The 60,948-nt window shown below is 39.3% G+C and overlaps 1 protein-coding gene across 1 annotated transcript; it reads left to right on the top strand.

Moving 5' to 3' along the window:
• The first annotated feature begins 4,332 nt into the window (after window positions 1–4,332).
• On the top strand, window positions 4,333–34,556 carry plod1a (procollagen-lysine, 2-oxoglutarate 5-dioxygenase 1a). Its single transcript, XM_062998513.1, has 19 exons — window positions 4,333–4,609; window positions 11,703–11,794; window positions 11,922–12,055; window positions 13,285–13,448; window positions 16,960–17,072; window positions 18,040–18,103; window positions 20,337–20,434; window positions 20,527–20,628; window positions 20,862–20,993; window positions 23,872–23,993; window positions 24,729–24,833; window positions 26,359–26,484; window positions 26,649–26,790; window positions 28,404–28,517; window positions 28,619–28,684; window positions 28,797–28,901; window positions 30,078–30,224; window positions 32,845–32,970; window positions 33,983–34,556. The coding sequence occupies exons 1-19, from the start codon at window positions 4,516–4,518 to the stop codon at window positions 34,136–34,138; spliced, it is 2,202 nt and encodes a 733-aa protein (XP_062854583.1). The 5' UTR covers window positions 4,333–4,515; the 3' UTR covers window positions 34,139–34,556.
• The last annotated feature ends 26,392 nt before the right edge of the window (window positions 34,557–60,948 follow it).

Genomic DNA, 60,948 nt, shown 5'->3' with positions numbered 1-60,948 from the left:
TTGTCAAAATACCCACTGGAATTCAAAAAACTGCTGACTTGATTGTAAACAACTTTCTCAATGATCTTAGCTATGAAAGGAAGATTTGAGACCGGCCTGTAGTTGTTTAACACAGACGCATCCAGAGTTCTCTTTTTTAGGAGTGGCTTAATGGCAGCTGTTTTCAGTGACTTTGGGAAAAAGCCTGATGCTAGTGAGACATTAACTATTTGTTGCAAATCAGTTTTTACAGAGTTAAAAATAGTTTTAAAAAATACAGATGGCAGCATGTCGAGACAACATGTCGATGATTTAAGATGCTGAACTGTTTTCTCCAGAGTTTTTTGGTCTATTGTATTAAATTGTGACATAATAGTCATGTTATTTTTAGGTGTCTGTAGGGGCGGCATGGTTTCATCGTTTGACTGAGTGGCGTTGATGGTCAGTCTAATAGTTTTGATTTTTTCACAGAAGAAATGAGCAAATTCATTACATTTCTCTGTGGACAGAAGTTCTGGTGTGATCTGTTTTGGAGGATTTGTAAGCTTGTCGACCACGTTGAATAGAGTGCGGGTGTTGTTGATGTTCCTGTTAATGATCTTAGAGAGGTGCAGCTGTCTAGCCCTGCATAACTCCGAGTTAAAACTACAAAGGCTTTGCTTATAGAGATCATAGTGGATTTGAAGTTTAGTTTTCCTCCACTTACGTTCAGCTCTCCTGCATTCTTTTTTCAGAGCTATTACCATCATTGTGTTATGCCATGGTGCTTTCTGTTTGCTCAACGTTTTCATGACTTTTACCGGGGCAACCATATCCATGACAGTCAATATTTTCACATTAAAGTTATCCAGGAGTTCATCAACTGACTCTGCAATTAAAGTTGGTGATATAGCTATGGCCTCCATAAACTGAGAACTAGTACTTTCATTTATGCACCTTTTCTTAACAGAAACAGAGCTAGTTTGAGCATCTGGAGTGATCAGCATTTCAAAGAAGACACAAAAATGATCAGAGAGGGCCAAGTCCTTGACCATAACAGAAGAAATGTTAAGACCTTTAGAAATAACTAGATCCAGAGTGTGCCCTCGAGTATGTGTAGGCCCTTTCACATGTTGCAATAGACCAAACGTGTCAAAAAGACCAAAAAGTTCTTTGGTGTTATAGTCCTTGTTATTATCTAAGTGGATGTTAAAATCCCCAGTTATGATGAAAAAGCTGTACTCAGTGGAGATAACTGACAGTAGTTCAGCAAATTCATCTATAAAATGTGCAGAGTATCTTGGAGGTTTATAAATGGTTAAAAATACAATTTTGGTAGTACCCTTCAAAATAAAACAGAGGTATTCAAAAGACATAAAATTGCCAAGCACAGTCTCTTTGCACTGGAATACATCTTTAAATAAGGCAGCTACTCCTCCACCTTTCCTACCACTTCGACACACATTCATAGAACTGAAGTTTGCTGGTGCTGTTTCATTAAGAACAGTAGCACTGCTGCCTTCTGCTAACCATGTTTCAGTTAGAAACAGAAAATCTAAACTGTAGGATAGAATTGTCATTCACTAAAAATGATTTGTTGGCTAGAGATCTAATATTAAGCAGAGCTAGCTTTAAAGGAACCACAGGAGCCCCTGGGGCAGCCCAAGGTTGTCGTGGTACAGGTAAGAGGTTAGACTGGTTGACTTGATATGCTGAATGCGTTCTATTCTTTCTATTTCTAATCAACACAGGAATAGAAAACATTTCAGGCATACTGGGTCCAAGCTTACTCTCCAAACTGTTGTCAGTATCATATCTGCTATAGCAAGGACCCTGAACACATCACAACGTGTTATCATTGTTTTGTATTCTGCAGCCGCTATCAGTAGCACTCGCTGAACATTCTGAACTCTGTACAGCCAGAAGAGATGAAGTACAAGGCTGCTGCTGACGGTGCTGAAGTGGCCTCAGAGCCCGGGGGGGGAAGGGGAAGGGGTGCCCTGGGCTTTTTGGGTGAAACCTGTGGACTGGCTGAGATGGAGTGTGAGAATTTAGTCCCAACACACACCAGTTTCTCTGTGAAATCCATATGTGGAGGTGATGTTGTTGAGAGAGAGAAATTGGAGGATGACTGTGATGTCTCTGCTGTTGACTGCTGTGTCACTGCCTGATGATGAAGGTCGTAATAGCTTTCATCAAGAGTCAGAAACTCAGCCTGAGATGTGTTCTCCAGTGATGGGGATTGTATGTTTGATGGTCCTTCATGGTTGAAGGCAGGTGAGGGAGGTTGAGGATGCACGTATTGTGTCGAGTCAGTCCAAGAAGCAGATGGGTGGCGAAGAGCAAAATGGAGGTTGTCCTTTAGTGCCTTCACTCCAGTCTTGCTTAGGTGGGTGCCATCTGGGTAAAAAAATTCTCTGCGCCCCCAGAATAGATTAAAATTGTCAATATAATCCAAACCTTTCAAACTGCAGGTTCTGCTTAGCCACGTGTTGAGGTTGAGTAGCCGTGAGAACATATTAGATCCTCGGGCTGGGAGAGGTCCGCTGATGAACTTCTGAGCAGTCAGCTTCTCAAGTGTATTAAACAGTTCAGTGAAGTTGTTCTTTAAGATTTCTGACTCCTCTCTGTGAATGTCACTTCTGCCCACGTGCAGAATAATTCGGTCGATCGCTCCATGCTGGGAGAGAATGTTGGGAAGTTCCTCATTTAATTCCGAGACAGTCACATTCGGGAGACAGCATGTTAGCATTGATCTGCTGCCTATATTCTTGATGGCAGAGTCACCGACGATCAGAGTTTTCAGCGCGTTCTCTGCGTCAGGCGAGGGCCTCTGCTTAATCAGTCTCGTGTTTTTGCTAGCCCGCTTTGAGACCCCTTTTATAGTCAGCTTCGCTGGTTTTGATTCGTTACCATTACCGCTGGGGGTAACCTCGATCAGATTTCTGAGCGGTTCAAAACGATTCAGCAAGGGGATCGGTTTTTGTTGCGACCCTGCTATTTTCCCACGGGGTGCAATTGTGCTAGCTTTTGGAATAGTTTTAGCTTTCCGAGCCCATGATGAACACTGTGGCGTGGAAGACATTAAGACAGCCACCTGCTGCTTTTGTGCTTTTGGTTTTGCTCCAAGTTTGTGCCACCGACTTATTCTCTCACATGGCTCGTTTCTGTTCCCCTGTTTTGATTGACTTCTGTCAAGCTTCGGGAAGTCTGTTAAGCTGTCTAGCCTTAGTTTAGCTGGTTGTTCTGTGTTAGATTTTGACTCACCCTCGAGTGATCTGGAACCATTTCTCCTCTCCGTTCCAGGTAGGATTGTGTCTAGTTTAATGTATTTCTGTAATGTATTTCTGTAATTCTGTGCCTTTCCAGCCGATCTATTGTCGGTGTCTGCTGATTGAGCTCTATATTTTAGAAATAAAAGATAAAAAATAACTAAAATAACTAAAAACTAAAAGCAAGCGGAGAGCAGACAGAAAGCGTGCAGCCAGAGCGAGCGTCAAGGACAAATCTTATAAAACTAATGAAATGGATAAGGAGCGGCACATTGTCGTGATGGGCACCACTGTCGCCTCACAGTAAGAATGTCCTGGGTTTGATTTCCAGGTGGAGAGGTCTGTTTTTTTCTGTGTGGAGTTTGCATGTTCTCCCTAGGTGTGCGTGGGTTTCCTCCGAGTACTTCGGTTTCCTTCCACAGTCCAAAGACATGCAGTCAGGTTAATTAGAGATACTCCACTCAAGTCCCTCTCAGTATGAGTGTGTGCATCTGTGTTGCCTTGTGATGATCTGGCGACCTGTCTGGGGTGTTTACTACCTTTTGCCCAGTAAGTCGGACCCACCGTGACCCTGAATAGGGTAAAGCAGTGGTAAAACAGACCACGAATGAATTTAAAACTAATTAAATGCATGAGAAGAATCACATAATGTACCATCGTGAAAATCTCTGCGGTTGTTTTCCAAATACCATGCTATTTCTTAAATAGTGTGCTAAATTCGGTTTCGACCAATGGCAAAGCTACTCGTTCGTGCACACTGCGTAGGGTTTTATGTGTGGATTAGGATACAGCCGTCCAGCTAGCCTGATAAGCAGTGTTCTTTTCGCTTTGCCGTGCTGCCTAACACGATAAGTTTTATAAATTAACAAAATAAAAACAAATATATTCTTTATGATCTGTATTTAATAAAATATATTATTTGAATAAATTTAAAAGCTCGTACTGCGTTACTACACAGTAACAAACGATGAATACACTATGGATACATGACCATGAATACACAATAGAAACACAATGAATACATGACGATAAAAAAACCATGGGTACACAATGACTACATGATAACCACATAAATAGTTTATTGAATGAATTTAAAAGCCGGGTTTGGAATCACAGGCCTGGAATCACAGCGGTTTCTCTCAGTAGTGCGTTGCAGCCCAGTGGGCAGTCTTATCTATAGGGTGGGCTTTAGCTCTGTTTATAACTTGTGCTAAGTTTTCTGAAAATCGCATTTGCGTTCGCTTTACTTAGTTAAAATTCAGGCTGGATTTTTTTCTTTCAAAACATGAAGTTAGAAACCGGTTCATTTTGGTTCTTTTTACTGCATTTGTGTGTGTTTACTGCGGTACCCTGTGAGTCAGCTGCACAGATTCCTGAAGGTAAGCAACCAAGCGAGAATCTTCACTAATCATAGCACAGAAAATCACACATCACCCAACATTTACCTAACACGCATTAAAACAACTAGTTTATATGTTTTATTAAATGTTAAGACCTTCGGGAGACTCTAAGCATTACATAGTTTGAAAATAAAAGAGAAAACTGGAGAAACTGGACAAAACTTCTGTGTTGATTGTGTGTGTCTGTCGCTGACGTGGAGCCTGCATGCATGCCTGCACGGTTCAGTTCAGTTCGAACATGCAGCAGCCCAGCTCACGGTGTTCCGTACGGTATTTTAAAACTGATTTAAAACACTTTTCACTAATGCCTGAACGTATAATGACGCAGTAGCTCGATTAACAGTTACAATCACAAGTCAATGCGCTTGTATTTGTTACGAGGCATCATTTTGTTTAGTAAATTAAAGCCACGATTAATCGCATGCCTCGCTGCATGAAAGACTACAGGATGTAACGACGATCCGTACAGCACTGGAGCACTGGTTAGTTTTACTATACTGTGCATCAGCAATGCATCAGCAATGCATCATTAAAGCTGTTTTTTACTAAATACCAGTAAATTATCCCATATCCTAATTTGAATTACAGTTTGGATTTGGTATTTGGTTGTGTTTTGAACCCCGTATGATGTTTAATTCTATTAAAACGCCAATTATATATATTAAAAAACTACAGTGAAACAGTACATTTCTGATATTATGTAAAAACCTGTTGGTTCATTCATTTTAAAGCCAACTGTGATTAGATTTTTAACAGATCTAATACAAATATTTCCACATTTTGGTTTGATAGATTTTAACTCGTTTTAACGTAAATCTAACGTTTAAATGAAACCAATCAACCTAAAGTTGCAGGCTTCAGATTAAGACTTGCATTGACTTTATTCCTCTGTATTTACATCAAAATCAATAAAACGTACGCTTTATTACATTAACGTATATATATATATATATACAGTATATATATATGAGTCATTCTATAATTTGGGGTACATTCCATGTCCTATGATAATAATTATATTTATTCTAACTATTTTCTTTAAAAATGTCATATTTTACCTATTAATGGAAAACATGTTGTAATATCACAAAAACATTATGTGCATCCTATGCTTCATTTAACTTGAAATTTGTCATGATGTTCCTAAATGAACAGTTTTTGCTGTGTCCGTTTTTTAAGTTGAGGGTGCCTTGGTTTCAAAATAATGAATAAAATTATAATTATAAAATTATGGGCAACAACATTTATTTTTTTAATTATTTCAATAGTTTAAATACTAAAGAAAAATTATATTTTTAAAATTGAGTTTCTCTTTTAAATAATTTAAATATATTTATTTATTATTGTCCGCAAAAGTTCTGTCAACTATGTTACTAACAGAACTCCACTCAGCAACTCAAACATGGTTTGTTCTAAAACTATGTGACCAGCATTACATGATATCATTTTTCTCTGTAGAGGGCATATTGAACAAACTGTGGTGAATGTCCTCTTATTTTTAAAAATATTTTATCTATAATAGAACATTGTCAATGAGTATATTAATTGACCGTCAACTATGTTACATACATTGTTATGGTTACAATTTTTTTAAATAATTTTAATTCAAATGTATGTTCAAATTAGACATTATTCTGTTCAAGAAATGACATGTGGTCAGCCAGGCAAGGTCTACCACTGAAGTTATGGGTCAAAATAGGGAAATTGTCAACTATGTTACCTGTCAACTAAGTTACCTAGTAGTCTACATCTACTTGCCCTTTTAAATAAAATAAATAATAATTATGTTTAAATTAAGCTTTGCAACTAGTTGATATGTTACACTAAAGGAATATATTAACTTGAACCACTGATTGTTCTGTTGAGAAAGAACATTGTTTTTGTACTTTTTTGGTGATGTGAAATGTACCCCAAATTATAGAATGACCCATATATATATACCATTTCTGATATACCATCAGTCGTTTAGCAGCACTCAGCTTATTCCATAGTAAGATCAGCGTTTCCTTTGAGAACTGAAAAAGTACGTGTAAGCATATCCTGTAGTCAAATTACGCCATGGTTTGCTTAATCTGGATGATTTTACACTGAATAATCTACTGTTTTATCCATGTAAAAAGGGCGTCCAGTATATTTGCTTAGTTGGTGAAAAAAAGGTGGAAACTCTCCCCATGATTCACTGCCTTTTAGGCACATAGGCTGCAGGTCTCCCCTTATTATACAGGTCTTACTGGAGTCCCAACACACCCACACACCAAGTAGAAATTATAAAAATATTACAGCTGTATTATTGTACTTTTAATGCAGAAATGATTTTGTATTTCTTTTTTTTTTGCTTTTATAAGTTTTTTGCTTTTATAGCGAACAGAAAATGGGGAACTGTTATCTATGTAACTACCTACCTACCTAACTACCTATCTTGACCTTTAATTGGTTCAAAAGGTTTCCCATAACAATGTAAATACAATTAATCCGTGCCAGACCTCCCAAACCACCACTTACCTAACCCTTATAATGTCTTAAATGGTCTTTTTTTGTTATAAATACAAGTATATTTTCCCTTAAATCTTAAATTATAATATACACATTACTGTAACAAACAATAATAATAAACAACAATACACAGTAGTACTAGTAAGTAAGTAAGTAATTTATTTATAAAGCACATTTACAACCAAAGTGCTGTACATGTTGAAACATAAAACACATAAAAAAGCAACACAAAGTATAAAACAGTAGAACAACAGAAACGCAGACCATGACACTCATCCAGGAAATGCTAGTTGGTAGAAGTGCGTTTTTAGTCTAGATTTAAAAACAGAAATGGAGGAAGCGGCCCTGATGTCCAAAGGTAGACTGTTCCACAACCTCGGAGCAGCAACTGCAAAGGCTCGATCAGGCTGTACATAAAACAACACACATCACATTTCAGTACGTGTGCTGTACCTTACACGTAATAAATTCCTTTCTTTTTTATAAAATGTATCTACCAGAAACAACAATAACTCATATTTCTCTATTATTTCCTTATTTATTTTAATAGTGTTGTATTTTGTAGGTGTAATTGCATGAAAGACAGAATACTTGACTGAGCCGAATTCCTTCTTCTCTCTCACTCACTGTCCCCTCTGTCTGATACACAATGACACCTACTGGCAGGAGTAATTATACTACAAATACAAACAAAAAGTGATTTTTTTCATCTTTTCACCAGTACGCATCCTCTGCACCTTCTTTGGGGACATTTTAATATTGAATTTTACAAAATATAAAGAAAACACTGGAAAAACACTGTCCGCTGTCCGAATGTTCGCTCACTGTATATATATATATATATATATATATATATATATATATACAGTGTATCACAAAAGTGAGTACACCCCTCACATTTCTGCAGATATTTAAGTATATCTTTTCATGGGACAACACTGACAAAATGACACTTTGACACAATGAAAAGTAGTCTGTGTGCAGCTTATATAACAGTGTAAATTTATTCTTCCCTCAAAATAACTCAATATACAGCCATTAATGTCTAAACCACCGGCAACAAAAGTGAGTACACCCCTAAGAGACTACACCCCTCAATGTCCAAATTGAGCACTGCTTGTCATTTTCCCTCCAAAATGTCATGTGATTTGTTAGTGTTACTAGGTCTCAGGTGTGCATAGGGAGCAGGTGTGTAGTACAGCTCTCACACTCTCTCATACTGGTCACTGAAAGTTCCAACATGACACCTCATGGCAAAGAACTCTCTGAGGATCTTAAAAGACGAATTGTTGCGCTACATGAAGATGGCCAAGGCTACAAGAAGATTGCCAACACCCTGAAACTGAGCTGCAGCACAGTGGCCAAGATCATCCAGCGTTTTAAAAGAGCAGGGTCCACTCAGAACAGACCTCGCGTTGGTCGTCCAAAGAAGCTGAGTGCACGTGCTCAGCGTCACATCCAACTGCTGTCTTTGAAAGATAGGCGCAGGAGTGCTGTCAGCATTGCTGCAGAGATTGAAAAGGTGGGGGGTCAGCCTGTCAGTGCTCAGACCATACGCCGCACACTACATCAAATTGGTCTGCATGGCTGTCACCCCAGAAGGAAGCCTCTTCTGAGGTCTCTACACAAGAAAGCCCGCAAACAGTTTGCTGAAGACATGTCAACAAAGGACATGGATTACTGGAACCATGTCCTATGGTCTGATGAGACCAAGATTAATTTGTTTGGTTCAGATGGTCTCAAGCATGTGTGGCGGCAATCAGGTGAGGAGTACAAAGATAAGTGTGTCATGCCTACAGTCAAGCATGGAGGTGGGAATGCCATGGTCTGGGGCTGCATGAGTGCAGCAGGTGTTGGGGAGTTACATTTCATTGAGGGACACATGAACTCCAATATGTACTGTGAAATACTGAAGCAGAGCATGATCCCCTCCCTCCGGAAACTAGGTCGCAGGGCAGTGTTCCAGCATGATAATGACCCCAAACACACCTCTAAGACGACCACTGCTTTATTGAAGAGGCTGAGGGTAAAGGTGATGGACTGGCCAAGCATGTCTCCAGACCTAAACCCAATAGAACATATTTGGGGCATCCTCAAGCGGAAGGTGGAGGAGCACAAAGTCTCGAATATCCGCCAGCTCCGTGATGTCGTCATGGAGGAGTGGAAAAGCATTCCAGTGGCAACCTGTGAAGCTCTGGTAAACTCCATGCCCAGGAGAGTTAAGGCAGTTCTGGGAAATAATGGTGGCCACACAAAATATTGACACTTTAGGAACTTTCACTAAGGGGTGTACTCACTTTTGTTGCCGGTGGTTTAGACATTAATGGCTGTATATTGAGTTATTTTGAGGGAAGAATAAATTTACACTGTTATATAAGCTGCACACAGACTACTTTTCATTGTGTCAAAGTGTCATTTTGTCAGTGTTGTCCCATGAAAAGATATACTTAAATATCTGCAGAAATGTGAGGGGTGTACTCACTTTTGTGATACACTGTATATAGGGAGAGAGAGAGAGAGAGAGAGAGAGAGACGGTTGGAGTCAACTTGTTCATGACGTCACATGTTTCGCGAATTTCTGTTCGTAATTCGAAATTTGTTTGTACGTTAAGTTGAAAAAGATTGTTCATAACCCGAAATGTTTGTATGTAACTCAAGGGTCTATCTATCTATCTATCTATCTATCTATCTATCTATCTATCTATCTATCTATCTATCTATCTATCTATCTATCTATCTATCTATCTATCTATCAGATAGTATCTGACGGTTTCACGGTATATCACGGTTTTATTTTGTATGACTGGGACTTTTTATATGTCTGTGGCTGATTTTACTGTCACTGTCAAGTACATAGAATATAAAAGGTTTTATCATGTACAGTGGGGGAAATAAGTATTTGATCCCCTGCTGATTTTGTAAGTTTACCCCCTTACAAAGACTTGAACAGTCTATAATTTTATGGAAGGTGTATTTTAACAGAGAGACAGAATATCAACAAAAAATCCAGAAAAAAAACATTAAATAAAAGTTATACATTAATTTGTATGTAATTAAGGGAAATAAGTATTTGATCCCCTACCAACCAGCAAGAATTCTGACCCCCACAGACCGGTTATGTGCCCATGAGGCACACAAATTAGTCCTGTCCCTGTATAAAAGACTCCTGTCACAGAATCAGTTTCTTCTGTTCAAATCTCTCGACCACCATGGGCAAGATCAAAGAGCTATCAAAGGACGTCAGGGACAAGATTGTAGACCTGCACAAGGCTGGAATGGGCTACAAGACCATCAGCAAGAAGCTTGGTGAGAAAGAGACCACTGTTGGTGCGATCATTCGAAAATGGAAGAAATACAAGATCACAGTCAATCACCCTCACTCTGGAGCTCCATGCAAGATCTCACCTGGTGGGGTAAGAATGATTCTGAGAAAGGTGAGGTCAGTCCAGAATTACATGGGAGGAGCTTGTCAATGATCTCAAGGGAGCTTGGGAGCTTTATTATTCGCAAGGGAGCTTTATTATTAATAGTTACCACTGATTGTATACTGTTATACTGAGGTACGACTCCACTGATATACAACTTGATCACAGGTCTGTTGTAGAAAGTGGACGACTTTACATACCTACGCTTCCAGTCTGCTTTAGTGTTGTTGGTATAACATCAGTATAGCAATTAAACTGTAGTTTAATTTTGCCCCGGTAGTAACATTGCTTAACCGTTTGCTTTTTTTTTTTTTTGCAACTACTGTACCCTGACAAACCATACAGTATATAGTGTTTTAATCTGTGTCAGAACAACAACAAAAAAACTTCTAAACTGCTGACACAGCTCATTTCTTTGCTGTTTTTGTTTAAGACTTGATTAATATCATTAGGGAGAAATGGGTGGTAAAGAACAGAAAGGAAAGAAAAGACAATTAAGAAAAAAACCTTTAAAATGTAAAGAAAAACCCCATAAAATACTTAATGGTCATTGGTTACAGAGTCTGTATTGGTTATAGAGTCGGTAGCACTCATTCTTACACAGAGCTCAGAGGGTTAGAACCCCTACAGACTTGTGCATATATACTTTACACATTCACTTACAGAGCACCTTAATAGGTAATCCTATTTGATAATTACATTCACTGGTTATTTTATAATGTATGCTATAATGTACACTGACTGGAGCTCTAGCGGTTGCAATTTGTCACCCCCTTTACCTGATTTACTAACCAAAAGGGACCTCCACTAATCAGATGATGTTTGGGTGGTGGACTATTCTCAGCCCTGCAATGACACTAATGATACTATAGTAATAACATAGTATCAGGTACAACAGTGTAGTTAGGATTTTAAATACTGGTTTAACTTGCCTTTTATTAGGGCGTTTAATACACACTACCATGTTGATGTCATTGAAGGACTGAGAATAGTCCACCAACCAAATGAAATCTGGTCCTTATAAAGAACTGTAATCAGTATTCAAGAACAGTAATCAACATTCAGTAGCTGCATTTGAATTAGTGTAAAATATCTCTTTCTCTTCTTCTAATTTAGCTCCCTGGTTACTGATTCATTGCTTTTTTGTCCCACAGAAAATCTTCTTGTCGTAACCGTCGCCACAAAAGAAAGCGATGGATTTAAGCGGTTCATGAGATCTGCACGGCACTTTAATTACACTGTGAAGGTACAGAAAATGTCAAAGATGCAGCATGGCTCTTGAAAGCTAAACTAAAGCATCATTCTATTCATTTCATTCTACAACATTACATTCTGCACTTTATCATTGAATTTCTTTATGTTTTCTTTGATAGGTACTTGGTAGGGGCGAGAAATGGACCGGTGGGGACTACATGTCTGCACCAGGAGGAGGGCAGAAAGTTCGTCTTCTGAAATCCGCCCTGGAGAGCATAAAGGAGGAAGATAAAATTATTCTTTTTATAGACAGGTATGTACTCCCATGGAAAATGATGAATAAGCTAAAACTAGTGACATGCTGGAATGAAAATCATTCAGGGGAGAAATGTTCTATAATTTTAGCCATTTGATGAAATGAAATTAATTTAAGAACCAATAAAACAGGTCGGTTATAAATGAGAAACTGCTTTAACGTTTTTACTCGCAAAAAAACATCCCACTGCTCGATAGGTGCCATCGTAACAAGACAATCTATGTTATTCACTTTATCTATCAGTGGTCTATAGGTTGTGGCTTTTCAGTGTATATTACATTTATGACTAGGGATGCCTATATCTTTTAACCGATAACCGACAAGCTTATAGGTTGCCATTAACATATATTTATTCAATAATAAAAACAGAATAACATAATAAACATTGCAGTAATGTAGAATATAAATACCTTGAGCAGAACCAGTTCAGTATTCAAAATGTAGGTTTTGAACTGTAGCTTTTGGCAAACAGTTCATTACAAGCTCTTAATTAAGATGCAGTTGGTATATTAAAGCTTACCTGACAGCATTAGTTGGAGGGATTGGGGCACGGAAAAAATATAAGGGCATAAAATGTTCTGCGCGAATTGAGAATGGCAGAGCACTATCTGTGGAAAAAAAAGCTGTTGGTGAGCATCAGCGACCTGATCATGTGTGTAGAGCAAAGTAGCTTTGCTTTTAAAATGTATCTTTTTTTAATTTATGCATTTTCTCCCATTTTTCTCCTGATTTAGTGTAGTCAATTTGTCTTCCGCTGCTGGGGGATCCCAGATTGCATTTGAGGACCCGAGTTTCAAACCGAGGAGTTCAGAATCTTGCCTCTGGTGTGCTAGCGGAATATCCCATTTTTAACAGTCGTTATTTTAACCATGGCATCTTTGTCGGTTATCGGGTAGTTGAATAATAACTGATATTCCTAACCATGACCCCAAAGCAAGTTTTATCCTGGTCCAGTTCCACTGGGTAACATACTGGGAGTGAGGCAAGAATACTCTGGACAGGTCGCCAATCCATTGCAGGGCTTTGTGTGTAGATGTCCATCTAACCGATAGCACTGCTAAGATAGCACTGCTAAACACAGGTCTTAGCAATAGTGGGCTTGCATAATAGACCTCTGCACCACCCGAGCACCTTGATACATATTAAACACTGTAATATTTAAATGTAATTGTAAATAATCCTCAACAGTCTAGATGGTAACTTCTGTCTTCTTGGGATTTCTGCAGCTATGACGTGATCTTCTCGTCGGGCCCAAAAGAGCTGCTGAAGAAGTTCCAGCAGACCAAGCATAAGGTGGTCTTCTCTGCCGAGACCCTCATTTGGCCGGACCGTCATCTGGAAGACAAGCATCCACACGTCAGAGAAGGAAAGAGGTTCCTTGGAGCCGGAGGTGGGTACAGTACTATGACAGTATACACAGCAACACCTCAGGAAGCACTGGCTGGAACAGTTGTGTTCATACTTTATAGCTAAAAGTATGTGGACACCTGACCATGTGGCTGTTGTACATTTTATTCCAAAACCACAGGCTTTCCACTGGATTTCCACAAAATCTTGGAGTGTCTTTGTGAAAATTTGGATCCATTCAGTAGAAAGAGCATCCACGAGGTCAGGCTCAAGTGTTAAATGTGAAGGTCTAGCTTGCAATTCAAAGTTCCAATTCATCCCTTAGAGGTGTACAATCTGGTTGAGATCAGGATTCCTTCAGACCATTAAAATTTATCCACAGCAACCTTGTCAACCAAAGCTTGAACATGAAACGGCCTTCCCCAAACTTTTGCCACAATGTTAAAAGCATATACTTTTAAACTCACTATATAGACAAAAGTATTGGGACACCCCTGCTAATTTTAGAATTAATGTATTTCAGCGGGCGGCCCGTTGGCTCGGTGGGTAGCACTCACAGCAAGACGATCCTGGGTTCCATCCCCAGGTGGGGCGGTCCAGGTCCTTTCTGTGCAGAGTCTGAATGTTCTCCCTGTGTCTGCGTGGGTTTCCTCCGGGTGCCCGTCCAGGGTGTTACTGTGTGCCTTGCGCCCATTGAAAAGCTGGGATCGGCTGCAGCACCCCCCGCGACCCTAATTGGATAAGCGGTTAAGAACGTCAGTGACACTAACAGGTGTATTATATGCTTCCAACTTTGCAGCAACAGTTTAGGGAAGGCCCTTTGCTGTAAAGAAAAGGGGATTTAAAGGGGACTTTAGCCCTGGACTGAACAGCTCTGGAATGAACTGGAACATCAATTGAGGCTTTCTTGACCAACATCAGTGCCCAGCCATACTAATTCTCTTTTGACTGAATGAGCACAAATTTCCACAGACATAGTTCAAAGACTTGTGACAAGCTTTCTCAAACGAGTGGTTGTTCTAGCTGAAAAAGATCACATTGAGGTCAGTTGAGGCTTTCCTGACCGACATCAGTGCCCAGCCATACACATGCTCTTTTGGCTGCATGAGCACAAATTCCCACAGACATAGTTAGTTCAAAGTCTTTTTAGAATCATTCTCAGAAGAGTGGTTGTTGTTAGGGATGTCCCGATCCGATCTCAAAGATCGGAATCGGGGCCGATCAAGGCATTTTTTAACTGATCGTATCGGCTTTACTAATGTCGATCATAAGCCGATCTTTTGTTTTATTTCAGCATTAAATTGGAAAGTAAAGTCCAACAGTGAAGTGGAATGTCTGCAATGCGAGCGTTTCACGAGGCGGTCAGAGCAGAGCTGCGTTCATTACTGAAGAATTTGACTGTTTATATGGTGTGTGAGTCAAGGATCACACCGGTTTACAAAACAATTACTTTTAATCCGAGTATGAAAACTTCAGGACCATAACATACAGCTTTTACGAGTTTACGTGTTACACGACATCTCAGTATCAAGCACTCTGACTGGCTTAGTTATGTAACCGAGCGTCGTAGCGATGCACTTGCTTAATAAAGAAATAAATACACGGTATATTCACCAATTGTCGGGAGCAGAACACTTTATTAACTTCTTCTGTTCCGAATAGCGGACAGCTAGAGCCAGGCACGCAATTCCATGCACTATGGAAGCCCCAAAGGGTCAAAACACACTCACTTCGCGTAGAAATGTCCATTAAACCATTGTCACAATACAAGCACTTTAAAAACTGGCATTCCTTCATAACATGCTCTTTATTTTATTTTGGTATTCAGGTTTTACTGTAATGCTTTTAAGTAACTTATTTGTTTTTTTTATATTCAAGTTAAGCTGCTACACCACTTGTGAGTGGAGATTTCTGTTCATATTTAGTGTATCACTGCATTAAACAGAATTATGTTCTTTGAATGTAAAGTTCAAAGTGAAACTGTAATTATCTCACTCATTTTGAGTGTTCTAGTTTTACTACTACAATGCTGCACTAAGTTTGATTAGTTTTATTTTGTAAAAATAAAAGAACATTAAGCAATAGCTTGCATGCAGGCAATTTTTTTCCTACAGCACTGCAGAGCTATTCAGTTGTTAAACATATACATTGGATTAATTTGAATAACTGTAATGTACTTAAAGTGTGCACTGTGTGAACAGTATTATCTAGTTCTTATCTAGACAATATCTAGAAAATACAAGTACCGGTTTGAGAATCGGTATCGGATCGGGATCAAAATTAATGATCGGGATCGGGAACAAAAAAACGTGATCGGGACATCCCTAGTTGTTCTAGCTGAAAAAGATCGCGTAGAGATCAGTTGAGGCTTTCCTGACCGACATCAGTGCCCAGCCATACACATGCTCTTTTGACTGAATGAGCACAAATTTCCACAGACATAGTTCAAAGACTTGTGACAAGCCTTCTCAAATGAGTGGCTGTTGTTCTAGCTGAAAAAGATCACATATAGGTCAGTTGAGGCTTTCATGACCGACATTAGTACCCAGACATATGAATGCTCTTTTGACTGAATGAGCACAAATTCCCACAGACATACTTCAAAGTCCTGTTTTCAGAAGGGTGGCTGTTGTTATAGCTGAAAAGCTTACATAGAGGACATTCTATTTTAATACCATTTGTCTTTTAAATGGGATGTCCAACAAGCTCATGGTCAGGTGTCCAGATACTTTTGGCCATATAGTGTAATTGATGTTCTACACCTGTTAGCTGTGGGTCTGACTGAAACACCTAAACTTGATAACAGAAAGGGCCAATTAGTAACTTAAAGCTTGATTATAATAAATTTGGGGTCGCATTCATTCAGCCTAATACAGTATATGGATTATATATCATATACTAATGCATTTATTTATTCGAGTCATATTTAATAAAAACTACAAAACATTTAAAGCTGCTTCTTTTCCACAGCATTCCTAAGCATGTTCATTTCCTGTACTGCATAGTTTCGACCTGAAGTAAGACACTAACAGCTGTAAAACCGTCTACCCACGATCGCTCCTCTTTACATTTCCGCATGTCCGCATAGACGTTATTTTCCACTATGTTTCACGCTAATGATTAAATCAGATGTTGGGATACGAGCAAAGCAGAGGCAGGAAACTGTCGGATTAGCTCATATTCGGCTAACAGAACAGCTTTTGTTTGTGCCTTGTGCAGGCTTCATTGGCTATGCAAGTAACCTTAAACAGCTGCTCACTCTACTCTAATACCATCTGTTTTTAAGGTGGGATGTCCAACAATCTTATGGTCAGGTGTTCATATACTTTTGGCCTAATAGTGTACTTAGAACAGGATCAGGATGAAAGACCATGTCACCTTGAGAGGGACAGAGGGAAAAAAATGAATAGATGGTCAGCAAAAAAAACAGGTCTGTCAGTTAATAGCTGCTGATACTCATCTGACACTGTCCGTCAACCTTTAAGGTGCTGATTTTGCAGCAGGGGCTTGCTTTTGTGCCTTGATTTTTAAATTGCTCTTCTTTTTGTTCGCAGGCTTCATCGGCTATGCGAGTAACCTTAAACAGCTGGTCTCCGAATGGTCAGGAAAAGATGACGACAGCGATCAGCTCTTTTATACAAAAATCTACATCAATCCAGAGAAGCGGGTGAGTTTCTTTCTTTTCAAATGACCAACAGAAAAAACCCGACCTGTTTCACCAAACCTGTAATGCACTATGGGTAATGCATATCCGAAGGCGGGTGTTTAGACTGTACGCTAAACATGTACAGTGATTTTTTTTTTAAAGCAACCCACATCTTGTCCATCCTTTTATACGTGACCCAGGAAACACAAACAATGCATCTTACTCTCTCTGATGTAACATATAAGCTGCTGTAGCCTAGTGGTTAAGGTACTGGATCAGTAATCAGAAGTTTGCCGGTTCAAGCCCCGCCACTGCCAGTTTGCCCTGTCACTGCGGTCTCTTACCACCTAGTGGTCGCCACCCAGTGAGTCACGTAAGGGTCACCACCAGGGTTTGAAAAACCCTGCCATAGGGTTTGGACGCTGTGGTCTGTTACCACCTAAGGGTCGCCACTCAGAGTTTAAAAAACCCTAGCATAGAGTCATGTACGGGTCACCACCCAGGGTTTGAAAAACCCTCGCATAGGGTTTGGACGCTGCTGTCTGTTCCCACCTAAGGGTCACCACTCAGGGTTTAAAAAACCCTAACATAGGGTTTGGATGCCGCAGTCTGTTACACTAGCCTACCACCATTGAGATTGGTGGCTGACTGGGCGTCTAGCTAGACATGATTACTTTAATCTGGTTGGAGTTGGCTGAAGCCTTGCAGAACCTCCTGTCAAGGGTATTCCTGTTTTTCCCCCCATTCATTCCTTGTGGAACCCGGTGGACCACAAAAGCCAGATCATGATACAATGTTTCTTTTTTGCTTGCTGTCAGTTAACCAAACGTCTACAGGCGATAATGACGCTTCTGGCGTAAACACAGGGCGATAAGCGATCAGCGATTCGGGCGACAGTTGATAAAATATTAATTTACTCTATGCCACCACTGTATAGTAAGGAAACGTATTGGTGCTGATGTTCTTCTCCCTATCATTTCCTCTATAGAAATCTATAAACATAACTCTGGATGGTAGATGCAGATTATTCCAGAACCTGCACGGCGCTCTTGGTAAGTGTATCATTTTGTTAACTGGTGTGTTGTATATTTAGTAAATTGAGATATAAAGGTTGGGTGGAGAACACGGTGTACTGACCGAGTCTTTATAGGGAACCAAAGTTGCTGAGAAGCCTTTTTAAATCCATTATCCATGGCTGGTGCACCAGCCTTGCTGTTTTTGGTCGCCTATAAAATCCCTCCTGCCGTGATCACTACCAGGAGCCACTGGAAAATAAAACTCCCATGTTCCTGTAAACTTCCTGAATAATGAGCCCCTAGTGCTGGCATGCTTTGATGGAAAAGCAGAAACCCGAACTCATTATTACCCTCGTATGGGCCTGGTCTCTTTTCACCGACGTGGAAGTCGGTTTCCTGCAGCCGTGGCGATTTTCCAGCCACCGTGAGCCCTTGTTTACCGTTCCCCTGGGGGGGGTGGAATTTGAGAGTCAACTGTTAGATGTGCCTGTGCACACGTACGCCAGCGGAGGAAGAAGCGACCTTTTATTTGGGGTTCTGATCAGCGCTGCCGTAGCTGGGTGTTAAGAAAAAACAGACTGCTGAGCCAGATGTGCCTGCCCTGAATACACGAAAGTGGCCGTGCTTTAAAATCAGTGTAAACATCTGGATCTTTGCATAACACACACCAGCTGTTTGTTTGCTAAGAAGGGGCTTGAGGGTCGTAGCATAGTTTACGTACCCTTGTGAGGAACTGATTAATTGATTAATACAGCTGGTGACTTCTCTGTGCTCATATAATTAGGGGTAGTTTGGTCGCACCTTTTAAAACCTAACTGAATGGACAAAAGTTTTGGGACACCTCTTCTAACTATTGAATTCATGTGTTTCAGCCACAACAATTGCTAACAGGTGTAATAAATCAACGATTTAAAGGTTTCCAACTTTGCAGAAACAGTTTAGGGAAGGCTCTTACCTGTTCCAGCATGACATTGCCCTGTGCACAAAGAAATACAAGAACCCTGACCTCAGCCCCACTAAACAGCTTTGGAATGAACTGGAACATCAATTGAGGCTTTCTTGACCAACACCAGTGCCCAGTTATACAAATGCTGTTTTGACTGAATGGGCACAAATTCCCACAGACATACTTCAAAGTCTTGTGAGAAGCCTTTACATAAGACTGGCTGTTCTAGCTAAAAAGATCACATAGACGTCACTCTAATTTAATACTGCAGTGGTACCTTGAAACTCGTCCTCAGTCGTTTCCGGGAGTTGAGCTCAAAAGACGTTGAGTTTCAAGGTATTTTACCGATAAGGATGCATGGGAAACATGTTAATGTGTTCCATGGTCCTGTGGAACTGCATATATTTTAGGCTAATGTGAAAGCCCACTCCGACACATGTCCACTAGTCGACCGCTTTCTTTTTTAACCTGCACGAGGCGGGTTCATATGGGGATCCATATCGCAAACAGAAGTAACATAGCCAGCAGAGGTCATAATTGCAGCAGTTATGAGGAATTCTGTCTGACATCCAACCCTCGGACGAGCCAATCATTATCCATATAGGCCCCTGGCCTATCTGTAGCAGAGCTGAGATTTGAGTTTGCGGGTTCGAGATGTCAGCTCTGGTGTGCTAGCGTGTTTTACCGCTGTGCTAAAGATAAATGAGCAGAAAAAAATGTTTGCCATTTGTCCTTTACAAATGTTTGTAGACATTTTACTTCTTCATCTCTGTATTTTTTATGCATTTTTCCTGACCAAGAAGGACCGTGATTATCACGCGTCCCTTCCGACACGTGTCCACTAGTTGACAGCTCCGTATTTTTTTATGCATTTTTCACAGTCCCAATTTAGTCACATCCAATTACCAGATCGCATTTTGCTTCCTGTACTGCTGCTGACATGAACCGTGAATATCGCACGTCCCCTCCGACGCGTGTCCACTAGACTAGGTCGCTAGGAGAATCACACCGCCAGCAGAGGTCGTAATTGCAGCAGTTATGAGGAATTCTCTCTGCCATCCAACCCTCAGATGAGCCAATCATTCTCTGTATAGGTGCCCGGTTTGTCGATAGCAGAGCTGAGATTCAAACTCGCAATTTCAAGATTGATCAGCTTGGTCAGCTCTGGTGTGCTAGCGTGTTTTACTGCTATGCTAGACAAGAAGTTTTGTTTTCAGATAAATTAGCATAAAATACCACAGTACGAAGAATATATTGTATGTAATATACAATTGAATATGAAGTACTTTTAAAGATAATACTGATGAGACGTTTTCTGAACAGATGAAGTGGTCCTGAAGTTTGAAGATTCCAGGGTACGAGCCAGAAACCTGATCTACAACACCCTGCCAGTCATAGTCCATGGCAACGGACCTACTAAGGTAACCAGACTTTTGCGTCTGCATTTATTATGAAGTGACAATTTGCAATAGGGGCTGTTAATAAATAGCATTTTAATAATTCTGTTTCCTAGCTTCAGATAAATTACCTCGGGAACTACATCCCAAAAGTTTGGACCTTCGAAACCGGATGCGCCTTTTGCAATGACGACTTGCGACCACTTTCTGGACTAAAGGTGGATAATGGATTTATTTTATTAGCATAACCGTTCATTTCTAGCTTTAGTTTTTGTTTTGTCAAGTCAATTCCAGCTTCTGTTGACCATAAATAATATTTTTTTTAGAATTGTCTCATGTTTGGGTTTCCCAATGTCTGTTTCATTGTATATGTACCTGTGTAGCAAATTTTGGGATCCATGTCTTCACATATTATTGTTCTTGTTTCCACTTCGCTTCTGTTTCTCTGCAGGAGAGCGAGTACCCAGGGGTGACCATTGGCATCTTCATTCAGCAGCCCACTCCGTTCCTAACGGCGTTTTTTGAGCGCCTGCTCAGTCTCAAGTACCCAAAAACCCGCCTTAGTCTCTTCATTTCGAACCAGGTGGGACATAACGACACTACACTACACTACACTACACTAGCACACCACTATGAAGAGTTCGAACTCGAGTTCAGGAATCCAGGCAAACACAATTAGCCGTGTTTGAGGGAGGGAGGGTTGAAAGGGGGCTCTTCCTGTTGCGATATACAGTACAATCTCTGGGACTGGTTTGGGCGCCTATGCAAGTAGGGGGTCGCATAGAGCTTAGTGTGGCTCAGTGTGGGAACCCAACACTGCCAGTTGGAGCCTAACGGTTAAGGTCCACCACCACTGTTGGACTGTTGGACTCTTGACCCTGAATTGCTTGCACAGTATACAGTCACAGTTCTCACAGAATTAAGTAGGGCCCAACTATAAGTGGGCAAATTTATCTGGACACCCACTTCCTACTATTTTTTTATATTTTTGTTTATGAATTTTCTCCCAACTTAAGCGTGTCCAATTGCCTGATTGCGTCATGCTTCCTCTCCACTAATGCCGACCCCGGCTCTGATTGAGGAGAACGAAGCTTACCCACGCCCCCTCTGACACGTGGTCAGCAGCCGTATGCATTTTGTCACCTACACTTGATCAGCACTGTGTACGGAGAAACACACCCTGATCAACGCACTCTTTCCCCGTCTCTGTGCAGGCGCCATCAATCAGCCATTAGAGGTCATAGCTGCATCAGCCATGAGTCCATATCCAGCTTAATATCCCACCCCTATATGAGCAACAGGCCAATCGTTGTTCACGTGGCAGCTCAGCCCAGCCGGCAAGCAGAGCTGAGACTCGATACGATGTATTCGAGATCCCAGCTCTGGTGTTCTAGCATGTGTTTTTACCGCTGTGCCACCTGAGCGGCTCCACTTCTTATTATTGACTTCAGGTTCTGTTGCTAGAGGTGTTTAATATCAGTAGTATAAATTATATGCCTCCAACTGGTGCTTGGGTGGTGCACCAGCCTATTATGCTTGCAAACCACTACTGAGCTCCTGGCTAACTGCCAGGCAGGCGTCTACACAGACATGAGTGGCTATGTCTGAGGATGGGAAGATAGCCAAAGCCCTGCAATGAATTGGCGCCCTGTCTAGGGTATTCCTGCCTTCCGCCCAGGGACCAGACCATCCGTGACCAAGATGGCACAGTTGATGAAAATAATATGTAAAATAACCACTTACAGTGCCTTGCAAAAGTATTCAGCCCCCTTGAACTTTTCAACCTTTTGCCACATTTCAGGCTTCAAACATAACGATATGAAATTGTAATTTTTTGTGAAGAATCAACAACAAGTGGGACACAATCGTGAAGTAGAACGAAATTTATTGGATATTTTAAACTTTTTTTAGAAATAAAAAACTAAAAAGTGGGGCGTGCAATATTATTCAGCCCCTTTACTTTCAGTGCAGCAAACTCACTCCAGAAGTTCAGTGAGGATCTCTGAATGATCCAATGTTGACCTAAATGACTGATGGTGATAAATAGAATCCACCTGTGTGTAATCAAGTCTCCGTATAAATGCACCTGCTCTGTGATAGTCTCAGAGTTCTGTTTAAAGCGCAGAGAGCATCATGAAGACCAAGGAACACACCAGGCAGGTCCGAGATACTGTTGGGGAGAAGTTTAAAGCCGGATTTGGATACAAAAAGATTTCCCAAGCTTTAAACATCTCAAGGAGCACTGTGCAAGCGATCATATTGAAATGGAAGGAGTATCAGACCACTGCAAATCTACCAAGACCCGGCCGTCCCTCTAAACTTTCAGCTCAAACAAGGAGAAGACTGATCAGAGATGCAGCCAAGAGGCCCATGATCACTCTGAATGAACTGCAGAGATCTACAGCTGAGGTGGGAGACTCTGTCCATAGGACACAATCAGTCGTACACTGCACAAATCTGGCCTTTATGGAAGAGTGGCAAGAAGAAAGCCATTTCTCAAAGATATCTATAAAAAGTCACCTGGGAGACACACCAAACATGTGGAAGAAGGTGCTCTGGTCAGATGAAACCAAAATCGAACTTTTTGGCCACAATGCAAAACGTTATGTTTGGCGTAAAAGCAACACAGCTCATCACCCTGAACACACCATCCCCACTGTCAAACATGGTGGTGGCAGCATCATGGTTTGGGCCTGCTTTTCTTCAGCAGGGACAGGGAAGATGGTTAAAATTGATGGGAAGATGGATGGAGCCAAATACAGGACCATTCTGGAAGAAAACCTGTTGCAGTCTGCAAAAGACCTGAGACTGGGACGGTGATTTATCTTCCAACAAGACAATGATCCAAAACATAAAGCAAAATCTACAATGGAATGGTTCACAAATAAACGTATCCAGGTGTTAGAATGGCCAAGTCAAAGTCCAGACCTGAATCCCATCGAGAATCTGTGGAAAGAGCTGAAAACTGCTGTTCACAAACGCTCTCCATCCAACCTCACTGAGCTCGAGCTGTTTTGCAAGGAAGAATGGGCAAAAATTTCTGTCTCTCGATGTGCAAAACTGATAGAGACATACCCCAAGCGACTTGCAGCTGTAATCGCAGCAAAAGGTGGCGCTACAAAGTATTAACGCAAGGGGGCTGAATAATATTGCACGCCCCACTTTTCAGTTTTTTATTTCTAAAAAAAGTTTAAAATATCCAATAAATTTCGTTCCACTTCACGATTGTGTCCCACTTGTTGTTGATTCTTCACAAAAAATTACAATTTCATATCGTTATGTTTAAAGCCTGAAATGTGGCAAAAGGTTGAAAAGTTCAAGGGGGCTGAATACTTTTGCAAGGCACTGTATATTATGTTGTATGAAGGATATTTTACTGCCAGTAAACAATAAAATAAGTTTATTTTAACACAAAAGCTAATTCTAATTCGGAATTGTCTTGTTTTCCTCATGTTTTCCAGGAGCCCCATCATGAACGGCACATCCACGCTTTTCTAGAGAAGCACGAGACGGAATACCAGGCTGTGAAACTGATCGGGCCGGATGAAGGAATCGATCACGTGACCTCACGCAATTTAGGCTTGTATGTATTTTTAGTGCTGTTAATACTATCATGCACAGTCGTAGCTCAGAGGTTAAAGTACTGTTAGGTCCTTGGTTCAAGTCCTACTAAAGCTGGATATGATTTGTACTTTTGCGAATCTGATACAGATTCCGATTCTGCTAATCGATTCCAAATTGGTAAAAAGAAGATAAGGCCACGTTTAGATACCAAAACTGTAAATGTAAATGTATTTTCTCCCCTTCTTCTCCCTTTTAGCGCCTTTTAGAGCCCAATTGCGTCATGCTTCCTCTCCACCATTGCCGATCCCCGCTCTGATTGAGGAGAACCAAGCTAACCCACGCCACCTCCGACACGTGGGCATCATGCCGTATGCATTTCGTCACCTACACTTTGACGAGTGCAGTGCAGCTCATCACTGTGTACGGAGAGACACACCCTGACAGCACTTTTTTCTCACCTCAGTGCAGGTGCCATCAATCAGCCAGCAGAGGTCATAATTGCATTAGTTATGAGAGAGTCCCTATTCGGCTTAATCCCACCCCTAGGCGGAGCTGAGACTCAGTACGATGTATTCAAGATCCCAGCTCTGGTTCCAGCATGTGTTTTTACCGCTGCGGCTCAAGTGTTTATTGAGCATCACCCAAGGCGACTCCTGACAATTATGAATGCAATTTAAGCCCATTTAGGGGCCCAACAGTGGCAACTATGTGTATCTATCAGTGGCAACTAATATATATTTTCCTTTATTTGCAGTGATATGTGTCGAGATGATCTTGACTGTGAGTACTTCTTCAGTCTGGATGCCGACGTGGTTCTGAAAAATGAAGAAACATTAAAGATACTAATTGAAGTGAACAAGTAAGTTGAACCTTTTTGCTATGAATGTCAAGTACTAATGTTTGCTGATATAAGCTGGGTGGTGGTTTAATGTTCAAAACACAACAAAGGCTAGATCAAAAATTTTGCTTAAAACTATTTTTGAGCTTGTGGTAGTGGTTGTTGTTGGTCACTGACCATCATTTGGTATGTTTTTAGTCTGGTTCTACTAGTTGTTGGTTACTGACCAGCATTTGTTGTGTTTTTAAGCTGATTATACTGATTGTTTGTAACTGACCAGCATTTGGTATGTTTTTAGTCTGGTTCTACTAGTTGTTGGTTACTGACCAGCATTTGTTATGATTTTATGCTTATTATACTAGTTGTTGGTTACTGACCAGCATTTGTTATGATTTTATGCTTATTATACTAGTTGTTGGTTACTGACCAGCATTTGTTATGATTTTATGCTTATTATACTAGTTGTTGGTTACTGACCAGCATTTGTTATGATTTTATGCTTATTATACTAGTTATTGGTTACTGACTCACATTTGTTGTGTTTTTAAGCTGGTTCTACTAGCTGTTGGATACTGGTCAGCATTTGTTGTGTTTTTTTCAGCTTATTATACTAGTTATTGGTTACTGACCAGCATTTGTTGTGTTTTTAATCTGGTTCTACTAGTTGTTGGTTACTGACCAGCATTTGTTGTGTTTTTAAGCTTATTATACTAGTTATTGGTTACTGACTTACATTTGTTATGTTTTAAGCTAGTTATACTGGTTGTTGGTCACTGACCAGCATTTGTTGTGTTTTTAAGCTTATTATACTAGTTATTGGTTACTGACTCACATTTGTTGTGCTTTTAAGCTGGTTATACTGGTTGTTGGTTACTGACCAGCAGTTGTTGTGTTTTTAATCTGGTTATATTGGTTGTTTATAACTGGCCAGCATTTGTTAAACACTGACCAGGATTTGTTGTGTTTTTAAGCTTATTTTACTAGTTGTTGGTTACTAACCAGCACTTGTTGTGTTTTAAGCTGGTTCTGCTGGTTGTTGTGTTTTTAATCTGGTTATACTTGTTGTTCATAATTGACCAGCATTGTTGTGTTTTAAGCTGGTTCTACTGGTTGATGTTGGTCATTGACCAACATGTGTTATGTTTTTAAGCTGGCCATACTGGTTGTTGGTCACTGACCAGCATTTGTTGTGTTTTTAAGCTGCTTATACTGGTTGTTTATAACTGGCCAGCATTTGTTGTGTTTTAAGCTGGTTATACTGGTTGTTGTGTTTTTAATCTGGTTATACTTGTTGTTTATAACTGACCAGCATTGTTGTGTTTTAAGCTTAATATACAAGTTATTGGCTACTGACTAGCATTTTTTATGTTTTTTTAATCTGGTTATACTGGTTGATTTTGGACTCTGTCAACGCAATAGGTCCCAAATTGTCAAACTTTTTCTTCCCAAAAATCGAGATTCTGTGCATTATGATGGTCTGCATTGCATAGTGAAACATGATATATTTTATTTCCTGATGCAATAACACTCGCTTCTCTCCTTACAGATCATTCATTACACCGATGATGACCAAACCTGGCCGGCTCTGGACTAACTTCTGGGGCGCCCTTAGTGCTGATGGCTACTACGCCAGGTCGGAGGATTATGTAGAAATTGTTCAAGGACGCAGAGTGTAAGTCATTTTTGGTGTAGTGTAGTGTAGTGTAAACACGGTGCAGTAGTGGTAAAGCACATCAACACAAAATGCTTAAATATTTACTATAATTTCTAAATGTGGTACTGTATGTGATACTGCTACAGTTTAAGGTAATTGATTTTTTCTGTAATACTCCACAGGGGGATTTGGAACATACCATACATATCACAGGTGTATCTGGTCAGAGCGGACGTTCTGAGGAACGAGCTGAAAGCCCCCGACCTCTTCCAGTCTGCAACTCTTGACCCAGATATGGCCTTCTGCTCCAGGGTGCGGGAACAGGTCAGTGCAACGGGTTTTTAGTTTCCTATTATTTAAGAGTATAAAGAAACTGTCAGTGGTGGTACTCAGGGTGTTTACTGAATCTGCTACATGTGCTAGTAAGGTTCCTTTCAAAGATGTGTTGCTTTCACATGATAAGCGTTTTGTGCCTTGTTCATCATGGGATGGGTGCATATCAGAACATATATACTATATGGACATAAGTATTGGGACACCCCTTTTAACTATTGAAATTATGTGTTTGAGCCACAGCAATTGCAAACAGGTGTAATAAATCTATTATATATACAGTATATAGCCACTGTTGGGTCCTGGAGCAAGGCCCTTAACCCTCTCGGGTCCAGGGGTGCCTTACGATGGATGACCATGCTCTCTGACCCCAGCTTCCAAACTTGGATATGCGGGAAAAAAATTGGTGTAGTGTACACGTGTATATGACAAATATAGGCATTCTTCTTCTAAACACATGAAGAAACTTCAGCTCCACTGAACAGCTTAGGAATGAACTGGAACATCAATTGAAGCTTTCTTCAGTTGGCACAAATTCCTTGTGAGAAGCCTTCTCAAAACATTGGCTGTTGTTAAAACTGAAAAGAACACATTGAGGTGGGATGTCCAGCAATCTCATGGTCAGGTGTCCAAATACTTTTAGCCATAGAATATGTATAAGGCCCTACCTAATTCGTGTAGCGTTCAAGTACCTTACGTTTACTGGTTAATTTGCACTAAGAGGTGGTCCTAGAAATCCTACGGCAATTCAGTTAGCAATCGGTTAGTCAAAACGTCCAAGATGTCGAAGTTTAAAGCAGCTAAAAACACGACTCAGTAACTGATTTTGAAACTCCCAACCAATTCTGTGGACGCAGTGGGGGTGTCAAAACACGGATGAGTATTTTTGTATTTGGGACGGAGCCTTGCACCATCACTGACTGTTCTAGGTTTACTGTTAACTATTAGGGTAGGCTGTGCTGTGTATTGTAGCTTCCATTTAGTGTTATTGGAGTGTTATTTAATGACTGTACAGTAGTAAATTTTAAGGATGTAACGATACACTACCCACGATGTGATGCGATTCACGATACTGTGTTCCCGATACGATTTTTTCCCGATTTTTTTTAAACAAAATTAAATTAAAGACAAATGACAAAGTTACCTAAATAAATGTTAAATAAAATAAAATTAAATACTGTATTTGTGCTTATCTTTTATTTATCTAAATAATGAATGCCCTTTTATTTTTCAGGTAGGTACAAACTATGCAAAACAATGCTGCACATTTCCCTTTTTGTGTAAAAAAAAACTGAAATGAAATAAATCCCACATTAAATAAATAAATATATAATAATAATAATAATAATAAAGAAAGTATCCTCACATAAATAAATTTGGCTGGAAAATTCAGAACCTGGCAACCCTGTAGTGATGCCAACCAGGCGAGGTGAATAGCGCCAGTGCCTTCTGCTGTTTAAAGTGAATATCGATTCATTATACGATTTGAATCGCTACACATGTGAATCGATTTTTAACTGTCTTGTGGTGCATCGTTACATCCCTAGTAAATTCCCGTGAATTTAGCAGTAATGCAATGTAATTCTTTGTCATTTATTTTTAAGGGAATCTTCATGTTTGTAACAAACCTGCACACATATGGCCGAATCCTCAATACAGACACCTATCAGACCGAACACCTGCACAACGACCTCTGGGAGATCTTTCAAAACCCTGTGGTATGAAGAACATCAAAAAACAATTTCAAATCAAACATTGAAATGGTGCGTCTCTGTTTTTGGTGTTGATTTGTTTGTTTTGTTGTTTGCTTTTCCAACAGGACTGGGAGGAGCGATACGTTCATCCAAATTACTCCAAAGTTCTCAATAACGATATGGTAGAAACTGTAGGTATCAAAACAAGACTGGTGTTGTATTTTTAATGAAAATGACTAAAGAATGATTTTAATAAACTGACTGCAACTTTGTTTTTAAAAACCAAATTTTTTTTCCCTATAGCCTTGTCCTGATGTATTCTGGTTTCCTATTTTTACTGACATGGCCTGCAAAGAGATCATTGAAGAAATGGAAAATTTTGGCCAGTGGTCGGGAGGTGGTAACACGGTATGTATTGCCGAAAGCTGGATGCTTGTCAACATTGTTTAGGACCGCTTAAAATTCCTTACTGCTTATAATAGTGCCAGTTCTTTTTTCTCCTCTACTAGTTCAGACCCCTTACCTAAAATAGGAGGGTTGTACCTAACACACACACCCTCAGACATATGTGCATTAGCCAACCGGGGCAGCACGGTGGCTAAGTGGGTAGCACTGTCGCCTCACAGCAAGAAGGTCCTGGGTTCGATCCCCAGGTGGGGCGGTCCGGGTCCTTTCTGTGTGGAGTTTGCATGTTCTCCCCATGTCTGCGTGGGTTTCCTCCGGGAGCTCCGGTTTCCTCCCACAGTCCAAAGACATGCAAGTGAGGTGAATTGGAGATACTAAATTGTCCATGACTGTGTTCGATATAACCTTGTGAACTGATGAACCTTGTGTGAATATAAACTACCGTTTCCTGTCATGAATGTAACTAAAGTGTAAAACATGATGTTAAAATCCTAGTAAACAAACAAACAAACATTAGCCAACCGCTTCTTTTTACCTGCTAGAGGCAGGTTCATAAAATACTCTTTGCTTTAGAGAAGTGGCGATATACGATAAGACACGATATGATGAAAACCTTAACAATGTATAATGTTAAAGCATCAATATTTATTTGTAACACCAACATAACATCCAACAGATTAGGCATAACATTATGACCACCTTTCTAATATTGTGTTGGTCTCTCTTTTGCTGCCCCATACGCATCAGAACCAGCATTAACTTCTTCAGCAATTTGAGCTACAGTAGATCGTCTGTTGGATCGGACCACACGGGCCAGCCTTTGCTCTTAACATGCATCAATGAGCCTTGGCCGCCCATGACCCTGTCGCCGGTTTACCACTGTTTTTTCCTTGGACCACTTTTCATAGATACTGACCACTGCAGACCGGGAACACCCCACAAGCGCTGCAGTTTGGGAGATGCTCTGAGACAGTCGTCTAGCCATCACAATTTGTCCCTTGTCAAACTCGCTCAAATCCTTACACTTGCCCATTACTGCTTCTAACACAAAGTTTGAGGATAAAGTGGTCATAATGTTATGCCAAATCAATAAATGAAATATGGATTAAGGTACATTGCTATGATTATGTGCTTTAAACCTTGTTTTTTTTTCTTATTGTTTTCTGTTTTGTGCTGTAGGATACTCGGATCCAGGGTGGCTACGAAAACGTTCCCACAATTGATATTCACATGATTCAGATCAACTATGAAAGAGAGTGGCAGAAGTTCCTCTTGGATTATGTTGCACCAATTACAGAGAAAATGTTTCCCGGGTACTACACAAGGGTAGAGTTTTACTTTTATTCTCTCTTAAAAAACAATACCTGACCTCATTGACCTTATTTATGGTGGTTTCCTCCATCTGGTATCCGAACAGGATTTCAACCACGTGCAGTCACGTCAGTCTTGTAGTAGAATGCGATTCTGATGAGCCAGGTTTAAATCCAATTGCTGTTTGAGTACAATCAGATGTTTTTGGTTCCAGTTCCATCTAAAAGATGATTTTTCAACGTGGTTTTATTTTCCTGGAACTCGGATGAAGGCAGATTGAGTTTAGACAATAAAAACATTAACAAAACAGTAACAAGACCATGGCTTAGTCAAAGTCCTGATTTGAACCCTGTTAAGCTGATATGGCAGGAAAGTCAATGGATAGTTCATGTGGCTTAAATAAAGCAATTCTGCAAAATATGAAACTCCAAAAATTCTCCATGGTGATGTGAGAGATATGTTAGGTGACACGTAGTGGACAAATGAAATGTCTCTCCATCCATCCATCCATCCATCCATCCGACACAACCCTCCCTATTTATCCGGGCTTGGGACCGGCACTACAATGCACTGGTTGATACCTATAGGACAATTCAGTGTCTCCAATTAGCCTGACTGCATGTGGGAAACCCACGCAGACACGGGAAGAACATGCAAACTCCACACAGAAAGGACCTGGACCGCCCTACCTGGGGATTGAACTCAGGACCTTTTTGCTGTGAGGCGACAGTGCTACCCACTAAACAAATGAAATACACGCAACAAATAAATACTAAACCTTATCTACATCGCCACCTAGTGGTCAGAAAAAGTACATGTACATTTAAGAATTTATTTTTAATTAATCAGCAAATGTATTAAATAAAATGACACCGTAGTATATAATAATTAACTAAAAATTGCTTAAGGTAATAAAAGTAATAACAAAATATATATTAATAAATAAGGCGGAATTTATAAAAAATAAAATTTAATATTTTTTTTCTTACAAACATTAAATGAGGCCGCTCAGGTGGCGCATCGGTAAAACACACGCTGTTCACCAGTGCTGAGATCTCGAATACATCGTATCGAATCTCGGCTCTGCCTTGCCGGCTTAGGCTGAGTGGCTACATGAACAATGATTGGCCTGTTGTTCAGATAAGGGGCTGGATTAAGCTAGATAGTGACTCTCTCTCAGACTAGTGCGATTAAGTCCTCTGCTGGCTGGTTGGTGGCACCTGCATGGAGATGGGGAAGGAGTGCGGTAGAGGGTGTGGCCCTCTGTGCGCAGCGCTGTACCGCCCTGCACTCATCAAGTGTAGGTGATAAGATGTTCGATTGCTGTGCACATGTCTGAGGGGGTGTGGAGCAGCCTCGTCCTCCCCAATCAGGAGCAGGGACCAGCATTAGTGAGAGGATGATTGACGGGTAGAAATTGGATGCGCTAAAGTGGGAGAAAAAGGAGAAAATGTAAAAAAAACAAACAAACAAAAAAAACAAACAAGCATTAAATGAGAATTATTAAGGTTCTTTTTGCCTTTACATTTTAATGATTAAATGTTTTAATATAAGGTATAAACCATGAAAATGTTAAAATGTATTTATTAAAATGTATGCAAAATATATTTATTTAATTCAATTACAATTTCAATAACAAATTTAACTATATATATATATATAGTAAGATTTGTTATTGAAATTGTAATTGAATTGAATGAATATATTTTGTATACATTTTAATTTTACGATATATATAGCAAGATTTGTTATTGACATTGTAATTGAATTGAATTGAATGAATATATTTTGTATACATTTTAATTTTACGATATATATAGTAAAAATTTGTTATTGTTATTGAAATTGTAATTGAATAAATATAGTTTGTATACATTTTAATAAATACATATATATACATATATATGTATATATAATATATATATAATATTATTTTATACATTTATTTAAAAAAATTATTCAAGAATTTACAACAATGTATGTGATTGTTTAATAATACTAAGAGAAGCTTAACAATATAAATCCCTGGATTTAATCTATATTTAAAATATCACTTAAAAAAATCACAAAGAGAATAATTTATGTCTTTATTTGAAGACTAAAAGACTAAACAAAATGTGCAATTCCAAGATAAATAATTTTTTTTATTTTTTAATACTTGTGATTACCTTACCTTATTTGTGATTTAAAAAATCCTTTATCATGCTGCAGTATTCTTTTAGAATAACTGACATCAAGTTTAGATATTATATTTCTTCTGAATAATGTTCTTAATACAAAGTTTAGTTGCCGTATAACTGAGGAATTCACATTCATTTCCTACAAAGAGCTGATTAGGGGTTATTGTAGGAATAGTGCAGTTTTTTCCTGTTGGATATGTTGATAGCAAAGCGATAGCTCCAACCGATAAGGCATCAAAGACAAAAGCATACTCTCTGGGAGTAAAGGAAATGTTAAATTCTGACAGAAGTATTTATTTAATAGTTTAATGTACATTAAAGAAACACATTAACGGCATCTTTGTATCTGCATGCTTTGTTATTATTTTATCCATATCCATAATTACATGATGCTCAAAATGCTTGTAAACTTTTGGTTTGTGAACAAAATCTGTGTTTGTTGCTACTCATTGCAGGCTCAGTTCGACTTGGCGTTTGTAGTGAGATACAAACCTGACGAACAGCCCTCGTTAAGGCCTCATCATGACGCCTCCACTTTTACGATAAATATCGCTCTTAATCAAGTGGGAATTGACTTTCAGGTATGTGAGAGTCTGTGTTTGCATGCATAGTTTCTGAACTTTACTAGCTGCTTTATGAATGAACACATAATTCATATTTAATTGCAGTTACATTTTATATTTATGCCAAGTTCACACTACACGACTTTCCAAGTCGTCAGGTCGCTGTATATTTCACACTACACAACTGATCGGCGATATTTCACACCACACCATCTATCACCAACTGGAATCGCAGGCGAGCTTCTCTGGTCTCCCAAACTACGTTTTGTCACGAAAACAAACGCAAGAAGTGACGAGGGGTTTCATGATACCACGTCCGAAAATGCACGTCAACAAGTAGCGAGCGATCAAAGTTTGTGCGCTGATGTGCAGCGTAAAATCAAGGAGAAAAAATAAATGAATCTGAGTTGATTTGGCTACATGAACAGCATGGATTGTTCTATAGTGAGTTGGTGGTTAATAAGTATTTTTGCAATGCAATGTTGGTGTCATGTTTTGTAGAAAACGATTCCCCTGTCCCACCTTTTTACACTCCTCCCCTGCGTTTCCCCTCACGCTGTATTTTGCGTTTTCATTGGCTGTTCGACATAGCACTCATTGCCAGTCGGGCAACTCACATTCAGATATCTGACAAGCTACAAATCTTGCTTCGCTCGGGTCGAGTTGTTGGGTAGTTCACACATAGCGATTGAGAGCCGAGTTTTGATCGCCGAGCAAACGCCGAGTTGCTCCCGAGCCGGCAAATCTAGCGGCGACCAGTCGCCGAGCGAAAATCAGGGCAAAAATCGTGTAGTGTGAACCAGGCATTAATCATTGGGCTTTGCTTAGAGGCTAAACAGTACTAACTTGGTAATGGTACAGCTTCAACCAGGGACCTATTAATAACTTCTTATCACTGCCCTCTCTGTTAAAACGTAAGCTATAGCAAATACATCACTTTTTTTAACCAGATACCTGATCGTTTTAAGTTCACACTTTTTGCAAACAAGCTCTCTGATTGGCTCTTGCCTCTTCATGTTTGCTGTTACAGGGCGGAGGCTGCCGCTTCATCAGGTACGACTGCTCCGTACAATCTCCTCGACGAGGCTGGGCCCTCATGCACCCCGGCCGCTTAACTCACTACCACGAAGGCCTCCCAACAACGGCGGGTGTCAGATACATAGTTGTGTCATTTGTGGACCCTTGAGATCAACGTCCAGAGAAAATGTTCAGTTTCTTTTTTTAAGTCCAAGGATTTTAGACTTGCATTAGAAATCAGTGAGACGGTATATCTTGTACTAACATAGCTGTAATGACAAATCTTAAAATGAAAGAAGTTGTGTGGCTTTTATTTATTGAACAGTTTTTTACAGCAATCACAACACGGTTTTTACTATTTCAACGTTTTTTTATTAATGTTTTTAAAAAATCAGGTCATAAAAACCTTTGTTAAAACTTCATTATGTTCTTAGGCAAATGGTGCTACTGTAGACTGATATTGTATATATTTTATTCCCTACTATCATCCTCTTCACTTTCTGCTTTGATTTCTTGTTTTTTATTCTCAGTATTTGTATTCATCAGTTATACTTGGGACAGAACAATTCAAAATAAACACAGACACTGGCTACAAGTTAAAGAGTTCTGTTCAGTATTGAATCATGTTTGCATTTATAGAACATTAAAAAAGTATATCGTTTTTACATCAGATGCTGTGATGCAATAGACCACAAAAGCTCAGATCAAGGCAGTTGAGTGTCAAAGTGCTTAGAAATTATATGATTTGGCCGCTCATACGCTGGAACACCAGAGCTGGGATCTCCAATACATGCTGTCACAAGCCTCCACGATGCGGTGCTGAAGGTGGTGTTTGTTGCGGATTTCTCAGCATACACACTTTGTTTGAGATGACCCCAGAGATAAAGGTCGGGTGGTCGGGTCGGGTGATCTTGGCGACCATTCCACAGGACTATGACGGCCAATCCAGTGACCAGGGAATTAAATATCCAGCCACTGACGAACACCTGCTCCGTAGTGTGGTGGAGCCCCATCCTGTTGGAAATAACAGGGGAAACTGCCATCTTCGGTCAGAATGGATGGGAACACTGTTTCCTGTAGCATTGTCAGGTAGCGCTGAGCATTTAGGGTCTGGTCGATAAAATGAGTCAGATTACACGGGTGCCCCATATTCCACACCACACGAAACTTTCACATCACCTACGACTTTATTACATAATAAAAAAAGATTTTTATTTAATAACTTCAACAGCTTTTAAAGTATTCGTCATATTGCTCCAGAACAAGTTGTATTTTATCAAGTGTAACCCACATTACATACTACAACTCTTATACTGACACTGTCACACTTACATTATTACATAATAAAAACAGATTTTTATTAATAACTTCAATAGCTTTTAAAGTATTCAGCATATTGCTCTAAAACAAGTTGTATTTTATCAAGTGTAAGCCACATTACATACTACAACTTGTGACCGATTTCCATTCGGCACATCACAAATCATGTTGAATTTGAATGTTATACCTGCTGTGGTCACCAGGGAATGGTAATGAGCTAGAGAGTGTAGAGGGTTAAAAGAACAAGAACACTGAGAAAGCCAACATGCAGACAATCAAAATGTAAGTAGTACTGACTTAATATATATATTGATAAGAATAAAAGTTGCAAAATGTGTAAATATGTTAATATTGGGCAATGTATGAAGGTTTGTAAGAATGAGTTTACAGATGTTTATACTGTGTGAATGTTTGTCTCTATGATATAGAAGGACTTTTTTGTTCTTGGATATATGACTTTGGAGTTCGTATCCTCATGCATATACAGTGTATCACAAAAGTGAGTACACCCCTCACATTTCTGCAAATATTTTATTATATCTTTTCATGGGACAACACTATAGAAATAAAACTTGGATATAACTTAGAGTAGTCAGTGTACAACTTGTACAGCAGTGTAGATTTACTGTCTTCTGAAAATAACTCAACACACAGCCATTAATGTCTAAATAGCTGGCAACATAAGTGAGTACACCCCACAGTGAACATGTCCAAATTGTGCCCAAAGTGTCAATATTTTGTGTGACCACCATTATTATCCAGCACTGCCTTAACCCTCCTGGGCATGGAATTCACCAGAGCTGCACAGGTTGCTACTGGAATCCTCTTCCACTCCTCCATGATGACATCACGGAGCTGGTGGATGTTAGACACCTTAAACTCCTCCACCTTCCACTTGAGGATGCGCCACAGGTGCTCAATTGGGTTTAATCCATCACCTTTACCTTCAGCTTCCTCAGCAAGGCAGTTGTCATCTTGGAGGTTGTGTTTGGGGTCGTTATCCTGTTGGAAAACTGCCATGAGGCCCAGTTTTCGAAGGGAGGGGATCATGCTCTGTTTCAGAATGTCACAGTACATGTTGGAATTCATGTTTCCCTCAATGAACTGCAGCTCCCCAGTGCCAGCAACACTCATGCAGCCCAAGACCATGATGCTACCACCACCATGCTTGACTGTAGGCAAGATACAGTTGTCTTGGTACTTCTCACCAGGGCGCCGCCACACATGCTGGACACCATCTGAGCCAAACAAGTTTATCTTGGTCTCGTCAGACCACAGGGCATTCCAGTAATCCATGTTCTTGGACTGCTTGTCTTCAGCAAACTGTTTGCGGGCTTTCTTGTGCGTCAGCTTCCTTCTGGGATGACGACCATGCAGACCGAGTTGATGCAGTGTGCGGTGTATGGTCTGAGCACTGACAGGCTGACCTCCCACGTCTTCAACCTCTGCAGCAATGCTGGCAGCACTCGTGTCTATTTTTTAAAGCCAACCTCTGGATATGACGCCGAACACGTGGACTCAACTTCTTTGGTCGACCCTGGCGAAGCCTGTTCCGAGTGGAACCTGTCCTGGAAAACCGCTGTATGACCTTGGCCACCATGCTGTAGCTCAGTTTCAGGGTGTTAGCAATCTTCTTATAGCCCAGGCCATCTTTGTGGAGAGCAACAATTCTATTTCTCACATCCTCAGAGAGTTCTTTGCCATGAGGTGCCATGTTGAATATCCAGTGGCCAGTATGAGAGAATTGTACCCAAAACACCAAATTTAACAGCCCTGCTCCCCATTTACACCTGGGACCTTGACACATGACACCAGGGAGGGACAACGACACATTTGGGCACAATTTGGACATGTTCACTGTGGGGTGTACTCACTTATGTTGCCAGCTATTTAGACATTAATGGCTGTGTGTTGAGTTATTTTCAGAAGACAGTAAATCTACACTGCTATACAAGCTGTACACTGACTACTCTAAGTTATATCCAAGTTTCATGTCTATAGTGTTGTCCCATGAAAAGATATAATGAAATATTTGCAGAAATGTGAGGGGTGTACTCACTTTTGTGATACACTGTAAATACTGGATGGATTATTTCTGGACTTAAGAGAAGGATCGCAATGGAACTGTAAAGGGGGAAAATCATTGTATTCCAAGGCTTCCTCCAGCACGGCAGGCCTATCCTCATCAACCTTTGTCTCTCTGACTCCTCTATTCAAAGGACTTATCGGTGAGACCTATCCATTTTACTTTGTCACATCTATGGACACTTATTAAGGAGTAAAGTTGCATTTATATTTTGATGAAAAGATTTTGGTTATGTTTTGTCTTTGTGTGTGTGTAAGTGTGTGTAAGTGTGTGTAAGTGTGTGTAAGTGTGTGTACAAGCCTATAATATACACTTATACTCATACTATCTGTTGGTTGTTTGATTACATACTTCCAAGGTACATTATAAGCTAGTTGTACCCTGACCTAATATCAGTTACTGTGCAGGGATTTTTACCGGCAACGTTACAAACTCTTACAGATTTTTATTTAATAACTTAAATAGCTTTAAAAGTATTCGTCATATTGCTTTAAAACAAGTTGTATATTATCAAGTGTAACCCACATTACATACTACACCTTTTATACTGACACTCACCCTTTATTACATAATAAACAGATTTCTATTCATAACTTTAATAGCATTTAAAGTATTCAGCATATTAATAACTTCAATAGCTTGTAAAATAAGCTTCAAAACAAGTTGTATTTTATCAAGTGTAACCCACATTACACACTACAACTCTTATACTGATACTTTTACCCTGTATTACATAATAAAAACAGATTTTTATTCATAACTTCAATAGCATTTAAAGCAGTGGTGTCCAAACTTTTTTCTAGGAGGGCCAGATTTGATAATGTGAAAGTGCCCAAGGGCCAACAGTCCCTGATGACATTATTTTGACATGTTCAGGGTTAGAGGGTAAAAAAGTCGGATCATAGGTCCTCATAACTGGTGCAACTGTGGCCCCTGCTGGCTGACTGATGGCACCTGCACAGGGCTGAGGAATAATGCTGATGGGGGTGTGGCCCTCCATACACAGTGCCCGCCAAGTGTATGAACTCGACTTGTGCAGGTGAAAAATGCACTATCTGTACTGATTGCGTACCGGAGGGGGCGCAAGTCAGTTGAGAGGTGTCCTCAGTCAGCGGTGAAGGGTCAAATCAGTAGAGGATGCATTCAAGGTAATTGGACACGACTAGACTGGGGGATAAAAATTGGGGGGAAAAATAGGGGAAAAAATATAAATAAATAAAAAAAATGCATATAATACGCTGTTATTTAATAATTTTATTTTCACACAGCGAACAACAACCAAATGTAAACATTCAGGTGCCAAACATGGTTTGGGTTTAAACTATAACAATGCATGGCTACCTTTTGGAGTATTTCCTGGCATACATAACCATAAGACAAAAGAGAAAAAAGACGTTTATATTGAACAATCCTTGACACTGTGCTTAAGTTATCTGGCTAACTCAGAAATCATGCTTTTCAAAATATTTTGATCTAATATAATGCATCAATAAAACATCAAAACACAGATAGGATTATTTCATAGATCCATTAAGAAAACCTTTTAACACTGTAATGTGCAGAAACAAGACTGGAAAATACTGTTCTAAATTACCATTAAATACCTGTAAATACCTGAAACAGTCAAGTTACCAGACATTATCTTTACTTTGTAAATCATGTTATTTACTGCTACAAAAAAGTTCAATTGTGTTAATTAATACAGTCTGTGTAAACGCTTAGTCCATATAAATATCAAATACAAATATGTTTTTAAAAAACTACATACATCACAAATATAAATCATGTTTACAACCATGTGATTGAATAATCTGAATAAACTGTAGAGAGCAAACGAGTTTTGCTTCTTTCTCAAACAGTACCGGAGTGGAAGGAGGCGGACATATGCGGTTTGATGGACAGGTCTAGCAGCCAATGGAAATACTCGTTAAAGAGATTGCGTGATTTCATTCATCTTTTTATTAATCATTTTGATATTCGCTGCTATGGACAGACAGAGATTTATACCCACAATCAACACATGTAAAAAAGTGAAAACCGCTAAAAGTGTTTTTAATCAGACAGCGGCGATAATTTTTTTTTTCTGTTTAACTGTGCTGGCGGGCCACAAGTAATACAATTGAAGACAGAAGATGCAGGCCATATAAAATCCGATCGTGGGCCGGACTTTGGACATGCCTGATTTAAAATATTCAGCATATTAGTAACTTCAATAGCTTTTAAAATATTCATCAAATTGCTCCAAAACAAGTTGTATTTTATCAAGTGTAACCCACATTACACACTACAACTGTTATACTGACACTTTTACCTTTTAATAAATAATAAAAAAAATAATTTGTTTCCATATTTTAAATAGCATACACTTAATGCACATTGAAAAAATTCAGCATATTTTAAACTTCAATAGCTTTTAAAACATTATTACACACTACAACTGTTATACTGACACTTTTACCTTTTAACCAATATATGTGGTGTAGTGTAGCATATGGTTTGTACTATATCTTGTTTTGAAGCAATATATTTTCAACAAGATTGGAATTTTCAGAAGAACCTTTCACTACAAGATTGCTCATGTTAAAATCACCAGTATACAAGGTTTTGTAAGTCATATATTAATAAAATAACGAGTGAAGTGCTTTTCCCCCGCTGATCTTTTGTTTTTACTGTGTATTGTAATTTGTAGACTGTCTCTTAGCACTTACTGTGCTCATGGCTGCATGTAGAACACAACATGCTATGTGGATTTCAGAAGACAAACATTTGTAAAGTAAAGTTGTAACTGCTTGTCTTACATTTACATTTTCAGCATTTAGCAGACGCTTTTATCCAAAGCAACTTACACAATGAGCTGAACACAATGAGCAACTGAGGGTTAAGGGCCTTGTTCAGGGACCCAACAATGGCAACTTGGGGGTGGCGGGGCTTGAACCGGCAATCTTCTGTTTACTAGTCCAGTACCTTAACCACTGAACTATCACTGCCCTTGGATGTCAAAAACTATCATTTGCTATTATTAAGCCTATAGCACGCACCGTTCAAAAGCTATTGAAGAAAGAAATCTGAATATGCGAATATGAAACCAACTTTACCGCAGTAGTCAACTAACGTCAGCTAACAGACTGTTAATGCTAATGTTAAGGATTAGCTAACGGCCCAAGTAACTAATTTGAAGACATGGAATGCTGAGACCTGTGTTATGTTTGGCTTTTTAAAATGGCCACTCATTTTAATATTATTTCAGGCATAGTATAGATGTTTCTGTTTATTATTATAAACTGTTTAAGTTTATGACTTACCATCGAACTTCAGGAGCTTAGCAGGGCAGCGCTTCACCAACGTCTTTTTATCCATTTCTCATTTTCCAGATAACAGTTTACCCGTTGACGAGATCTTCTGTCGTCTGATTCTTGTGTCCTTTAACGAGCTCTGACTTAATAACATGTGGCAGGAACTTTATCTTTAAGCAAATACACAGCGCATACTTTGACAGACTCATTTCTGAGAATGAAATAACTGAAAACTGACTCTAAATTTGTATTTCGCGCGGTTCACCTGACGCGAAGCTCTGTGTGGAGGCAGAGACGGCTGGAAGTCAAGTGTGCATGTGCGCATGTCCAGAAAATACCTTTAGGTGCATGCAGAAATCTGTGAAGTCAGATAAAATCTCCCAGAATCTAGAACGAGCGGCCAAGAGCGCACACACGCGCGCACGCAGGCGACACAGACTTTTTTCCCGATCGCGTATTAACTCCGTTATCTGATATATACAATCTAGCGCACTGTGTAGGGAACATAAATCAATTGTCTAATATACTGTCTAGTGCACTATGTAGGGAACATAAATCCGTTATCTCATATACAATTTAGTACACTATGTAGGGAACATAATTAATTATGTAATACACTATCTAGTGCACTATGTAAAGAAACACAAATCATCATCGTTATACTTTCTAGTGCACTATGTAGTGAACATGAATGTGTTATCTAGTGCACTATGCAAGGAACATAAATCCGTGATCTGATATACAATCTAGTGCCATGTGTAGGGAACATAAACCAATTGTCTAATTCACTATCTAGTGCACTACATAGGGAACATAAATTCATATCTAAAATACTATCTAGTGCACTATGTAGGGAACATAAATCCATTATCTGATATACAATTTAGTGCACTATGTAGGAAACCTAAATCCGTTAACTAATACGCTACCTAAAGCATTATGTAAGAAACATAAGTCTATTATCTAGTACACTATCTAGTGCACTTAGTAAGGAACATAAATTCTTTTCTAATATACAATCTAGTGCACTATGTAGGGAACATAAATATATTATCTTTCACACTATCTAGTGCACTATGTAGTACACAATGTGTTTGTGGCACGAACAGTTAGCTTGTCTGGATATATAATGTAATATTTGTCCTGTCTTCCTGAGGGTCTATGTCTGTGTAACCGGTAGAGCTGGGCGTTACCGTTAATAGTATGTGGAATGTGAATAGTATGTGGAATGTGAATAGTATGTGTTGCTTATTGGCACAGGTGAGTATAAAGGTAAGGCAGGTGTTTGGTGTTTGGTGTTTGTGCTGGTTTTTCGCTGTGCTGGGTTCGTACGCCGTGGGTTTTGTGTTTGTGGACATTTCGCTGCAGTCGTGTTCGCTGAATACGGGTGTCTGCTCGTTCCGGTGCCCGGTGGCCACACCGCTATTTATTAGCAACAGTCCATGCTCAGTACATTGGTCTCGGAGCAGCTAATTGGGGTCGTCGTGGGCAGTGCTGGGCATGTTGATTGGCGTGCTCGATAACGGGTGTGTATAGAAGTCGGCGCTGATCGTGACTGCATGGTGCTGATGGGGCATTAACGTTCCTGCTGCTTAATTGTATTTGCATTTATTGGTATTTACAGTCTAAAGGTCCTATACTGGAGCCACTTCTGGTGGGCCTAGGTGGCGCTCTGGGTACCAAGGACGGAGTCTTCGGGTCGAATCCACTGCTGTTTTGCCTATGCTGGAAATTTATGTGGGTCTATTTGTAACAGATCGTCATTTAATATTAATTTTGTGCATACTGTAACTTAATTATTCTTTTAACACTTGGCTGGTAGAATCGTCACTATTTTGGGGGGTTTGTAGTGAGCGTGTGATTTCTTAGTGGTTTGGAGAAATAGAACCTAGTGCAAGAATTTGGCCAACTAATATACCTGATTTGTTTCTTTTTGTTATTTCATTTGTAGGTCTGTATTTAGGCCCTGTGTTATAGTAACATCTAAGGATCTTAAATTGTATTGTAATTTTATTATTGATGTGTATTGCCTTTAAAAAAAAAAAAACATTCAGTAAAGCTCAAATGAACCCGATCTTCTGTCTCTTTTAAAATTTAAAACATACCTGTGTGCTGGTGGGTTTACTAGTATTATACTCCTCGGGTGAAATTCCCTAGGTGGCGTTGTCGGACAAAACAATAACATACTAAATTAAAACAAAACTTTGTAGCCTAGGTGAACCGTCTCTGTGTGGTTGGCTGTGTGCCTCCCCACACTTTTGAGACTGTTCCCTGCTGCCCTTCTTCCATGCCACATCAGCTCTTCTTTTTTATGCCTGAGGAGCAAAAGTGTATTTTTGTAATGTTATAAATATGTAAATCTGTGCTGTATTCTATTTTATTGGAATATTATTAATATATTGAACATTTGTATGTATTTTGTATTTTTGTCATTTTTTTTTTTACATGTTTTTCATGTCATGTAATTAACTTACCCCACACACATACACTTACACCCCTCATTTACATACTTCCTTTAAATAAATACATAAATATTATATACGTTCATATTCTTTTGCATTTAATATTTGTATCTTGTCATTTACCTATATGATCATAGTTGAACTGTTAACTTTACTGTAAACATTAAACATTAGAAGAGGTGACTATGAACTGTTCTTAGTTAAACTGTAAACTGTAAGTTGACTAAAACTGTCAAAACTGAATCTCACAGTTCAACAATATCAGGTTTAGAGTTAAACTGTAAACTTCACAGTCATTATTATTAAACACTGAAGAGGTTACCATGAACTTTATAGTAACATGAGAGATCACAGTTGTACTCATGGTCGAACTGTACAGGTGACTTAACAGTTTTACTGTAAAACTTCACAGTAAATTTTTTTCCTGGGTGAATAGGCTACTGCTACATGACATGCTAAGCTAGGGTGTAATTAATTTTTTTTTTTTTAAGTGATATTTTTGTTTATTAAATAAGAGGAAATGATTCACAAAATGTGTTCGATTTTTATTGAAGTTTTCTTTATGTAATACTGCTTTTTTTAATCGACGGACTGGCGCCCTGTGTAAAGTATTCCTATCTCGCGAATAGTAACGGACATACCACGACCCTGACCCTGATAAAGTGCTTGATGAGAATGAAATGAACTAGAAAAAATAATTAGGGTAAAAAAAATACAAGAGGAAACGAATATTCAACTACAGTCGACCCTTGAGTTACGAACTGTTTACGATACAAACATTTCGGGTTACCAACGATCTTTTTCACCTTAACGTACAAACAAGTTTCGGATTACGAAACAAAATTTGTGAAACACGTGGTGTCACAAACAAGTTCACTGATTCTCTCTCTCTCTCTCTCTCTCTCTCTCTCTCTCTCTCTCTCTCTCTCTCTCTCTCTCTCTCTCTCTCTCTATATATATATATATATATATATATATATATATATATATATATATATATATATATATATATATATATATATATTCTGGTGCTGGTCATAAAATTAGAATATCATGAAAAAGTTGATTTATTTAAGTAATTCCATTCAAAAAGTGAAACTTGTATATTATATTCATTCATTACACACAGACTGATATATTTCAAATGTTTATTTATTTTAATGTTGATGATTATAACTGACAACTAATGAAAACCCCAAATTCAGTATCTCAGAAAATTAGAATATTGTGACAAGGTACAATATTGAAGACACCTGGTGCCACACTCTAATCAGCTAATTAACTCAAAACACCTGCAAAGGCCTTTAAATGGTCTCTCAGTCTAGTTCTGTAGGCTACACAATCATGGGGAAAACTGCTGACTTGACAGTTGTCCAAAAGACGACCATTGACACCTTGCACAAGGAGGGCAAGGTCATTGCTAAAGAGGCTGGCTGTTCACAGAGCTCTGTGTCCAAGCACATTAATAGAGAGGCGAAGGGAAGGAAAAGATGTGGTAGAAAAAAGTGTACAAGCAATAGGGATAACCGCACCCTGTAGAGGATTGTGAAACAAAACCCATTCAAAAATGTGGGGGAGATTCACAAAGAGTGGACTGCAGCTGGAGTCAGTGCTTCAAGAACCACCACGCACAGACGTATGCAAGACATGGGTTTCAGCTGTCGCATTCCTTGTGTCAAGCCACTCTTGAACAAGAGACCGCGTCAGAAGCGTCTCGCCTGGGCTAAAGACAAAAAGGACTGCTGCTGAGTGGTCCAAAGTTATGTTCTCTGATGAAAGTAAATTTTGCATTACCTTTGGAAATCAAGGTCCCAGAGTCTGGAGGAAGAGAGGAGAGGCACAGAGTCCACGTTGCTTGAGGTCCAGTGTAAAGTTTCCACAGTCAGTGATGGTTTGGAGTGCCATGTCATCTGCTGGTGTTGGTCCACTGTGTTTTCTGAGGTCCAAGGTCAACGCAGCCGTCTACCAGGAAGTTTTAGAGCACTTCATGCTTCCTGCTGCTGACCAACTTTATGGAGATGCAGATTTCATTTTCCAACAGGACTTGGCACCTGCACACAGTGCCAAAGCTACCAGTACCTGGTTTAAGGACCATGGTATCCCTGTTCTTAATTGGCCAGCAAACTCACCTGACCTTAACCCAATAGAAAATCTATGGGGTATTGTGAAGAGGAAGATGCGATACGCCAGACCCAACAATTCAGAAGAGCTGAAGGCCACTATCAGAGCAACCTGGGCTCTCATAACACCTGAGCAGTGCCACAGACTGATGGACTCCATGCCACGCCACATTGCTGCAGTAATCCAGGCAAAAGGAGCCCCAACTAAGTATTGAGTGCTGTACATGCTCAAACTTTTCATGTTCATACTTTTCAGTTGGCCAACATTTCTAAAAATCCTTTTTTTGTATTGGTCTTAAGTAATATTCTAATTTTCTGAGATACTGAATTTGGGGTTTTCATTAGTTGTCAGTTATAATCATCAACATTAAAATAAATAAACATTTGAAATATATCAGTCTGTGTGTAATGAATGAATATAATATACAAGTTTCACTTTTTGAATGGAATTACTGAAATAAATCAACTTTTTCATGATATTCTAATTTTATGACCAGCACCAGTATATACAACCCCAATTCCAATGAAGTTGGGACGTTGTGTAAAACATAAATAAAAACAGAATACGATGATTTGCAAATCCTTTTTAACCCATATTCAATTGAATACACTACAAAGACAAGATATGTAATGTTCAAACGGATAAACTTTGTGTTTTGCAAATATTCACTCATTTTGAATTGGATGCCTGCAACAAGTTCCAAAGAAATTGGGACAGGGGCATGTTTACCACTGTGTTACATCACCTTTCCCTTTAACAACACTCAGTAAGCGTTTGGGAACTGAGGACACTAATTGTTGAAGCTTTGTAGGTGGAATTCTTTCTCATTCTTGCTTGATGTACAACTTCAGTTGCTCAACAGTCCGGGGTCTCTGTTGTCGTATTTTGAGCTTTACTGTATAATGCACCACACATTTTCAATGGGAGACAGGTCTGGACTTCAGGCAGGCCAGTCTAGTACCCGCACTCTTTTACTATGAAGCCACGCTGTTGTAACACGTGCAGAATGTGGCTTGGCATTGTCTTGCTGAAATAAGCAGGGACGTCCCTGAAAAAGACGTTGCTTGGATGGCAGCATATGTTGCTCCAAAACCTGTATGTACCTTTCAGCATTAATGGTGCCTTCACAGATGTGCAAGTTACCCATGCCATGGGCACTAACACACCCCCATACCATCAGAGATGCTGGCTTTTGAACTTTGCACTGATAACAATCCGGACAGTCCTTTTCCGCTTTGGCCCGGAGGACACGACGTCCATGATTTCCAAAAACAATTTGAAATATGGACTCGTCAGACCACAGGATACTTCTCCACTTTGCGTCAGTCCATCTCGGATGAGCTCGGGCCCAGAGAAGCCGGCAGTGTTTCTGGGTGTTGTTGATATAAGGCTTTCGCTTTGCATGGTCGAGTTTTAACTTGCACTAGTAGATGGAGCGACGAACTGTGTTCACTGACAATGGTTTTTGAAGTGTTCCTGAGCCCATGTGGTAATATCCGTTACAGAATGATGTCGGTTTTTAATACAGTGCCGCCTGAGGGATCGAAGGTCACGGGCATTCAGTGTTGGTTTTCGGCCTTGCCGCTTACTTGCACAGATTTCTCCAGATTCTCTGAATATTTTGATGATATTATGGACTGTAGATGATGAAATCCCTAAATTCCCTGCTATTGCACGTTAAGAAACATTGTTCTTAAACTATTGGACTATTTGCTCACGCACTTGTTTACAAAGTATTGAACCTTGCTTGTGAACGACTGAGCCTTTCAGGGATGCTCCCTTTATACCCAATCATGACATTTACCTGTTTCCAATTAATCTGTTCACCTGTGGAATGTTCCAAACAGGTGTTTTTCGAGTATTCCTCAACTTTCCCAGTCTTTTGTTGCCTTTGTCCCAACTTCTTTGGAACGTGTTGCAGGCATCAAATTCAAAATGAGTGAATATTTGCAAAAAACACAATAAAGTTTATCCATTTGAACATTACGTATCTTGTCTTTGTAGTGTATTCAATTGAATATGGGTTTGCAAATCATCGTATTCTGTTTTTATTTATGTTTTACACAACTTCATTGGAATTGGGGTTGTATATACAGTGAGCGAACGTTCGGACAGCGGATGGTGTTTTTTCAGTATTTTCTTTATATTTCATAAAATTCTATATTAAAATGGCCAAAAAGAAGTTGCAGAGAAAGCGTTGTTGTGTTGTATAATTACTCCTGCCAGTAGGTGTCACGGTGTATCAGACAGAGGGGACTGTGAGTGAGAGGGAAGAATGAACTCGGTGTAAAATATTCTTTCTTTCGTGCAATTACCCCTACAAAATACAACACTATTGAAATAAAGAAGGAAATATGAGAGTTGTTGGGAGGTCTGGCATGGAGTCATTCTATTTACATTATTTCTTATGGGAAAAATAGGTTTAACTAACGAACATTTTTACTTAAGAACAGCCCTTTGGAACCAATTAAGTTCATAAGTCAAGGGTCTAATAAAGCCAACATGCAAGTTCATCCATCTGTCCAGCAGAGGTCAGTAGGCTCATATATTTTGAGTGGGGTCAATTTATCCACGAATCCAGTACACTTTGTTGACAGTATAGTAAAAGTTGACAGTGTTTTTGTAATACCAACCTAAAACCAACTTAAAAGTAACTTTGACAAATTCACAAGTGCTATTTATATTATATAATTATTACTTACATAAAAATCATTGGATTTATAATTTGGATGTATAAATTGTGGCACTGTTTTTTTAGGATTATGTGCATGTCCCATATTTATGATGTTACAACAGCTCTCACCCACTAACATATGGACTCTGTAGGACATCTAAAGGGGACAGTACCAGCAGGTCCTTCAGCTTTTGTACATTATGAGATTAATTGTTGTAGTGATTTAATTTCCACAGACTGATTACTTCACATTTTGTCACTGAATTTTCCAATCTCTCTTAAAACTATAGAAAAGAAATTAAATCCATGTTGAATTTAAATGTAAATAAAATACAATTCTTGTAAAAATGAAATAATATAAATATTAAATTATTTATCACTTACCATATAGAAGCACTAATTGTAGTTCTACAATTACTGACTGTAGTCCATCTGTTTCTCTGCATGCTTTGTTAGCCCCCTTTCATGCTGTTCTTCAATGGTCAGGACCACTACAGAGCAAGTATTATTTAGGTGGTGGATGATTCTCAGCACTGCAGTGACACTGACATGGTGGTGGTGTGTTAGTGTGTGTTGTGCTGGTGTGAGTGGAAAATATACCGCAGCACTGTGCTTTTAAACACCTCACTGTCACTGCTGGACTGAGAATAGTCCACCATCCAAAAATATATCCAGCCAACAGCGCCCTGTGGGTGGCGTCCTGTAACCACTTATGAAGGTCTAGAAGATGACCAACAGCAGCAGTAGATGAGCGATCGTCTCTGACTTTACATCTACAAGGTGGACCAACTAGGTAGGAGTGTCTAATAGAGTGGACAGTAAGTGGACATGGTGTTTAAAAACTCCAGCAGCGCTGCTGTGTCTGATCCACTCATACCAGCACAACACACACTAACACACCACCACCATGTCAGTGTCACTGCAGTGCTGAGAATGATCCACCACCCAAATAATACCTGCTCTGTGGTGGTCCTGTGGGGGTCCTGACCATTGAAGAACAGCATGAAAGGGGGCTAACAAAGCATGCAGAGAAACAGATGGACTACAGTCAGTAATTGTAGAACTACAAAGTGCTTCTATATGGTAAGTGGAGCTGATTAAATGGACAGTGAGTGTAAAAACAAAGAGGTGGTTTTAATGTTATGGCTGATCGGTGTGGGTATATATACTGTGTATATATATATATATATATATATATATATATATTTATATATATATATATATATATATAATATATAATATATAATATATTATTTATATATATATATATATATATATATATATATAATTATTATATTTTTATATTATATATATATATATATATATATATATATATATATATATATATATATATATATTTTTTTTTTTTTTTTTTTTTTTTTTTTTTTTGTCATGTTGCCACCCTTAATGGTTACAGGCTCAGAAATCTATGATAATACAAATCAATACATAACTCCTTGCCCCTACAACCAGCCCCTCTTGCTCATACCAAAACCTTCTTTGGTGCCTCATGTGATGTGAAACGTTTTAAAAACAGGAAATCTAGTAAATGAAAGGCGTAGGTCAGTGTTAGTGTCAGGAAAGTGAAATTTGGGGGTTTCTATTCACAAGAAAGGAGAAGTACACGTGTCTGTTACGGGAAAAGCTTCGCCTGCTTCCCCTAATGCCACCCTGCTACACACTTTACTAACAATACAAAATCTCACTCGGCGCTCTATACATAACTACTGATCGGAAACAGCAGGAAGGTCAATCAGGTCAGAGGAAGCATGAACGCCATTGCTCAAATATGTAAACCCAGTGAACCCTTGCAGCAGCGTGAAATTGGACACTGCTGTGACTGTTCATCTGCACAATAACTGAACACAATAATTGATCAGAATAATGGAATTAAATGATGTAAAATAATGTGAAACATGGATTTGCAGCATTTGCCACCAGAAGAGGGGGATAAACAGCAATCTATACCATGTTACTCTGTACAGCATTAATTTTGAATTGGCTGGCAGGTGCACTTTAATGTATTACCCTAGGCTGTCTCCATACTAAATCTCTCTAGTCAGAATTGTAATCTTCTGAATCCAGATGTAATCTGCTGAATACAACCACAGTACCTTCCAAAAGAGTTATTTGTGCTTAGTGGCATGGTTGTATTCAGCATATATATAATTATTGTGCCAGGTATTTCAGCTGTTAAGGAATTGTTGTGTTCATCTGCACTAATTGAGGTCCATAAAGGGGCAGTTGTTGCCTAGTGGTTAGGGTACTGGAATCGTAATGGAAATGTTGCTGGTTCAAGCCCCACCACTTCCAGCTTGCCACTGTTGGACCCTTAAGCAAGTCTTGTAACCCTCAATTGCTTAGACAATATACTGTCACAGTAGTGTAAGTCGCTTTGGATTAAAGCACATGCTGAATGCCGAAAATGTCAATGTAAATAAAGACATAAATTGGCCAGTTCGGTGTGAAGAAACTTCAGTGGCTTAAAAATGAATTGAATTTGAGATTGAAATTTTTCTAATATCTTATCTTTCCAGGTTTGGTGAAACTGTGCCCACTGTAATCTCAGATTCATGTTCTTGGCAAAAAGAAGTACCTGATGTGGTTTTATGCTGTCTAGCCATTTTTCTCCAATCATTTGTATTAACAAGGCAGAACTAACTAAAGCTTACAGGATGTTTTTTGCAAGAGATGTAATTGCATTATACAGTAGTGTGAAAACACCAAAGACTGTTGTGCATTGTCAAAACAACCCACTGGACAGCAAGAACAGGCCAAACTCACTTTTTTTAACATTTGCTCCATAAATACATGAATGCATGTAAAAAATGATTTTATCCAAAGGAACCTACAGTTCTGACCAAGTACAATTTGAGCAAATGAGGGTTAGGTGCCTTGCTTAGGGGCTTAACAGTGCCAACTTGTGGTGGTGGGGCTTGAACAAGCCACCTTCTTATTACTAACCCAGTACCTTAATCAATGAGTTATCACTTCCCTGAATAGGCAGGTGTACAGGTGTAACCAATAAAGTGGCTGGTCTGTGGTTGTTAATTCATTGGTATGTGCAAGAAGGACTGGAATAGAAGGACTACACTCACATGAGCACATGCGCATGTGCCTAAGGCGGGCTTGCTTGCGACAGCCAGCCTTGTACTATTTAAAGGTCATTACCGTGCTTCAAAGACCTTGCAGCTGATCATGTTATCTGCTCAGAGCATTTAGGTTTTTGGTTTAATATAGACTCTTAGACTGAGTATATTAGGGTGAAATAAACTGTTTTTAAAGGTATTTCCAAAGGTCTCAAATTGCATACTTATCATACAAGTAGTGTGAGTAAAATAGAAAATGTATTAAGTAACAATTAAAATGTTCAGGTACTATATAACCACCAAAAATAACATTTGGATTAGTGTACACTTCTGTACTTAGTAGTATGGCAGGAGATTTAGCTGTCACCCAGGTCTGGGAAATTTAGTCAATGTACCATGTGATAATATACACTGATCAGCCATAACATTAAAATCACCTCCTTGTTTCTACACACATTGTCCATTTTATTAGCTCCACTTACCATATAGGAGCACTTTGTAGTTCTACAATTACTGACTGTAGTCCATCTATTTCTCTGCATGCTTTGTTAGCCCCCTTTCATGCTGTTTTTCAATTATCAGTACCACCACAGAGCAGGTCTTATGTACTGTAGGTGGTGGGTCATTCTCAGCACTACAGTGGCCCTGACATGGTGGTGATGCGTCAGTGTGTGTTGTGCTGGCATGAGTGGATCAGACACAGCAGCGTGATGGAGTTTTTAAACACCTCACTGTCACTGCTGGACTGAGAATAGTCCACCAACCAAAAATATCCAGTCCTGTAACCACTGATGAAGGTCAAAAGATGACCAACTCAAACAGCAGCAATAAATGAGCGATTGTCTCTGACTTTACATCTACAAGGTGGACCAACTAGGTAGGAGTGTCTAATAGAGTGGACAGTGAGTGGACATGGTATTAAAAAACTCCAGCAGCGCTGCTGTGTCTGATCCACTCATACCAGCACAACACACACTAACAAACGATCACCATGTCAGTGTCACTGCCGTGCTGAGAATCATCCACCACCTAAATAATACCTGCTCTGTGGTGGTCCTGACCATTGAAGAACAGGGTGAAAGCAGACTAAAAAGGTATGTAGAGAAATAAATGGACTACAGTCAGTAATTGTAGAACTACAAGGTGCCTCTATATGGTAAGTGGAGCTGATAAAATGGACAGTGAGTGTAGAAACAAGGAGGTGGTTTTAATGTTATGGCTGATCACTCATTTATATGCAGAAAACACAACTAGTCAAAATAACAAAAGAGATGCAACATTTTGACACCTTAAATGATACAGATACGGTACAGATATGATAAATGATACATCATGATTTAACGTAGGAAGAGGTCAGTACTCAGTATTTGGTGGAATCACCCTAATTTTCGCACAGATTTCACATGTCTTACATTGGGTGACGCAGATCAGCTTTGCTTGACGGCATATGACGTTCCAGCTTTCTTTTAATCATATTTTAAGGATTTTAATAGTGTTCAGGTCTGAAGATTTTGACACCAACATGTCAGAGCAGAAGGATGCAATCTTTTTTCCAGTATAACCTTTTTTAGGCTTGATTCTTGCATCCTCATCCTACTAGATCATCACCAAAGTTGACAGTGGGTATGAGACACAGTGGCTTGTAGATGTCTCCAGGTGTTCATCTAATTATTTGATAATCAGGTGCTGGACCAAGCTGAAAACTAGACTATGATCAGAGCTATGGTGAAATCTTTATGGTTTTTGGCAGACTTTAGTCTCCTTTTCACTTCTCATTGATAAAGCACTTTTTTCCCCTTTTCTCTCCAATTTTTCCCCCTAATCTCAGTCATATCCAATTACCCTGATTGCGTTACGCTTCACCTCTACCGATACAACCCCCTCGAGCTTTGCAACTGACACGCACCCTCTCCGACACGTGTGCAGTACCGACTGCATCTTTTCACCTGCACGAGGTGAGTTCATATGCGGATCAGCCTTGTGCATGGAGAGCCACACCCTGATCAGCACTATTCCCCGACTTTGCACAGGCGCCATCAATCAGCCAGCAGAGCTGGCTGGTGCAATTGCACCAGTTATGAGAAACCCTGGTCCGGCTATTCCCACCCTGTGAACAACAGCCAATCATTGTTCATGCTGTCCACCCAGGCGGATGGTGAGCTGAGATTTGATACGATGTATTGGAAATCCCAGCTCTAGCGTATTTAACCGCTGCGCCACCTGAGCGGTCCCTGATAAATCACTTTTGACTAGCTTTGCATGACTTCAGCCCAGTCACTAAGAGCCTTCTTCGAAACATTCTTAGAATGCATATTACCCTAGCTGTCATTTTCCATGATTTGCAAAATCACTTGATGTCATCCTTTGGTTATTGAATGATGTTTGAATGCTCAATAATGACCATGTTCTTATAAACCTCAATGTATGGCCAAAACTATTGGCACTGCTCTTTTTTCAGAAAATGCAACAGTTCCCACTTCCTAAAAATGTGCTATTACAAATGCTTTAGTATTCACATATTGAATCATTTACACCTAGAGTCTACCTACCAGAGTGTTTTGGGAAGGGTGGGAAAAATAATTTATATAAATAAGAAGAAAAGATGTCAAACTACACAAACATCAAATAAAGTTGAAGATTTTCGGTGTCAGTTTTTGCTAGTTATGAGTCTAAATTAGTCATCTCTAGGGATGTAACGATGCACCACAAGACAGTTAAAAATCAGTGCACGACTGCCACGAGTCAAATCGATTAGAGATGTAAAATGAATCGATATTCACTTTAAACAGCAGAGGGCACTGGCACTATCCACCTCGCCTGGTTAACATCACTACATGGAGTTGCCAGGTTCAGGGTTTCCTATCCAAATTTATTTATGTGAGGATACTTTCTTTATTTGTATTATTCATTTATTTACATAATGTGGGATTTGTTTTACATTTTCAGTTTTTTACACAAAAAGGGAAATGTGCAGCATTATATCGTGAATCGCATCGCATTGTGGGTAGTGTATTGTTACATCCCTAGTCATCTCACAAAAACATGTAAGTACATTTATTTGATGGTCTGAATTGCCTCTGTGTATGAGTCTATAATGCTTTGCAAAAGACTGGCACCCTGTCTAGAGTGCATTCCATCCCTGTGCCAGCGTTTTCCCCAGAAAAGCTCTGGATTCACGGCTATTCCACTTAGCAATAAAATGCCATTATACTGTATTTCTATTGTATTGTTTGGATTGGTAGCTGTTGTTATGGCACGTGGTTTACAGTAACCCATGCTTAATTTCCTTATAAGTGAAAAAGCCTAACCAGTTTACTCTCCATGATGCCAGAGTGAAATATATGGTTTCCATGGTAACAGCAGTGTGTTGCAGCCACAACAGATTGGTAGTAATGCAGTGTTTTTCTTTATACATGCAGTATATGCTATTGTATGAGCATTCAAATCCATATTTATAATGTCTTTTCCTCTCTGGACTTTATTGTAGTGCCTTCATTTAGCAGAAGCTGTGTGTATGCATGAGGCTGAGTGTGAACTAAATTAGCACCAGGAAATGGCCTAACATGCATCTTCATCTGTTAAAAGCCCTCCGTACGCTTCCTGTCTATGAAAATGTATTGATCTGTATCACTAAAACCACTTTCAGTGTCTGTGAGTGATTTCTTTCTGCTTTACTACACAGAAAGAAGTGTGTAGAGGACTGAATTCAAATGCTGAAATGCCATATATACACTGAATACCCATAACATTAAAACCACCTCTTTGTTTCTACACTCACTGTCTATTCATCGGTGTATATGAAAGTTGTCTGGGCATATAATAAATTCTTTATGTGGAATCACAGGCTTTCTCTTTTCATTGGTAAACACAGTAGAGGTTGTGATGGTATAGTGTCCTTGGATAATGCTACAAAAACACACTAGGATTACTAGGATTGTCTTAATATTTAATTAAATAAAAGGTAAAAAATTGGCTACTATAAAAAAGTTACTGTCGCCTCACAGCTAGAAGGTCCTGGGTTCGATCCCCAGGTGGGACGGTCCGGGTCCTTTTTTGTGTGGAGTTTGCATGTTCTTTCCATGTGTGTGTGGGTTTCCTCTGGGAGCTCTGGTTTCTTCCCACAGTCTAAAGACCATGACTGTGTTTGTCATTACACTTGTGAACTGATGAATCTTGTGTAACGAGTAACTACCATTTCTGCCATGAATGTAAGTGTGTAAAACATGACGTTAAAATCCTAATAAATAAATAAATAAATAAATAAATAAATAAATAAATAAATAAATCATCTATTTGTAAATAATATGACACAATGTGCGACAAAGGCATGCAACATCTTTTGAAAAATAATCAAGGCATGCCCCGGACCAAGCAGCCGTGAGTTGCTTTTGCTTGTGCAGGGGGTGGGGTCTGAGATAGTGTAGAAAAACTAGCAAGAGCAAGATTTTTTTTTTCCAAATAAGAAAACACTGCATTATTAGTTTTCTTAGCAATAGGTTCACCATGACAGACCCTGGATTTTGGACTTGTTGCTGATAACAGGATGGTCCTTGTTGTCCTTAAGATCTGAAATACTGAATTGTTTGACCACAGTATATGTTTCCACTGTGTGATGGTCCATCCCAGATGCCTCAGAACCCAGAGTACTCGATGCTGCTTCTGGACATGGTTAACATAATTCTTTTTTTTTTTTTTTTGCACAGTAAAGTTTTAAGTGGCATTTGTGAATGTAACTCTGTATTGTAGTGCTTGACAAAGCTTTGCCAAAGTAATCCCTCACCCATGTGGTTATATCAGCTATTGACACATTTTTTGTACACATTTGTTGACAAAATGAAGATTCTCCTTTTATTTTTCCTCCTCAAAGACTCAGTTTTATGTGGATACTGCTTTTGCTTTCAATCATGAATACAATGATTACTAGCCCTAAGTTGCAGGCCTCAAATGCAGGAATGAATGCATATAAACAAATAAAATGAAGTTGACCAAATGAAACATCAAATATCTTGGGTTAATACCATCTGCAAAGAAATACAAATCAAAGTTAATGTAAAAAAAACACTGTGGTTTATTTTATTTGCATTATTTGGATTTTCATACAACTCTGCTTTAGTGTTGTATTATGTAAATAGAGACATGTTTAGAATTTGATGTCTGCCACACTCTACAAAAACGATAAAGTATAAGGAGAATCCACCAAATGATCAGTCTTTACAAGCAATGATGGGTCAAGGCCACTGATGTCAGTAACGCGTTACTAAGTTACTCTAATCTGACCACATTTTTTCAGTAACAAGTAATCTAACGAGCTACTATTTACAATCCAGTAATCAGATTCAAGTTACTTATCCAAGTTACTGTGCGTTACTATTTTTGTCATTTTCCTTAGTAAAAAGATATATTTTTGCTTTCTTCTTGCGTCTCGGGGAGTGACGTCTGGCCTATGCGACAATTAAGTCACGAGCTGCATTTGAAATCGCATACTTACAGAGTACGTACTAGATTGGAGGAAGTATGCACTATACTCGGCTGGTAAAAAAGTACATACTTTCAGTACAGAAGTATGCAGTATGCACACAACACTGCTACGCACTACATCCGCCATCTTACCAACGTCAAGTGATGACGTGGGGACGTGATGACGTAATATCACCATAGTTACGGACTCATTACAAACCCCACTTGCCAAAATTTTGGATATTTATTGTCTTTTTGTTATTTATTTGTCTTTAAAAAAAATTATTTTATTTATCTTACTTACACTTGTGAACAGAGGACTCAGTTTTCCAGTTCAACTTTAAATGTCAGGAGATACATTGTTACTGTTAAAAATGCACTTCCAATAAAGTGAGTATTGGCAAAACTGGTTGTCATTTTTATGTTGAGTCGGCGGGGGGTGTTGTCGGCAGCTGCTGAATGTAACTAATAAAGTAACTTGTAATCTAACTTAGTTACTTTTAAAATCAAGTAATCAATAAAGTAACTAAGTTACTTTTTATAGGAGTAATCAGTATCAGAAATCAGATTACTTTTTCAAGGTAACTATGCCATCACTGGTCAAGGCTTACCAGTTTGTGCCAATCAGTTTTATACACCTGTAAGCACTAATTGCTGCAAAAAAAGAAAAAAAAACCTGAGCTTGTAAATTATTCATTTGAGTACAGTATATGTTATCCTTATACTTATTGTGAGTGTATTTTAAATATCTTGTATGCTTTTAAACACATCACTAAATACATTCTACAGTGAATTAATTATTCATCCATACTGAAGCATTTTGCCAAACCCTCAGAGTGCGTGTGCTTGAGAAAACACTCGTGCAAATGATGTAAAATGCTGACAGTGAAAGGATGACCTTTTGAAGCTTTTGGTTATTGGTTTCTCTTCTTCCTGAGAAAATCTTCATCTCAGCTCTTCTCTGAATCAGTGAACTCACTAACCTCTTATCTGGTGTCATCAAGCATGCATAACATTTCCGTAATAGCTGATGACTGTACAGGAACCTCTTTATGTGCCAAAATCAGTACTACAGCCAGCGTGTTAGGCTTTTTCAGATCTCTGATCTTACCCTGCAGCAAGACTGTAATATTTATTTATGTATTAGATATGGTTTATGTATATATAATATTAACATCTGCTTAAACTCCCCCTTCCTCCATAAAATATATCCATATACATTCTACTCATTAGCTTTGCATAATAATGTCGTAATATATCAGTGTTCCTATCAGATGTTAATGGGACACTTATTATTGTACCAACGTACCACCAGCACAGGCAAAGGAGAGAGTGCAAGGATGCTGACAGGGGAGTAAGAGCAGGTGAAATGGATGTGAGCAAGAAATAGAGCAATTATTAAAGAGAGATAGACTAGAGGACAGGAGGAAAAAGGGCTGGAGTAAAGAAAGAGGAGACCAGAACAGGGCAGATGTCACTGCTGCCCACCTAGATGCACTCAATGCACTTACATGAAAATAAAAACAACAATTTCCTTTTTAACAGTAGCTGCACTTGTCTTCATATATGCCATTATAATACACTTTTTGCAATCTTTGATTTTAAGTAAATATAATTGTCATTTAAGGTTGTTTTGGACAAGTGGGAGACAAAGATGTCTTTGTCAACAACAAATCAGCAATACTCTCCTTTGCTCAACGTCACTACAGTATAGACAGTCTCACCTATTATCTATTTTTTAACTGTTTACAATCTGTTCTTAATTATTTCTATATATTTTTTTGTTATTAACTCAACTGATTACCCCATTATTGTCGGACTTTCTTGGTTAAAGTTACGTGGTCCACTAATCTCTTGGGGATTCAGCAGAATTCTTTCAATGTGGTTAAGAGGGGTCCTTTAGTGAATACCGAGGTCTTATTCAGGTCATACCAGTTACTGTATACACTGATCAGCCATAACATTAAAACCACCTCCTTGTTTCTACACTCACTGTCCATTTTATCAGCTCCACTTACCATATAGAAGCACTTTGTAATTCTACAATTACTGACTGTAGTCCATCTGTTTCTCTACATAGTTTTTTAGCCTGCTTTCACCCTGCAGTGACGTGGTGGTGGTATGTTGTGCTGGTATGAGTGGAGAGCGCTGCTGGAGTTTTTAAATATCATGTCCACTCTCTGTCCACTCTATTAGACACTCCTACCTAGTTGATCCACCTTGTAGATGTAAAGTCAGAGACGATCGCTCATCTATTGCTGCTGTTTGAGTTGGTCATCTTCTAGACCTTCATCAGTGGTCACAGGACGCTGCCCACAGGGCATGGTTGGCTGGATATATTCTTGGTTGGTGGACTATTCTCAGTCCAGCAGTGACACTGAGGTGTTTAAAAACTCCAGCAGCGCTGCTGTGTCCGATCCACTCATACCAGCACAACACACACTAAAACACCATCACCATGTCAGTGACACTGCAGTGCTGAGAATGATCCACCACCCAAATAATACCTGCTCTGTAGTGGTCCTGTGAGAGTCCTGACCATTTGAAGAACAGCATGAAAGGGGGCTAACAAAGCATGCAGAGAAACAGATGGACTACAGTCAGTAATTGTAAAACTACAATGTGCTTCTATATGGTTAGTGGAGCTGGTAAAATGGACAGTGAGTGTAGAAACAAGGAGGTGGTTTTAATGTTATGGCTGATTAGTGTATATGCCAGTAGCAGAGCTGAGATTCTTGAGTTCACAATGTCAGCTCTGGTGTGCTAGCATTTTCTATGTGTTTTTTTTAATTTTTTTATTATCTTACCATATAAAGTCTTTGTGTATTTTAGGTTACATTTACCATGCATGCTTTGTGTATTCTGTATTTACAGTATGTACAATTAATAATATCCATTGATTTATCAAAATGTATGTACATTTTAGGCACCTACACTATTAAATAAATGCACAAAATAATAAATATTTACAATGATTAAATTATATACAATGCATTCATCCCTATGCCATTTGGTGATTAGGAGTAACGATTGCAAAACTCAAAATTATAAACATTATTTTTATAACTTGAGTGCACTCATGAATATGTATGTGCAATCTTCCTCCCGTCTTCCTCCGACAGATCAAGTCGTGTGAATCTGGCAACATCTTAAAGCTCTGAATTTGTTTTTTACTCTGTGACTATTTGTTCCTGAATGAAAAGAGAAGGAAGTGAAACTTTTAATGGCATTCCATTACGTCATCTTCCTAAAAACTAAATGTGTTTTGTTCCCAAAACAAGAGGTGCTTGGAGTAGCCAAAACATCACATCACAAAACATCAAGTGTTTGTTTTACATAATAAGGTTGTAAGATGGTCATCTTTGCGGTGGGTCCAGTTTCCCTGGAATCACTCGGGACGATGCAGTAGCACACTCCGGCCGGACATGAGGCCAGTCCATCACAGGGACTCAGCCATCCTTACTTTCCCAGACATCCTATTTGTGTCTGTATGTAGGCACTCAACAGCATCACTGGGGATTTGAACCCTGTGCTACCCGAGTGCCGCTTGTAGGAAATTCAATTTCAAAACCATTGGCCCCTATATCGAGTTTTTTGCTATCATATGCCTGCAGAACAGTGTTATGATTTTGAACAACTACATTGACAACAATATCTTTTAAATTAGTGGTAGCTTAGTGGCTAATGTACTAGACTAGTGATCAGAAGGTTGCTGGTTCAACCCCCATATTTCCAAATTGCCAATATTGGGCTCGTGGGCAATGCTCGTAACCCTCAATTGCTTGCATTGTATTGAGACACTGTTGTAAGTCACTTTGGATAAAAGCTTCTGCTAAATGCCATAAATGTAAAATTAATGTTGGCTGGCCATATTTCTGACTTACTGAAAAATGTCTCACTCACTCACGTAACCGCTTATTTAATCAGGGTTGCAGGGGGGTGCTGGAGCCTATCCCAGCTTTTCAATGGGTGTAAGGCACACAGTAACACCCTGGATGGGACGCCAGTACATCGCAGGGCAGACACACATACCCACCCACACACACACCCATTCACCTATAGGGCAATTCAATGTCTCCAATTAACCCGACATGTTTTTGGACTATGGGAGGAAACCGGAGCTCCCGGAGGAAACCCACAAAGACACTGAGAGAACTCCGCACAGAAAGGACCCGGACCGCCCCGTCTAGGGATCGAACCCAGGACCTTCTTGCTGTAAGGCAACAGTGCTACCCACCGAGCCACCGTGCCGCCCTGTAAAATGTCTAATTAAAAAAATATTAAGGTGTATATGGTAGAATTTTGGCTTTCTTGAACACAAGGTAAAACACAGCACAGATTCCATACAGGGTGTGCTCGAAAACCTAGTGAGCTCTCTACATAGACAGCATTTTACGTCATCCTATGCATGCTCCTGAGAAGTAGGTTGTTCGAAATCCCAGATGCCTTAATATCCTCACCAGTAAGGTATCTTAAA

The sequence above is a fragment of the Trichomycterus rosablanca genome, chromosome 7 (assembly GCF_030014385.1).
Source record: "Trichomycterus rosablanca isolate fTriRos1 chromosome 7, fTriRos1.hap1, whole genome shotgun sequence".
Classification (NCBI taxonomy): Eukaryota; Metazoa; Chordata; class Actinopteri; order Siluriformes; family Trichomycteridae; genus Trichomycterus; species Trichomycterus rosablanca.
The sequence above is the reverse complement of the archived record's forward strand: the minus strand, read 5'-3'. Positions and strand labels throughout refer to the sequence as shown.

Bases quoted from the DNA above. Each gene is read 5' to 3' on its own strand.
- plod1a (XM_062998513.1), top strand. From the start codon at position 4,516: ATGAAGTTAGAAACCGGTTCATTTTGGTTCTTTTTACTGCATTTGTGT. The intron at 13,449-16,959 runs GTGGGTACAGTA...TTTTGTTCGCAG, and splicing joins GAGGTTCCTTGGAGCCGGAG to GCTTCATCGGCTATGCGAGT. The intron at 23,994-24,728 runs GTATGTATTTTT...CTTTATTTGCAG, and splicing joins ACCTCACGCAATTTAGGCTT to TGATATGTGTCGAGATGATC.